The 71,288-nt window shown below is 36.3% G+C and overlaps 1 protein-coding gene across 2 annotated transcripts; it reads left to right on the top strand.

The window, feature by feature from the left end:
* Positions 1 to 10,780: 10,780 nt before the first annotated feature.
* C10H14orf39 (chromosome 10 C14orf39 homolog) lies at positions 10,781 to 60,154 on the top strand. Of its 2 annotated transcripts, XM_061429050.1 has the most exons (18): positions 10,781 to 10,857; positions 11,802 to 11,863; positions 11,962 to 12,018; positions 13,035 to 13,161; positions 21,736 to 21,825; positions 27,136 to 27,323; positions 27,449 to 27,491; positions 29,228 to 29,348; positions 30,455 to 30,546; positions 31,133 to 31,266; positions 32,061 to 32,137; positions 38,467 to 38,552; positions 38,639 to 38,697; positions 41,895 to 41,956; positions 43,138 to 43,310; positions 45,045 to 45,183; positions 49,374 to 49,431; positions 59,323 to 60,154. In XM_061429050.1, exons 2-18 carry the CDS (start codon positions 11,815 to 11,817, stop codon positions 59,520 to 59,522), a joined length of 1,755 nt encoding a protein of 584 aa, XP_061285034.1. In that variant the 5' UTR covers positions 10,781 to 10,857; positions 11,802 to 11,814; the 3' UTR covers positions 59,523 to 60,154. The 2 variants fall into 2 exon arrangements, with proteins under 2 accessions (XP_061285034.1, XP_061285035.1); XM_061429051.1 differs by lacking the exon at positions 10,781 to 10,857 and having other exon boundaries at positions 11,712 to 11,863; positions 30,458 to 30,546.
* The last annotated feature ends 11,134 nt before the right edge of the window (positions 60,155 to 71,288 follow it).

Here is a 71,288-nt window from a genome sequence, read left to right as displayed (position 1 = left end):
CACTTCTTATTTGGCAGTGTTTCCCATGTAACTTGATATATCCAATAAGCCCAATTAATTTAATTCTCTTTAAGATGAGATAACATATCTTTGAGATGTTCCAGGGCCCTCTAGAAAATTCCAGTTAGTTCAAGGTCAGCAGGACTTTGTTTAGAATTTGATTTGGGTAAGTTTGTCCAGAGTATTAAAAGCTTTAAAACACTTGATTGAGTAGGACCATAAGTCACCATGAAACAGTACTTACTTATCTGGTTAACCAAATGATAATTAAAGACCTCAAAGGCAAATACATAAAGTTACATAGCTGTAAAAAAAATACAAAATAGCTCTTTTAATAGAGAAGACTAAGTTTTCCTAAGTAATTAAAGCCTGATAAAAACAATATGAAGCACAGGAAATTGTTCTGATAAAACACAGAATCTCTTTTTCTAGGCAGATTATTTAAAAGGTAAAGAAATCTTTTCATAGTCCCACTAAGAACAGACCAATAGTCCAAAACAACTTTGTCCTTTTAGCAAATGAAAAAAATTGTTTCATTTTTACATAAGTACACTATTGATAGTAAAGCTTATTTTTCTTGAGACCAATTAAATACAGCTCTTTTACAGATTTATTTTGGCAAAACACTCTAGAGGTAGAAAAATGTCACACGTACATAACATATACACATAGACATACATCAACATACAGACAGACACAGAGACCCCATAACTTTCATTCCAAAACTTTAGCCAAGAATCAGGAGCCACAATATAAAACTCACTAATTTATAAGCAGTCGAATCCAAATGTATTTCTGGTAGATAGAACAAGTTAAGTGTTAAAGCTTTTTATTAATATTTGTGGAGAAGACTATTATAATTTGTATTCTTATGGAAGCTGTGGGCTAGATTTTGAGCAAGGGAGCATCCATGGTCATCTGTATTTTAAATAGTCACTTGCCCTCATTTTTTTCTGTTCAGTTCAGTTCAGTTCAGTCGCTCAGTCATGTCCGACTCTTTGCAACCCCATGAATTGCAGCACGCCAGGCCTCCCTGTCCATCACCAACTCCCGGAGTTCACTCAGACTCACGTCCATCGAGTCAGTGATGCCATCCAGCCATCTCATCCTCTGTTGTCTCTGGGCACTATTTTATTAATATTATAGTTATCTCCTGAGGTGTTTACATTTTAGATAAAATTTACAACTTCAAGGGACAGAAAACGAATGCACATTTTCCCCTAAGGGTTTTGGGGTATATTTTTTCTGTTTTCAAAGTCTAGGGTAATTACTGTTAAAAATATTCCATTGTATTAAAGTTTGGATGCCATGGGTCTATTCTGCCCATTTCATTGTCAATTACTACAACATCCTCCTCTTTACTCTCCTCACTTTCCCAGAGATTCTACCTCATAGTGTCCTAATCAGGCTTTATCACAAGTGCATGCACCTTCATCCATGGCAGTTTGTAATCTTCTAGCTTTCCAAAATAGCGTTCTAAGGTCTCCAACTTACTATTCTGCTCTTCCAAAATTGTCTGCCAGCCCTGAAACTAGCAGAGTAGTAGACAGTTATTCTAAGTTCAGCTCTTCATCGAGCTTTCTAACTCAAGTTAAATCTCTAATTGGGTATTGGTGGTCAGCTGAACTGCCCACCATAGAGGCCAGCCCGCTATGGCAACCATTTGTTTCTCTTAAGTTCTTATGTGTACTTTCTCAAACAAGCTCATTAAAGCAGCCATGTTCTGGGGGTGTTTTCATACTCATGGGGTGGTCCACATGCATCTGACATATGGGCCACCTCTTCTTACATGGAGGTCATGGCCAACTCAGGATTTCTCTCCCAGATGATTCTTTCTCAAGGCCTGTTTATTCCATCTCCTGGCTGGCTCACCAGTTGTTGGTTTGCAAACTGCTTCTCTGAACACAGAGAGCAAAGAGAGAACAAAGAAAGAGGTAGACTTCTCCAGATTGGGAGCTGGTAAGTTTAATAAGCAAGGGAACTTGGTTATAAGTCCTGTCTGGGGTGACTGCAAGTTGAGTAGGTCTCTGAACCAACTGACCAAATCTTAAGAGTTTATAATAGAGGCCTTAACTGGGTTTAGTTACATATATAGTCCAGATGATCTCAACAACACCTAACTCTCTTAAGGCTACATTCTTGAAAATGACTCCCACTCTGGGAATGGGAAGCAGAGCTTCCATTCCACGGACATAGGAGGAGTGAGGAGCTTCATTTGCCTGGGTCTAGCTCATGGGTCAACTGGCAGTCATGTCCTCTTGATGACCTTCTCCAACAAGTTGCCTTACATGAATAGATTAATTTGGGATAAATTGCATCTTTACAGTGTTCAGTGTTCCCATTCAAGTACATAGACTGGCTCTCATTTATTCAATTGTTCTCTTGTGTCCTTCAATAAAAGTTTATACTTTCCTTATGTTGGAAAAACAGACATGAGAATTGAAAGAGCATTGTGGCTTGAAGTTATTATTATAAAGATCTTAAGTCCTATACAACTGTATATAGATTTTAAAGGCATCATTGTGCTACAGCATAGTACAATAATTAACATTTACTATTGTTTAAAATGAATGAAAAAGTTTTTCCGTTGAGTCCCTCTGCATTGGTAGATATAGATAATTGGAAGGGGAAGAGGAGCAGAAAATGAGGTTAGAGCTTGAGGAATTGTCTAGGACAGGGTCATGATAATTGGCCTTTCCTATCTTCCCCCTACTCCTGTGAATGCACCCAGACTTAAGTCTCAGAAAAAGTCTTTAATGAAATTGAGTAATTAGCCTGGGAAGGTATAGATCTTTCAAAGTGGAGAATTTATGCTCACTCAGGTCTTAGAAATTATGCTAGTACATTAAAAAAATTAGTAAGGAGCCTGAGGGATTTAGTGATATGGTAAAGAAGACATATGATTCTTCTGTGTACAGGGGATAAAAAGTACACTTAGAAACTGGGGAAAACAAAATCTATATAAGAAATCGTGAATCAAATGTGAAACAAACTAAATATGGTATGATTATAATCAATTGTTGAAGACTAAACAAAAAATTTAATTGATTTCGATGCTTGCAAATTTGATGCAAGTAAATTTTCAAATAGCATGTGTAGTGACACAAAATTTCATCATCTCCACTTCTCTGCTTTCTTTAAAAAAACTGAATAGGTGCAGGTGATATAAACCCAACTTAGGCTGTCTTGAATTAAAAGAGAATTTCTTGACTTACGAACTGATTAGCTCACTCTTCTCTATCTTGTTTCTGTGTTCACCTGTGTTGCCTTCATTTAGGGCAGGTTTTTCCATATGGTAAGAAAGTTATCAGCTGCTCCACCCTTACAAGGCTTCTGGAGTTCACCAGCTGAGAGAGACAATTTCCTTCTGTTATTCTACATGTACCAGTTAAGGAATGACTGGCCTCAGAGATGGAGTGCTGTGATGGGCCAGGCAATTCCTGGCCTTGTCACATGTCCATTCCTGAGATCAGAGCCCTGTGGAAGCGAGATACATAATGTTACTGATTCCTGTTATAAACGAGGAGTTCTGTTGTCTGAGGACGGATATCCTGAGAAGCAAATCTTTCTTGTGAGCTTCTGCCCTGCTGGATACCAGGGGCAGTCAGGGGGACAACTTTAAACTTTTGACAAATATCTTAGTTACTGCCAGTTTAAAAGTTTCTCTTAGATAATTCAGTCTGTTTCAGATATATGCTAAATCTTTTAGAGTTCCTCTGTCTTCCTCTCTAAAATGACATTTTAATATATGGGTAATGGAGTAAATATGACTTCATTTTGGGGTAGATAGGGCTTCAGATACACATGGTTTCCTTTGGATCCTTTCTAGTCTCTGCTTTGGAATGGATGGTTTTACAGTATGGATTGGCCCCCATGGTGCAGCCACATGTTGCTAGAATCTGGGCTTCTAGACGTTTACCTTCATAAGTGAAAGATCATACACTTTGCCCTGTGCCCATACATCTATAAGTAGTCTCTTCACTAAAGTCTTATCACATGAATCATCTGGGGTGATTTTGTTCTAACTGTATTCTGACTGGTACAGAGTTGCTGACTGAGTTTGAATTAGTTCATTGAAACCACTAATTTAATATCCTTAAACTATTATCCAATCACATATGTGTATCTCTATGATAGTAGTCATAGCCATCATTATCTGTTTCCATTGTCAAGTGGTGAGGTTTCTGAGAGCCAGGATTTTCTTCGTCTTTATAAAGCCAGTGTTTAGCATACTGTGCAACTAAGTAGTACCCAAAGTGCCATATAGTTCAGAGAAAATGCCATAGACTTCAGAGAAGAGGAATATCTATAATACTCAGGGAAGGCTTTCTTGGGACTTGAACTCTGAAGAATGGGTAGATCTTGATTGGATCATAGAGAAGAAACTTTCCAGTTGGGAGGAACATTGACTACAAACACATGGAGACTTAAATAGACATAGTGTCTTTATGTGGGCTTCCCTCATAGCTCAGCTGGTAAAGAATCTGCCTGCAATGCAGGAGACCTGGGTTCAATCCCTGGGTTGGGAAGATCCCCTGGAGAAGCCAAAGGCTGCCCACTCCAGTATTCTTGCCTGGAGAACTCCAAGGCCTGTATAGTCCATGGAGTCGCAAATAGTTGGACACAACTGAGCGACTTTCACTTCACTTCACTTCTTCATGAATCAGTGAGGGAACTACTTAAAATAGCAATTTTGTTGAGAAATAAAGTTGAGGTTAAATTATAGAAGATTTTCAAATAGTGCAAAGGCATTCCAATTTGAAGCAGAGTAATATATAGTCACTCTTTTCTTTTAAATTACATGAGAATCATGATGAAATAGATGTAAGAAAATCAATATTATTATAGGATGGAATAGGAAGAGTATGCAGTAAATCAAAGTGGAAAGGTGGTCCCCAGCCTGTTACAGTAATCCAGATGTGAAATGATGTAACCATTTTTTGAGCATTTAATATTCATTCATTTATTCATTAAGTATCTGTTGAGTTTCCATCAGGTATCATGCACTACGCCAAGTGCTGGGGATAAAATAGTGAGCAAAAAAGAAATACAATTAAAGAATTATGTGACATAAATGATAGAATATTAAAGAGTAAATTAAAATCCCACTTAATAAGATTTTAGAAGTAAGTAGACATATTTGAGGGAAATAGGCTTGCACCAAAAATAAAATCAAAGGTACATGAACAGTAAAACAAGGAATGAGTCAGATTAATATGTATTTATTTTTGGCTGCACTGGGTCTTTGTTGTGGCACAAGGGCTTTCTTTAGTTGCAGCAAGTGGGGGCTACTCTCTAGTTGCGTGCACAGGCTTCTCCTTGTAGTGACTTTTGTTGTGAAACACAGGCTGTAGGGAACACAGGTTTCAGTAGTTGTGGCACCTGGTACGTAGTTGCGGCACATGGACTTAGTTGCCCTACAGAATGTGGGATTTAGTTTCCAGATCAGGAATTGTACCTGTGTCCCCCGCATTGGACGGCAGATTCTTAACCCCTGGACCACCAGGGAAGTCCCTAGTCAGATTAACATTAAATGGCATCTACAAGAACAAAAAAGGCTGATTTTTTTTTTTTTTTTGCCTAATATGGTTTGCACATATTTGGAAACCCACTAGCATTAGAATAACTATCAATAAAGGTCAGCAGAGTTGTCAAACAAATACCTGCATTTTATTGACTTGATAAATCAAGGAGTTGATGAAAGTATAGATCTAACTTGGTCAGGAAAGTCAACTAATTTCAACACAGGGAATCAACCGAGAAAACAAAGAAGATATTTTTATGTATCAGAGACATTTTTATGTTACAAAGGAGATGTTTTAATATTAAAATATAAATTTAATCATACATATTTGAAAATCCTGGCACACTTTAATCCTGTTGTTTTCTCCACTGACCTGACTGCCATTCATGTAAATGAATTTGTGTTAGCAGATTCACATTGTTTCACTCCCTTTTTTATGACTATTTTCCCTATAAGAACTGTTCTTAGAATGAAGTGGCTTTATTCCCTTGGAATTGCTTGTGAATTGAATTGGGATTATAGCCATTATAACAAAACACTGCTGTAACCTATTCATTGTGGCTGCCAAGGTGTTTGTGTTGAGGGGAGGGGAAAGAGGGGGCCTATTTTCATGGAGTCTACAGTATGGTGGGTGAGATAGATAATAATTTAGAATTATAAGCATGTTAAAGGCTATTAAGGATAAATATATGAACTTTGACAGTCGATAATTGGTGTTGCTGAGGCTGTGATGCTTTAGCTAAAATTTGAAAAATGAGTAGGAGGTTAGGAGCCAGCTAGTGCATTGTCTTTGTAATGGAAAGGAGCATGTTAAAAACTGAAAAAAGGGTGTGAAGGCTGGATTTCAGGAGGAAGATAAAGTTGGTATTATATGAAGAAGCAGAGATAGGGACAGGATCATAAAGGGCCTTGTAAGCCATGAGAAGAATCATGCCCTTTATTATTGGAATAGAAAGCCATTGATGTGTTTTAAGGTGTGTGTATGAGAGACAGAGACAGAGTCAGAAAGAATATAAAATTTGCAATCAAGAATTACTCTGTTGAAGGATGTATGATTAATGGACAAGAAAGCTAGAGGAGATATGCAGCAAAACCAGTTTGGAAGCTATTACAATAATCTAAATGAGAGAATGATGGTGACTTAGCCTAACATGGTAACAGTTGAGATGGAGACAAATGGATGGATTTGAAAGATATTTAAAAGGATTTGTGGTGGATTACCACTGCAGACGGTGATTGCAGCCATGAAATTAAAAGATGCTTACTCCTTGGAAGGAAAGTTATGACCAACCTAGATAGCATATTCAAAAGCAGAGACATTACTTTGCCAACAAAGGTTCGTCTAGTCAAGGCTATGGTATTTCCAGTGGTCATGTATGGATGTGAGAGTTGGACTGTGAAGAAAGCTGAGCGCCGAAGAATTGATGCTTTTGAACTGTGGTGTTGGAGAAGACTCTTGAGAGTCTCTTGGACTGCAAGGAGATTCAACCAGACCATTTTAAAGGAGACCAGTCCTGGATGTTCATTGGAAGGACTGATGTTGAAGCTGAAACTCCAATACTTTGGCCACCTCATGCGAAGAGTTGACTCATTGGAAAAGACCCTGATGCTAGGAGGGATTGGGGGCAGGAGGAGAAGAGGATGACAAAGGACGAGATGGCTGGATGGCATCACCGACTTGATGCACATGAGTTTGGGTGAACTCCGGGAGCTGGTGATGGACAGGGAGGCCTGGTGTGCCGCAATTCATGGGGTCGCAAAGAGTCGGACATGACTGAGCGACTGAACTGAACTGAACTGAGATATGGGAAATGATAGGAGAGGAAGATTATCTAGGATAATGTCTAGGTTTCTGGTATGTACTGCTGGATACTGGCCCCATTCATGAAAAGAGAGATAATTTTAAAGGTTCAGGATTAGTTGGGGGAAACATGAGTTGTGTTTTGACTTACGTAGGCAATTAGATTGATGGATCTGGAACTCAGAGGTTAAGTATTATGGAAAGTTTCTATTATTTTTGATTCCCCAGCATTTAAATCCATTTCTTATGCTTGGAGAAGTTCTTACCTTAACAGTCTGAAAGGACAAAAAGTGAACATGAACCTAGGTTTTTTTATCAAATGTACTCATCCAAAATTCTGGATTGGGAAAAAGTGACACAAAGAATTATGCCCTAGGAAGAATCCCCTCCTGGAAATGGTGGCAGTTGAAATAAGATCAAATTTATAGGATGGCTGTGGTACTAAACCATCTTGTGCTGGTAGTAATGATGTCAGTTGCAGATCTTGATATTTGTGGTTGTGGTTTCTGGACCACTCATTCTGAAGTGTGAATTTGGGCACTGTTCCTTGCTATGCTGTTTCCTTGCTAGAGCTTGGTTCTTTAGCTATTATGGGGTTCTTTAGCTATTTTGTGTTACACAATATCCTTTTTAACAAATTTGATTTTTACTTAAATCAGCCAGAATCAACTTCTGTGTTTTTTTTTTGGCCACTAAATACTTGAATTAATACTAGAAGTCTATGCCAGAGATACTTGTTTGTGAGTCATATATATAGTGGTAAGCTATAGATGGCTTCTCTGGTGGCTCTGATGGTAAAGAATCTGCCTGTATTCAGGAGGTGTGGGTTCAATTCCTGGGTCAGGAAGATCCTCTGGAGAAGGAAATGGCAACCCACTCCAATATTCTTGCCTGGGAAGTCCCATGGACAGAGGGGCCTAGCGGGCTATATAGTACATGGGGTCACAGAAAAGTTGGACACAACTTAGTGACTAAACAACAAACTATAGACAGAGATGAGAGTACTTAAACATAAGAGAACAGGATGAGAGAAAAGGGCTAGGATTGAGCCTCAAGAATTTATAACATTTAGTGACTGAGTAGAAGAAGATGAATCTGAAAGAGGAGATAGAGAAATTATTAGACGTAGGAGAAAAAAGAAAGTAAATACTGTATTCTAGAAGCCAAGATGTAGAATTATTAATTCTTACTTTACATTTGAGGAAGCTGAAGCTTTGGTTAGAAACTTGCCCAAAGGTTTGACTTCACAAATGACAGAACCAGAAGTTGAATCTCTGTCTAACTACAAAGACTATTTACAGAGTTGACTGGATGTGTACAAGAAGTGGGCTAGTGATAAAGAACCTTTCTGCCAATGCAGGAGATGTAAGAGATGCAGGTTGGATCCCTGGGTTGGGAAGATCCCCCTGGAGAAGGGCATGACAACCCACTCTCGGATTCTTGCCTGGAGAATTCCGTGGACAGAGGAGCCTGGTGGGCTATAGTCCATGGGATCGCAAAGAGTCAGACATGCCTGAATTGACTTCGCAGGCATGCACACATGCATAGATAATAGGATACAGCTGGAAATACAGATTTGGGTGTTTTAAGCACATTTTGAATGAATAATCCAACAAACATATAGAAGAGGGGTAGAGTTAAAGAAAAAGCAAAGATAAGAGTCTGTAGTTGGGAAGTGATGGTGAGAGGGAAAGAAGTAGAAGCCAAAATCAGAGGGGCAGCTAAGAGAAATGTGAAAGTAGTTCTTTTAAGAAAGTATAGTGTCTTAGAAGTCAGGGTTAGGGTTACAGAAAATGTTAATGGGACCAAGTACAGGAAAGAGGAAAAAAGAAGGGAAGGGTAAGACTGAGAACATACCATTATATTTGGACTAAATTTTTTTTATTATCTGAAGAAGCAGTTAAATGTGTTAGGGTATAGTGGTTGGGTTGAAAATCAATGAGGAAAGGAGTGGAAAGGAATTGTAAGCAAGAGACATGTTTTTAATTGATAAATTTAGCAAAGTAAGAGTAGTACAGTGTAATTTTAAGAGGCAGCAGTTTTAAATTAAGAATTTCTTTAGATTCTGATTTGCATATGTGGCGCAAGAGGGGAAGGTGCTAATAATAGGGAGAATTTTAATGATTTGTCAGGGAAAATGTTTACGTGCATCAACATTCTATAAATTTTCAAACAGAACATTATATTTCATTGAGATTTAGAGGGGAGAATAAAATTTATTATTTAAAACTCTTCAGTAGATGGAATATCTTCATCTTTAATGCTTTTCCAGAAGGAATTTCTGGAATGGAATAAGGGGTAGTGGAGTTGGTAGAACTCAGGTGTATTTTTATGAGAGTATATTTTATAAGGATATACATAGATGTGAGTGTAAGTAAATTGATTTCCAGATCTCAATAAGGTGGTTTTTCTAGGTCTCCACAATTTTACATAAGAAAATCTACTATTAAATTGAAGTGGATCAGCTTTTTTTATCTGTCAAGTTTTCTTAGCAGTCATAGCAATGCAGTGCCAGCAAGACTAATAATTTAGCCTTTATGTCCATTGTCTCATACCTTCCTAAAAAGGGATAACTAATAAATATAAACAAGTATAAGAACAAAGCTTCTAAATCTCTTATGTCATCAAATTTACATTAAATTAGGCTTGATGACTCACTATCATTGATACTAATAAGCACAGCATTATATCACATTATAATAAAACTGGTTATTGCATATATGATCTGAAGTACTTAAGAAAAATCTCTGAAAGTATCTTTTTCATTTTAATAATCTGTGAAACAATTTAGGTGTAGGGAACTGAGAAAATTATTTACATCATTTTCACCGGGAATAATCCCATTGGCTAAGGAGCCTGGCAGGCTACAGTCTATGGGATCGCAAAGGAGTACTTCGTGGCTAAACAACAACAATACAAATAATGAAGGCAGTTTGGGGGGACTATTTGTCTAAATCATTGTGAACAAGTTATAAACCATAAATAAGTTATAAGTTATAAAGTGAATTCTTTATTTCACCTTAGATATGCAAGGTCTAAGAGTATAAATTACAAAGACAGCATTTTGGAAAGAAAATATTAATGTACATTTTATTTGAAACTAAACAAATACCACTCTCAAAATGTTTGTTAAATGAAAATGTATTTGAATTCTTAGACTTGCTTTTCAGCGAGTTTTGAATCCTGAATGCGAAATTGAATTTTGACGATTGATTCGAGTGGTTTTTGTTGTCATGTTAAGGTTAATGTCAATTTTATTGCTCTTCTCCGAAATGCATTTTAAACTGTTATTTCACAAAAGGAATGGCTAGTCTTAGGGAAAGAAAACAACAGCTCCCGACGGGTTTCCTAGCCTGGGTCTAGGGCTTCTGATCCCAGCAGGTCTCGGGCGGCGGGATGCTTGATTCTCGCTTCGCGGGGGAGGGAGGCGTGAGCGCAGCCGCGCCGGTCTCGCGGGGAGTCGGACCTTGCTTTTCAGCGCGATCTGGAGCTCCGGCGGTGGGCTTCGCGCGGCTGGGTGGGGCCGAGCGAGGTAGAGGCGGGGCTCGGACCGGTCTGTGTGGCGATCTGCTGTCGCGTCCTCGGCTCTCGCCACCCAGAGTAGAGTGTGGGATCCGGGAAGGAAGGGTGGGCGTTCGGGTCCCAGAGGGGGTTACTGTGAGGTGTATGGGGAAGAACTGTGGATGGCGGTTATTCCGAGGGCAGGCGGCCATGAAGGGTTTGTGAGGCCGGAGGGCCCTGTCCCCGGAGTGTGACTGGAGGTTGCGTTCTGGGGGCTTTCCCGGCCCGTGGCCTCGCTTCTGCCGCACTGCAGCTCGAGGCTTCGGGGGTCGCCGGGAGGCTGGAGTGTCGGGGACAGTCTCGGGTGAAAAGAAACGAGTAGTCTCTGAAGGGAGTCGGCGAGCAAACTCCCCGCTTAAGAACGCGCGGGAAGAGTAGTGGCTCTTCGACTCTGTGGTGAAGAGTGGTCCAAACCCCGCCTCAGGCGTTTGTTTGTTTGTTTGTTTTAACGCGACTTGGTAGTCCAGTAAATACCTCCACTTTTAGATTCTTGGTGGTAAATTCGCAAGTGTCAAATTGCACGGTTCCTGTAGGTTTTACCTAGCTGTTGGTGAAGGAATTTCAGAATTTTGCTACGCGTAGTACTCACGCCGAGAAAGGACATTCAGAGATGACCGTTTATTGTAAAGAGCATGTCCTTTGGAGAAATCTGGGTGTCTGTGGACTCCAGATTATTCAGTGACTTATGGCACTACCATGTATAAACAATTGTGAACTTTTAGTAATGCAACGACATTCAATTTACTATGTATAATTGTATGTATTTATTTTAATATATATAACGACATTCATTTTTTTAAATGCCTGCCCAGTACCGAGATGAAGGTGTCTCTTCCATCCATATTTTTCTGTAATAATACTCTGTCAAAAGGTTTTTAGAAAATCCTTCCTTATTATTATTATTTTTCTTTTTAGCAAAGTGTCCAAGATGAATGACAGCCTATTTGTCAGTCTGGACAGACTTTTGCTAGAATTTGGTAGGTATAAAATGAAAATAAAGAAGTAGGTAACAATTTGTATTATTATTTGACATTTGAACAATGAAATGAAGTTACAAAAAAATTATTTATTTTAGTTTTCCAGTATGAACAAGATATAAGTACTAAAGAAGATATAGTTCAGCGAATTAACAGTAAGTAGTTTTGCATGACAAAGATGTTTTAATTTTTTATAGAATATAAGATGTTATGCAGTTGCTTGGTTTAGGGTAATTTATAGTTGGCATTAGAGCTCCCCCTTCTATCTAGTGAATAATAATAAGCTATTTACCCTAGCTAGTTTTTCAATAGTACATGTCGGTATTCTGTATTCAGCATTTAATTATTTTGTGTTTAGGAATTTTAAGTAGAAATCACTCATAATTACATAAAATTGAAAATATTTTTTCTTCAATACAGGTTATTTCAAACATTTGAGTAAAAAATTTTAAATATTTTTAGAAATCATCAAAAGTCAGTGGCCAGGATTAATGGATGCCACATTTTCAGGATTGCTAATTATTAAAATTAATATTATGAGTAGAATGATAAAGCAAATTATATAAATGTAGTGTTTTAAGATCCTACATAAAAACTATCAAAAGAAGCTACAATCATTATTTCTAATAGTTCTGAAAGGTTTAATAAATTTGTTTATCTTTTCTGTAACAAAAGAGAATAGGGAATTAAGAATTTGTTTTAATTTTTTAAAGAAATTACATTTTATTTTTATCTTGTGTTTACTCACTAGTGACAAAGAAATAAGTGAATTGAAGATATATTAAATAATGACTTGGAATTGATTAATAGAAATTTCACATTTGTCAAAAACAACTCTTAAGTTAGTATCATGTGAATAAATGTTTACATGAACTCATAACATCATAAGATACCATTGATCTTAGACATTTCTTAATCTAGCCCTCTTACATTAGAGATGGAACGGGGGACATTTCTCTTCAATCTCAAACATGACTTCTTAGCTTCTGGGTCTAGGACCAAGCCTGACTGGTCCTGTGCTCTTTAGGGCCCTTCCCATCTCAAGCTTCACTTCCTGTCCATTCTTTGGTTCTCCTTTTTTAGGTCAGTTGCCATATCTTTTTTCCTACTGTATTTGTTTATTTTTAATTTATAATTTCTCCTTAAGAAAATAAATATTTCTGTTTTCTAGAATGCTTTGAAGATATTAAAGAATACAAAGCTACTGTTTGTAAGATACATGAAACTATAAATACGACAGATGAGGAAATTGGTCATTACTGTAAACATAGTAAAGAGATCAAAGACAACTGTAGTAAGTGAGTATTTTAAAGAAACTTTCAATAATTGTCATTAGATTCTCTTATTCAGGAGTGTTGAGTTCATAGTTGAAGACACTGTTGCTTGAAAGAGGTATTTTATATTGGACTTCCCTGGTAGCTCAGACGGTAAAGCGTCTGTCTACAATGTGGGAAACCTGGGTTCGATTTCTGGGTCCGGAAGATTCCCTGGAGAAGGAAATGGCAACTCACTCCAGTACTCTTGCCTAGAAAATCCCATGGACGGAGGAGCCTGGTGTCCATGGGGTCGCAAAGAGTCGGACACGACTGAGCGACTTCACTTCACCAATATTAGGAAAATGATGAATCAGGTCTTCAAATTTCCTTGTTACAAGACACTGTAAAAGGGATAACAGAAGGTTCAAAAGAAAGAAGTAAGTGTTGTAAGTGAGGTGAAAGTCAGTCATGTCTGACTGTTTGTGACTTCATGGACTATGCAGTCCATGGAATTCTCCAGACCAGAATACTGGAGTGAGTAGCCATTCCCTTCTCCAGGGGATCTTCCCAGCCCAGAGATTGAACTCAGGTTTCCTGCATTGCAGGCAGATTCTTTACCAGCTGAGCCACAAAGGAAGCCCAAGAATACTGGAGTGGGTAGCCTATCTCTTTTCCAGAGGATCTTTCTCACCTAGCAATTGAAGTGGGGTCTCTTGCAATGCAGGCGGATTCTTTACCAACTGAGCTATCAGGAAAGCCCTAAGATCTCTCTAGTTCAAATCCAGTTAGTATAAATATAATATTTTGAATAATCTAGACTCAGTATAGAAAATTCCTATTAGATAAATGGATCTAAAATAATTTTCATCTTTGAATTTTCAAGATCTTTTTGTCTAAGGGAACTAGCCCAAAATTAGTAGCTTTTCAAAATAAAACTATTTAGTATCTTAATTCTTTCAGTATAGTCTCACATCCTATTCTAATATTTATATCTATTAATATTATTTAAGACAAACATTTTGAAGCAAAGACTTGTTTTTTTTTTTACTAAGACTTGTTAATGGAACCTAATTGTATGATCAGGTACTTACAAAAATAAAGTGTGTTAGCTTTCTGTATTTAATTTTATGTGGGCCACTGTCTTTGTATTAAGTACTAAAGAATCATACCTGTTTTAAAATGTTTTGTTATTTTAAAATTTCATAAGCTTTTTGGTTTCCCTTATTACTTTTTCATAGTCGTTTTAAATAAAAGTGACACATGCCTAGTATAAAAATTCAAAGAGTATGCAAATATATGGAGTAAAAAGTCTCTCCCTGTCTGTAGTCCCCACCCCTACCCTGTCCTCTTTCTTATAGGTAATCACTCTTAACAGTGAGCACCCTTTCAGACCTTTTAAAATATACATTCAACACCATTACTACGTATGCTTATTTATATATCTACCTGTATTTCTGACTTTGCTTGTCTCAAAAATGCAATCATACTGTTCTGATTTTTCAACTTGTTTTTAAAATTTAACAATATGTAATGTAAATGGTACTATACATGTGATGATTGTGTATAGATTTCATTCTTTTTTTAACAGCTCCGTAGTATTTTATAGTATTGATGCATCCTAAGTTACTTAATCATTCTCCTATTAATACACATTTTGGTTATTTACAGTTATTTCCTATTATAAGCAATATATACAGGTCTCCTTCCATATTTCCAGAACTGCTGCTATAGAATGAACTCCTGGAAATGGCATTGCTAGATCAGAGAGTATGCATGTTTAAATATTTGATAAATAATTCTAAACTTCTCTCCAAAAAAATTATACTAACTTATACTTTCACCAACAATATATGAGAGTTTCTAGTCCTCACAACCTTGCTAACACTGAAATTATCAATGTTTAAAATTTTTTTTTGGCAGTATCATTAACAAAACACTATGTACTGTTCAACTTTTTCTTTGAGGTATACTGCAGTAGGTTTTACCAGTTCAGTTCAGTTCAGTCGCTCAGTCGTGTCTGACTCTTTGCGACCCCATGAATTGCAGCACGCCAGGCCTCCCTGTCCATCACCAACTCCCGGAGTTCACTCAAACTCACTTCCATTGAGTCGGTGATGCCACCCAGCCATCTCAGCCTCCGTCGTCCCCTTCTCCTCCTGCCCCCAAATCCCTCCCATCTGGGTATTGTTTTTGCTTTGGCTCCATCCCTTCATTCTTTCTGGAGTTACTTCTCCACTTATCTCCAGTAGCATACTGGGCACCTACTGACCTGGGGAGTTCCTCTTTCAGTATCCTATCGTTTTGCCTTTTCATACTGTTCATGGGGTTCTCAAGGCAAGAATACTGAAGTGGTTTGCCATGCCCTTCTCCAGTGGACCACATTCTGTCAGACCTCTCCACCATGACCTGCCCGTGGTTTCCCTCAATTAGCTGCAGTGGGTTCTGGAAAATTACTGGTAGTTTCTCCTTAGAACCTACTGTGTTCAAGATGTACTTTATACAAGATTATTCTCTGCTGGGTTCTGAGGACAGTTAGTAGGATCTGTTGATTTTAATGCACAAATACCTCTAGTTCATGATTTCAGCTTGTGGCTAAGTGATTTAAATGTGAAATATGAATTCATGAAAGTATGAGAAGACAATATAGGTGACTATAATCTTTGAGAGAAGATCTTTCTATGTCATCAAAGGTAGAAATCACACTGGGAAAAAATGGTAAATATACATAGAAATTAAAAAGAAAAACACCTCAAATTGATACAAAAAGCAAAAAGATAAAGTAGAAAAACATCAAAGAAGGGTTAATTTTAAAAATATAAAGTGCTTGTAGAAATTAGTAATAAAGAGCCAAAGCCCCATTAGAAAAAATGGGCAAAGACAGTAAATAAGTAAATACCAAAGTGAAGAAATGTATGTCTAATGAACATGTGAACAAATGCTCAATCTTACTAACGATCAAAGACATCCAAATTAAAGCAATAATATTATATATTATTGTACATTATTTTGCCTTTAAGTTTTACAGAAATTTAAAGAAGGTTAATACCTGGTATTGGCCAGGAAATAAGAAAATCACCTTGCTCACACAATGTAGGAATATGTTGTTGTTGTTGTTCAGTCAGTCAGTCGTGTCTGACTCTTTGCAATCCCATGGACTGTAGCATTCCAGGCTTCCCTGTCCTTCACCATCTCCTGGAGCTTGTTCAAACTTATGTCCATTGAGTTAGTGATGCCGTCAACCATCTTGTCCTTTGTTATCCCCTTCTCCTCCTGCCTTCAGTCTTTCCCAGCTTCCCAAGAGTCAACTCTTCACATCAGGTGGCCAAAGTGTTGGAGCTTCAGCCTCAGTTCTTCCAGTGAATATTCTGGATTGATTTGTTTTTAGGATTGACTGGTTGATCTCCTTTCTGTTCAAGGGACTTTCAAGAGTCTTCTCCAACACCACAGTTGAGGCATCAATTCTTCAATGCTCAGCCTTCTTTATGGTCCAACTCTCATATCCATACATGACCACTGGAAAAATCATAGCCTTGACTAGACGGACCTTTGTTGGCAAAGTAATATCTCTGCTTTTGAATATGCTGTCTAGGTTAGTCATAGTTTTTTTTCCAAGGAGCAAGTGTCTTTTAATTTCATGGCTGCAGTCACCATCTACAGTGATTTTGGAGCCCCCCAAAATAAAGTCTGTCACTGTTTTCATTGTTTCCCCATCTATTTGCCATGAAGTAATAGGACCAGATGCCGTGATCTTCATTTTTTGGATGTTGAGTTTTAAGCCAGCTTTTTCACTCTCCTCTTTCACTTTCAAGAGGCTCTTTAGTTCTTTGGTTTCTGTCATAAGGGTGGTGTTATCACATATCTGAGGTTATTGATATTTCTCCCTGCAATCTTGATTCCAACTTGTGTTTCATCCAGCTCGGCATTCCCAGTGAAGTAATCTGCATATAAGTTAAATAAACATGGTGATAATATACAGCCTTGATGTACTACATACCCAATTTTAAACCAGTCCATTGTTCCATGTCCAGTTCTAACTGATGCTTCTTGACTTGCATACAGGTTTTGCAGGAGGCAGGTAAGGTGATCAGATATTCCCATCTCTTTAAGAATTTTCCACAGCTTGTTGTGATCTACACAGCAAAGGATTTTAGCACAGTCAATGAAGCAGATGTTTTTCTGGAACTCTCTTGCTTCTTAGATAATCCAACGGATGTTGGCAGTTTGATCTCTGGTTCCTCTGCCTTTTCTGAATCAGAAAGTTCCCAGTTCACATACTATTGAAGCCTTGCTTGGAGAATTTTGAGCATTACTTTGCTAGTGTGTGAGATGAGTGCAATTATGCAGTAGTTTGAACATTTTTGTCATTGCCTTTCTTTGGGATTGGAATGAAAACTGATCTTTTCCAGTCCTGTGGCCACTGCTGAGTTTTCCAAGTTTGCTGGCATATTAAGTGCAACATTCACAGCATCATCTTTGAGGAATTCAACTGGAATTTCCAACACCTCCATTAGCTTTGTTTGTAGTGATGCTTCCTAAGGCCCACTTGACTTCACATTCCAGGATGTCTGGCTCTAGGTGAGTGATCACGCCATCGTGGTTATCTGGGTCATTAAGATCTTTTTTGAATAGTTCTTCTGTGTATTCTTGCCAAGTCTTCTTAATGTCTTCTGCTTCTGTTAGGTCCATACCATCTCTCTCCTTTATTGTGCCCCTCTTTGCATGAAGTATTCCCTTGGTATCTCTAATTTTCTTGAAGAGATCGCTAGTCTTTCCCATTCTATTGTTTTCCTCTTTCTTTGCATTGATCACTTAGGAAAGCTTTCTTAACTCTCCTTGCTTTTCCTCGAAACTCTGCATTCAGATGGATATATCTTTGCCTTTCTCCTTTGTCTTTCACTTCTCTTCTTTTCTCAGCTATTTGTAGGGCCTCCTCAGACAACCATTTTGCCTTTTTGCATTTCTTTTTCTTGGGGATGGTCTTGATCACCACCTCCTGTACAATGTTCTGAACCTCCATCCATAGTTCTTCAGACATTCTCTCTATCAAATCTAATCCCTTGAATCTATTTTTCACTTCCACTGTATAAGTGTAAGGGATTTGATTTAGGCCATACCTGAATTATGGCTAGTGGTTTTTCCCACTTTCTTCAATTTAAGTCTGAATTTGGCAATAAGAAGTTCATGATCTGAGCCATAGTCAACTCCTGGTCTTGTTTTTGCTAACTGTATAGAGCTTCTCCATCTTTGGCTGCAAAGAACATAATCAGTCTGATTTCAGTATCGATCATCTGGTGAAGTCCATGTGTAGTCGTCTTTTATGTTGTTGGAAGAGGGTGTTTACTATGACCAGTGCATTCTCTTGGCAAAACTCTGTTAGCCTTTGCTCTGCTTCATTTTGTACTCCAAGGCCAAACTTGCCTGTTACTTCTTGACTTCCTACTTTTGCATTCCAGTCCCCTATAATGAAAAGGACATATTTTTTTGGATGTTAGTTCTAGAAGTTCTTGTAGGCCATCATAGAACTGTTCAACTTCAGCTTCTTCAGCGTTACTGGTTGGGGCATAGATTTGGATTACCATGATATTAAATGGTTTGCCTTGGAAACGAACAGAGATCATTCTGTCGTTTTTGAGATTGCACCCAAGTACTACATTGTGGACTCTCTTGTTAACTATGAGGGCTACTCCATTCTTCCTAGGGGATTCTTGCCTACAGTAGTAGATGTAATGGTCATCTGAATTAAATTCACCCATTCCAGTTCATTTTAGTTCACTGATTCCTAAAATGTTGACATTCATTCTTGCCATCTCTTGCTTGATCACTTCCAATTTAACTTGATTCATGGTCCTAACATTCCAGGTTCCTATGCAGTATTATTCTTTATAGCTTCAGACTTTATTTTCACCACCAGACACATCCACAACTGGGCATTGTTTCCACTTTGGCTCAGTCTCTTCATTCTTTTTGGAGCTATTTCTTCACTCCTCTCCAGTAGCATATTGGGCACCTACTGACCTGGGAAGTTCATCTTTCAGTGTCATATTTTATGCCTTTTCATACTGTTCATAGGGTTCTCAAGGTAAGAATGCTGAAGTGGTTTGCCATTTCCTTCTCCAGTGGACTGAACTCTCCACCATGACCAGTCTGTCTTGGGTGGCCCTACATGGCATGGCTCATAGTTTCATTGAGTTAGACAAGGCTGTGATCCATGTGATCAGTTTGATTAGTTTTCTGTGATTGTGGTTTTCATTCTATCTGCCCTCTGGTAGATAAGGATAAAAGGCTTGTGCTGCTGCTAAGTCGCTTCAGTAGTGTCTGACTGTGCGACCCCATAGACGGAAGTCCACCAGGCTCCCCTGTCCCTGAGATTCTCCAGGCAAGAACACTGGAGCGGGTTGCCATTTCCTTCTCCAGTGCATGAAAGTGAAAAGTGAAAGTGAAGTCGCTGAGTCGTGTCTGACTCTTAGCGACCCCAGGGACTGCAGCCCACCAGGTTCCTCCATCCATGGGATTTTCCAGGCAAGAGTACTGGAGTGGGGTGCCACTGTAGAAGCTCCTTGATTAGAGTTACTGGCTCTGGGGCAAACAGGTCTTGCTTTGATGGGCACGGCCATGCTCAGTAGATTTTTAATCCAATTTTCTGCTGATGGGTGGGGCTGTGTTCCCTCCCCGTAGTTTGGCCTGAGGGCAAACTATGGTAGGGGTACTGTAGCCATGAAATTAAAAGACACTTACTCCTTGGGGCTTCCCTGGTGGCTCAGATGGTAAAACGTCTGCCTGCAATGCGGGAGACCTGGGTTTGATTCCTGGGTTGGGAAGATCCCCTGGAGAAGGAAATGGCAATCCACTCCAGCACTCTTGCCTGGAAAATCCCATGGACAGAGGAGCCTGATAGGCTACAGTCCATGGGGTCACAAAGAGTCGGACACAACTGAGCAACTTCACTTTCTTTCACTTTACTCCTTGGAAGGAAAATTATGACTAACCTAGATAGCATATTCAAAAGCAGAGACATTACTTTGCCAACAAAGGCCCATCTAGTCAAGACTATGGTTTTTCCAGTAGTCATGTATGGATGTGAGAGTTGGACTGTGAAGAAAGCTGAGTGCTGAAGAATTGATACTTTTGAACTGTGGTGTTGGAGAAGACTCTTGCAATCCCTTGGATTGCAAGGAGATCCAACCAGTCCATTCTAAAGGAGATCAGTCCTGGGTGTTCATTGGGAGTACTGATGCTAAAGCTGAAACTCCAATACTTTGGCCACCTCATGTGAAGAACTGACTCATTGGAAAAGACTCTGATGCTGGGAGGGATTGGGGGCAGGAGGAGAAGGGGACGACAGAGGATGAGATGTCTGGATGGTATCACCGACTTGATGGACATGAGTTTGAGTGAACTCTGGGAGTTAGTGATGGACAGGGAGGCCTGGCGTACTGTGATTTATGGGGTCGCAAAGAGTTGGACATGACTGAGCGACTGAACTGAACTTAACTGAAAGAGTCTCTTGATGAGGGTGAAAGAGGAGAGTGAAAAAGTTGGCTTAAAACTCAGCATTCAAAAATCTAAGATCAGGGCACCTGGTCCCATCTCTTCATGGCAAATACAAGGGGAAAAAGTGGAAGCAGTGACAGATTTTCTTTTCTTGGGCTCCAAAGTCACTGCAGACAGTGACAGGTGCTGCCATGAAATTAAAAGACACTTGCTCATTGAAAGGCAAGCTATAACAAACAGAAACAGTATATTAAAAAACGGAGACATCACTTTATCTACAAAGATCTGTAGAGTCCGTTTTTCAGTAGTCATGTACGGATGTGAGTTGGTCTGTAAAGAAGACTGAGCACCAAAGAATTGATGCTTTCGAATTGTGTTGGAGAAGACTCTTGAAAGTTGCATGGATTGCAAGGAGATCAAACCCATCAATCCCAAAGGAAATTGACCCTGAATATTCATCAGAGGGACTGATGCTGGAGCTGAAGATCCAATACTTTGACCACCTGATGCAAAGAGCCAACTCATGGAAAAGACCCTGATGCTGGGAAAGATTGAAAGCAAAAGGAGAAGGGAGTGGCATAGGATGAGATGGTTAGATAGCATCACTGACTCACTGGACATGAATTTGAGCAAACTCTGGGAGATGGTAAAATAAGGGGAGCCTGGAATGCTGCAGTTCATGGGGTCACAAAGAGTTGGTTATGATTTAGCAACTGAACAGCAACAACTCTATAAATATTTACTCCAATAGAATTTCTTAACCAAGATCTTAGAAGTATGATGAGAAAGATAGCCTGATGCCAACACTCTATACAACATAGAGTGTTGCAGAGTATATTCCAGAGATGTCATTGCAATACACAATCCAGGCATGTCAAATTTGTTCCTTCCCTAGTCATGGTTCCCAAACAAACTTTATGTGAAAATTAGTGGATGTTGACATTCAAACATGTATACAATTGCATGTATGGTCATAGTGGTGATGATGGGAAATGGGAATGTTTTTCTTGATGTAAGCTTATTTTCTCCATGAAAGGAAAGATTGTTTAAGTGGTTACATTCATTTTTATCATTTCTTCAATTTATTATTCTTAGATGCTAATTACAGTATTTTTTTTTCCATAGCTGGAAGCCAACATGTGATGTATTTCATAAACATGAAGACTACATGCAGGAGCAATTTATTATTTATCAAGAAACTATTGAAAAAGACAAGTACAGTATAAATATTAATTTAAGCTTATCAATTCTATAAGTTAGTTTTAATAAGACATTATTTGTAAAAATATTAATTGAAAAATGTACACAAAATTTTTTAAAAGTAAATCCACTGTTTTGGACTCTTTGGTTGTCATTGTTGGCCTACCTATTTGTTATAAAGCTCTTTCTAACCTTGGATATATTTAAACATGTCCTTAGCAGAGTAACTATCAGTAGGAATATAAAGCAGAGTGCTTCAATTAATGTTTTTAATGACTGAGTTGCTATGGTCAAACACCTTAAGGAGTAGCCTCTTATAAAGTTAGCTTATGAGAAAATTGGAATATTGGCTTTAAAAGGGTATTTTTATATAAAATTTGTGTTTTTCAGTTGGTTAGTGGGATATTATATTCTGATGGAGAAATATTAATATTTGTATGGGTTTATTATGTGTTAAATCATTTGGTTTGGGGAATTAAATGTAGTTAGTGAATATAATGAAACAAAGTGAGGAACTTGGAACACATTATATAATAATTTCACTTAATTAAAAAAAATTAAATGTTTTTATTTTTAACATAATTGGATAAGAACAGTATCAATTTTATTTTTAATTTTTATTTTATTTTTTTTACTATTTCCACCCCCCCCCCAGCTTTATTGAGGTATAATTGATGTATGACCTAGTGGTTTTCCTTATTTTCTTCAATTTAGGTCTGAATTTTTCAGTAAGGAGCTCATGATCTGAGCCACAGTCAACTCCAGGTCTTCTTTTTGCTGACTGTATAGAGTTTCTCCATCGTCGACTGCAAAGAATATAATCAGTTTTGGCATTGACCATTTGGTGATATCCATGTGAAGAATTGTCTGTTGTGTTGCTGGAAGAGAGTGTTTGCTATGACTAGTGTGTTCTCTTGACAAAACTCTGTTAGCCTTCGCCCTACTTCATTTTGTATTGCAGGGCTAAACTTGCCTGTTACTACAGGTATCTCTTGACTTCCTAATTGTGCATTCCAATCCTCTGTGATGAAAAGGACATCTATTTTTGGTGTTAGTTCTAGAAGGTGTTGTATGTCTTTACAGAACTGGTCAACTTCAGCTTCTTCAGCCTTAGTGGTTGGGGCATAGACTTGGATTACTGTGATGTTGAATGGTTTGCCATGGAAATGAATGGAGATCATTCTGTTGTTTTTGAGATTACACCCAAGTACTGCATTTCAGTACCCAAGTACTGGCCCAAGTATTGACCCAACCACTAATGCTGAAGAAGCTGAAGTTGACTGGTTCTGTGAAGACATATAACACCTTCCAGTTTTGCCAAGAGAATACATTGGTCATAGCAAACACCCTCTCCCAAGAACACAAGAGAAGATTCTACACGTGGACATCACCAGATGGTCAATACTGAAATCAGATTGATTATATTCTTTGAAGCCAAAGATGGAGAAGCTCAATACAGTCAGCAAAAACAAGACTGGGAGCTGACTGTGGCTCAGATCATGAACTCCTTATTGCCAAATTCAGACTAAAATTGAAGAAAGGGAAAATCACTAGACCATTTAGGTATGACCTAAATCAAATCCCTTACAATTATATAGAAGTGAGAAATAGATTCAAGGGATTAGATCTGACAGAGTGCCTGAAGAACTATGGATGGAGGTTCATAACATTGTACAGGAGACAGGGATCAAGACCATTTCCGAGAAAAAGAAATGCAAAAAGCAAAATGGCTGTCTGAGGAGGCCTTACAAATAGCTGTGAAAAGCAAAGGAGAAAAGGAAAGATATACGCATTTGAATGCAGAGTTCCAAGAATAGCAAGAAGAGATAAGAAAGCCTTCCTCAGTGATCAGTGCAAAGATATAGAGGAAAACAATAGAAATGGGAAGACTAGAGATCTCTTCAAGAAAATTAGAGATACCAAGGGAACATTTCATGCAAAGATGGGCACAATAAAGGACAGAAATGGTATGGACCTAACAGAAGCAGAAGATATTAAGAAGACTTGGCAAGAATACACAGAAGAACTATTCAAAAAAGATCTTCATGACCCAGATAATCGTGATGGTATGATCACTCACCTAGAGCCAGACATCCTGGAATGCGAAGTCAAATGGGCCTTAGGAAGCATCACTACAAACAAAGCTAGTGGAGGTGATGGAATTCCATTTGAGCTATTTCAAATCCTGAAAGATGATGCTGTGAAAGTGCTGCACTCAATATGCCATCGAATTGGGAAAACTCAGCAGTGGCCACAGGACTGGAAAAGGTCAGTTTTCATTCCAATCCCAAAGAAAGGCAATGCCAAAGAATGCTCAAACTACCACACAATTGCACTCATCTCACACGCTAGTAAAGTAATGCTCAAAATTCTCCAAGCGAGGCTTCAGCAACACGTGAACCATGAACTTCCAGATGCTCAAGCTGGATTTAGAAAAGGCAGAGGAACCAGAGATCAAATTGCCAACATCCGTTGGATTATTGAAAAAGCAAGAGAGTTCCAGAAAAACATCTACTTCTGCTTTATTGACTATGCCAAAGCCTTTGACTGTGTGGATCACAATAAACGGTGGAAAATTCTAAAAGAGATGGGAATACTAGACCACCTGACCTGCCTCTTGAGACATCTGTATGCAGGTCAGGAAGCAACAGTTAGAGCTGGACATGGAACAACAGACTGGTTCCAAATTGGGAAAGGAGTACATCAAGGCTGTATATTGTCACCCTGCTTATTTAACTCCTATGCAGAGTACATTATGAGAAACGATGGGCTGGATGAAGCACAAGCTGGAATCAAGATTGCTGGGAGAAATATCAATAACCTCAGATATGCAGATGCCACCACCCTTATGGCAGAAAGTGAAGAGGAACTAAAAAGCCTCTTGATGAAAGTGAAAGTGGAGAGTGAAAAAGTTGGCTTACAACTCAACATTCAGAAAACTAAGATCATGGCATCTGGTCCCATTACTTCATGGCAAATAGATGGGGAAACAGTGGAAACAGTGGCTGACTTTATTTTTGGGGGCTCCAAAATCACTGCAGATAGTGACTGCAGCCATGAAATTAAAGGACGTTTGCTCCTTGGAAGAAAATTTATGACCAATCTAGCCAGCATATTAAAAAGCAGAGACATTACTTTGCCAACAAAGGTCTATCTAGTCAAAGCTATGGTTTTTCCAGTAGTCATGTATGGATGTGAGAGTTGGACTATAAAGAGGGCTGAGCACAGAAGAACTGATGCTTTTGAACTGTGGTGTTGGAGAAGACTCTTGAGAATCCCTTGGACTGCAAGGAGATTCAACCAGTCCATCCTAAAGGAGACCATTTCATCTGAATTAAATTCACCCATTCCAGTCCTTTTTAGTTTGCTGACTCCTAAACTGTGATGTTCACGCCTGCCATCTCCTGTTTGACCACAGCCTATTTACCTTAATTTGTGGAGCTAACATTCCAGGTTCCTGTGCAATTATTGTTCTTTACAGTGTCGAGGTTTACTTTCCCCATCAGTCACATCCACAACTGAGTGCTAATTCTGCTTTGGCCCAACCACTTCATTATTTCTGGAGCTATTAGTAATGGTTCATTGTTCTTCCCCAGTTACATATTGGACATCTTCCAACCTGGGGGACTCAGCTTCTGATGTCATATCTTTTTGTCTCTTCATACTGTTCATGGGGTTCTCGCAGGAGGAATACTGGAGTGGTTTGCCATTTCCTGTGGAACACATTTTGTCAGAAGTCTTCACTGTGATGCGTCTATCTTGGGTGGCCCTGAACAGCATGGCTGATAGCTCCATTGAGTTATGCCAGTCCTTTGCCACAACAAGGCTATGATCTATGAAGGGATGAGGCATATAAGTGTGCTCACAAATCCACCTGCATGAGAACCTGCCCAAGCCTCACCCCATGCCAAAGTGGGAGTGCAGATAATTGGCTCAGATTTCAGTCCTCCTTCAGGAGCAGTGGTTACATGGTAGTCTTCCTTGTAGCTTTAATTGAGATCTTCTGCAAGCTTTAAGTAGGTATTCTATAAGAATCATCCTACCTGTAGATGTAGTTCTGTTGTGTTTGTGGGAAGAGATGAGCTCCCTGTCCCTCTACTCTGCCATCTTTTTCTTCTCTCAAGAATATGGTTTTGCAGTGAACCTGGATTGAACATGTTCAATGTTGTGAGGACTGGCAAACTTTTTTTGGTAAAGGTCCTGATAGTAAATGTTCTAGGCTTTTTAAATGTTAAAGTCTTTGTCACAGCTACTCCAGTCTGGTATTTTGGTATAAGAGCAACTGTAGGCAATATGTAAGTATTGTGTTCTAATAAAACTTTATTTATGGACATTTGCAGCTTGATTTTCATTAATTTTGATCTGTCATGAAGTATTTTGGAGAAGGAAATGGCAGCCCACTCCAATACTATTGCCTGGAAAATCCCATGGACAGAGGAGCCTGGTAGGCTACAGTCCATGGGGTCGCAAAGAGCCGGACACAACTGAGTGACTTCACTTTAACTTTCATGAAGTATTATTATTATTATTTTGATTTTTAAAAATAATTTAAAAATGTAAAAATTGTTCTTAGCTGATAAACTGTACAAAAACAGGTAGCAGGTTAGATTTGGCCCATAGATCATAGTAACTGACTTGTCTTGTAGATTAAGCAAAGTTCAGGTAAGAAGGAAGAGTTAATACGTTTTTTACAAGAATTGACCGTCTCACTCAAGACTGGTTCTTGAAGAGATGATCATTCACCTCTACCTGAACTGTACTGGAGGAGTTCCTCCAAACAGTGCTGAAATTTTCTTATAAAACAGTTGTGGAATATGCAAGAATGATTGTGAACCCAAAGTTCTGCCACATAGAAAGTGATAATTTTAGCTTAGAAAACTTAAGGATATTTAAAGGCATAGTTATAAAGGTAGCTAAACTGGGAAGAATAGAGATTTAGAACTCAGGGAGAATAGAGATTCAAGAAGTAATCAAAAGAACCAGGTTCTGCATTGTCATGTAGGATGAGAAGTGAAAAGAGATCACTAAGTTGGACAAATTAGATCATTGGTAACCTTGGGAAGGGTGGATTCATTAGAATGGTGGAAGTAGAATTTTAATTGAAGAGGATTAAGGAGTGAGTAACTCAGGTAGTGAAGAAAAAGAGTAGAGAATTGGAAAGTTTAATAGAGTTAAGAAAAGTTTAAAGGGCAGACAGTATTGAGTGAAGCAAAAATAAGTAGATTTTTAACTTGTCTTTTATGCTTAATTTAGTAGTTTTTAACAAGTGATTTTAGAAAGTTTTTAGATGCACTTTTGTTATATTGATACCATTTCTTTTAACAGAAAAATGTACCATGGTTATATATGTCAGTATAAAGATGTTTTAAAGCAATACCAACTAAAATACTCAGAAACACCCCTCTCACGTGAATATTATGAGAAGAAAAGAGAATATGAAGAAATTCAAAACAGAGTGTTGGCAAGTACTGAACAACTGAAAGTGAATGAAACTATTTTTATGGAATTTTTAGGTATTAATTTTTTTATACATACTGTTTGATACATACGTATTTTTGATACATACTGTTTTAATAACATTACCCTTGTAGTGAAAATAATATAATAAATCAATCTAAAATATGGTTTTGTTTTGCAGTGCCTTCTCCCTTTCCATCACTTACCAGTTGGACACTACATATGTATCCACAGTAGTATTTCTACTTAGAATTTTTATTTGATAAGTATTATTTCTGTATTCTAGCTGTTACTGTGTTTCCTTGTGACTATTACATTGATTTGGTTTTTTGTTTAATTAAAAAATTAAGAGATTACTTTAAAGGTCATCTGGAATTAGTTTTCATATATGTGCATGTCATCAGAAGCAAGAAATTTTAATGCAAATGAAGTGGTATATGTACTTGTCTTTAAGTGGCTTAACTTGGCAACCCAACCAATGAAAAAGTTATTTTGCTTTGTTTTACCAAAGAGTTTCAATTAAATCAGTTGATTATTTCTATTAGGATGGAAGGTGGTAAGGAGGTGAGTCACAATTCACTGGGTATCTACTTTGTGGCAGGAAGTACTCAAGAAGATACAGAGCTTTCTTATAATGAGCTCACAGTTTGGTAAGGAAACAAACATGTAAACAAGTAATTCTAATACAGTGGCATTGTATTAGATGCTTAAGTAATTTTTAATTGGTCTAAGTCTCATCTCTTTGTCAAGGAGATCTTCTCCCATGATGAACTTGGAACTTTAATCCTCTTCCAACCTCCACAATCCTTCATATGCTTTCCTATCAGATTATAACTCCACTGTTTGCACTAAGTCTTCTTTATCCCTTCATTCTACCTTGCTTCATTCTGCTTCATCCTAAATCATCCTTTTAACTCCTTTGCTGTTTGCTGTTTGCTCTCTTCATGTTTGGGTTTTAGCTTATTCTATACTTAGTTGTTCATTTGCTGCTGATCTAATACATTGCCACTGCATTAGAATTACTTGTTTGCATGTCCATTTCCTCTGCTAAACTGAGTGTTTTAACTTTTCAGTGGGAAGAGGCAGAGGTTGGTGGTAGATGCAGAAGGCACAGCAGGGGTTTAGGGACTTGGATTGTAGAAATGACATGAAGAGGTGATGAAGGTGGGGAGAGTTGAAGATTAGGAGTTAAATGTATCTAAAAAATTTAAATTGATATTATGATAATAGCATAGTGTTATAAATAATGTTCATTTGAAATTTTATACTCTAGCATATAAATCCTAAGTTTTAGTGAAATAGGAAAGGTCTGGCAAAGATTTTCTCTGGAGTTCTTGTTCATTAGCATTAAACATTTAAAAATTTTCCTAATGGATTACAGAGTAACTTAGGAAATTGTAGAAACTACTACTCATGCAGAATGTTTGTTAGCAGTTGAGAGATTCTCTACTTCAAATTGAGTGTAAATCTAGTTCAAGCAGAAAGTTCAAACAGAAGATATAGCTCTCTTTTGAGTTCTCCTGGTGCACAGATGGACCATAAAGAGCAAGAAGAGGAAGACTGAGTAGATTTATAATGTTGATCTTGGAACAAATAAATTACAGAAACTGAAGCAGTTAAGTTTGGACTTGATTATGTTCATCATGCCAAATGACATGATAAACGGGTTAAAAATAAAAGTAAAAACTGCCCTGTGAAAAAATTTAACTGAAAGAAAAAATCCTAACATGTATTTTGATGAAATGTTATTTTTAAGCTAAGTATATAATGTAGACAAACAGTAAATTGACAGTTTGCCAGATGTTTGTACTAGTCTTTCTGCTGTTTTCAGATACTGTTATTCATATTGTGTATATGATATATATATAATTAATTTTATATAATACTAATTATTTTTTATATAGTACTTATATTATAAATGTGAAAGTTATTTATATTACATAGTTCCTTAACATAAAAGGGTTAATTTGAGATATAAAACACAAGATATTCTTAAACATGCTAACCAGTTTTCCAAAAGATCATGTGACTTGAAGAAAGAAGTAGATGACATGGAAATAGAAATTAATTATTTAAACCAGGTATTAATTTTGTTATATGTTTCTAATATGTGTGTTAATGTATAAGTGTAATGGTATGTTAGATGACAGCCTAAGAAGAGCTATTTCTAAAGCAACTCAATAATTTATGTGCCTCAGATTACCTTTGGAGCCAAAATGTTTTTAGGTATTAGGTATATTTGCTGGGAGGGATTGGGGGCAGGAGGAAAAGGGGACGACAGAGGATGAGATGGCTGGATGGCATCACCGACTCAGCAACTGAACTGAACTGATATTCAACTCTGAGTTTTGGGAAATAGTTTAACTTTCTTTGAGTGCTAAGAAAAGAAGATAAAGAGCAAGTTGGAGCTTAATAATAGATATTTAAAGGCATTAACAGAGCTTACAGCAGTGCTCTCATAAAGGAAAACAAGTTATTAAATGATTTAAAAAACTTAACGTAGAAAATTTATGACTAAAGTCTTTATAAAGCTAGGACAGAACTAGTTTTTAGCCTTTAAGACTGATGATACATGATATTTTCTTGAATATATTTTTAGTGTTATCTATTGAAATGTGGCTTTAATTGATGAGTATGAGAGCCACCAAAGTCACTTCCAAATTTTGAGAAAAAGTTGAATGGCTAATTTTCTAAATTTTATGAAAATTGTGTTAAAGGTGGTATATTTATCATCCGTAAGCATGAGGTTCCACATAACAGTAATATCATTATAGTAAGAAGAAAGTGGGTGTCACTTTCTTTAAAATATATAGTAACTATTGGACATCTCTATGTAGGGAATCAACGTTTCCATTGCTTCTGATTGTCCTTTTTAAAAAGAATGAAAGTTGATTGAAATCTAGGTTTCCTAATGGAGTTGTAAGGATAAATAAAAGGAGTATGATTTATTGTTAATTTTGACTGTTTTAGTAACTTTCACTAAAAGATTGTTAGTACTACCAAAAATATAAATCTTGTGATTATGTAGAAAAAAATCATATTCATTAGTTAAGATAACCAAAAGATTGTTAGTACTACCAAAAATATAAATCTTGTGATTATGTAGAAAAAAATCATATTCATTAGTTAAGATAACCAAATGTTTGCAGGTATTTATTTTGTTTTGCTTTGTCATTTTTCTTTTTAGCAGATTGCAAGACATTATGAAATGAAGAATCTTCCAGAAACTCTAGAAGAAAAAAGTAAAAACGTAGAAAAGAGAAAGGAATTGAAAGAAAGGTATGGTGGGGGTTTAGCCACTAAGTTATGTCGGACTCTTTGCGACACCATGGACTGGAGCCCGCCAGGCTCTTTTGTCTATGGGATTCTCTAGGCAAGAATACTGGAGAGAGTAGCCATTCCTTTCTCCAGTGGATCTTCCCAAGCAGGGTCTCCTGTATTGCAGGCAGATTCTGTACCATTTTAGCCACCAGGGAAGCCCCGAGAGAATGGTATAGGTAAACTTTAAAATAGGACTTTCTTTCAGATCAGATCAGATCAGTCGCTCAGTCGTGTCTGACTCTGCAACCCCATGAATCACAGCACGCCAGGCCTCCCTGTCCATCACCAACTCCCGGAGTTCACTCAGACTCATGTCCATCGAGTCAGTGATGCCATCCAGCCATCTCATCCTCTGTCGTCCCCTTCTCTTGCCCCCAATCCCTCCCTTTCTTTATATGAACAGATATTCTACATTTAAAATTGATTACATATTGTATACAATTTGAGGAGTTTTAGCTATATAATATCAAAATAGCTCTTCTAATTTTAAAATATGCTAATTTTCCCTTAGCTAATATTTAATATTATTCACTCTTATCTTTAGAATTTTTGAAAAAGATCCACAACCTGTACTTATGTTGAACAAAACCCTTCAAAACAGTCAATTATTTCTTCCATATGAATCTCAGAAATTAATAAAACCAATAAAGATGCATTCTTCAGAACCAAGAATTATAGGTACAGTATCTGTTTATTATTCAAAAACTTAGTTTTGTTTGAGAACATATAAAAGAAAGAAAGGAGCAATTTTAGTTATCACTTAGTGTAAGCAAGAGCTAACAATACTGGAGACTTATAGACTCATAAAGTGCCACTTTGGTTCTTTCTGAGAGCAAGCAAGATGTGCCTTCTATACATAATATTTTTCTTTTTGAGAGAGAAATCACTCATGATTTATTTTAAAAAAGAGTTTTAGTCTGGTTTCCAGCTATCAGAAGAGGATGAATAATTGTATATTTTTCATTTGAGAAGTTGTATTATCAGTATGTATGATTAAAGTCACTCAGTTGTGTCTGACTCTTTGCGACCCCATGGTGGTGAGACTTGTGGTAATGATACTGTGACTTAGTCACTGAGACATTTAAATCATGTTTTATTTGATGGATAGATTAACTACATTGTGCTAGGTTAACTACACTAGCTGTTTTATTCCCCAGTCATTTACATCACCACTCTTTGTTCTTTGGTTCCACATTATAAATATGTAGTTTTGTCAGCTACTTTTTAAAATTTAATTTAAAAAATTTACTTATTTCTTTTTAATCAGCTGTTTTTCATTTTATATACATGGTTATTATAATAGCTACTATATATTGAAGAATTAAGATTATGTAATAATTTCATAATTCTTTACTTTAAATTAAATATTTTGTAACTTGATTTTTTAAATTACAAGGTGAGGTTAAATGTTGGACATGACATTTGATTCTATTTCTGGAATTGATTTGAAGTTGTACAATTTAATAATCTAGATAAAAAAGAAGAAAGTTCTGTGAGTCAGTCAGAGCTTGCCAATATTGACTTCAAGCAAAAAGAAAATGATGCACATGTAGGTATTTCTTTTTTAATAGTATAAATTAAATGCTTGCGTTAAATGGTATAGTGAATATACTGCATTTAGGCTGTGTGTGTTTGTGTGTGTGTGTGTGTGTGTGTGTGTGTTATAAATATATTAAACTAGCCATTAGTACAATCTCAGGATATGAAAAACTTAAAGAGTTTTGTATGGTAGCCTGAGCATATACTGTAGCCGTGTCCTTTACTTCTAAAAATAAAAGATATTTGAAAATATCAATCACTGTACCCAATAGACCAAAATCTAAAAGACATTTCTCAAGGAATTAGATTGAAGAGGGAAATTGTGGCACCATCTCCATAATGTCATCATTTCTTGAGTTCCACTGATGTTTTCTTTTCCTGCTATCCTTATGCTAAACTTTTACCTCAAAGTTATTTCATGGTCAGAATAACCATTACAACTTGCTATCATAGCTTCCTCCTAGGGAGGAAAGAAAAAGGAGAAAAAAGTCTTGTTGAGTCAGCCTCATTTTTAAGGATATTTCATGGAAGCTCCTTAAATAATTTATGTTAATGTTTCATTGACAAGAATTTTATAACATGGTTACCTCTATCTGCAGAGAGGTGACAAACATGATGGGCTTTTTGTTTGTTTACTTTTTAAATCAGAACATAAAGGAAATGTCGATTTTGAAGAAGATAGAAAAACTAGCAGTTTCTGCCAACAAGAATGAATCAAGTAGATGAAAAATAAGTAAGGATGTAGAGGATCTAACACAAATAGTAAGCTTTGTGCCCAACATACACATAATTCAGTTAAATTTTGTTTGCAGTATTCACCAAAATTGACTATTTTTAAAAACAAAAAGGATATGTCCTCCATTCTAAAAAGCTGCTATCTTTACTAACCACAACATCAAAAAAGTTAAACAAGTTAAACAAAAACATAGCCTTCTCCTCAAAAAACTATTTGGTTGAGTAAAAAGAAATTCAGTTCAGTCGCTCAGTCATGTCCAACTCTTTGCGACCCCATGAACTGCAGCACACCAAGCCTCCCTGTCTATCACCAACTCCCAGAGTCCACCCAGACCATCCAACCATCTCATCCTCTGTCGTCCCCTTCTCCTCCTGCCCTCAACCTTTCCCAGCATCAGGGTCTTTTCCAGTGAGTCAGCTCTTTGCCTCAGGTGGCCAAAGTATTGAAGTTTCAGCTTCAGCATCATTCCTTCCAATGAACACCCAGGACTGATCTTCTTTAGGATGGACTGGTTGGATCTCCTTGCAGTCCAAGGGACTCTCAAGAGTCTTCTCCAACACCACAGTTCAAAAGCATCAATTCTTCTGCACTCAGCTTTCTTTATAGTCCAACTCTCATATCCATACATGACCACTGGAAAAACCATAGCCTTGACTAGATGGACCTTTGTTGACAAAGTAATGTCTCTGCTTTTCGATATGCTATCTAGGTTGGTCATAACTTTCCTTCCAAGGAGTAAGCATCTTTTAGTTTCATGGCTGCAATCACCATCTGCAGTGATTTTGGAGCCCCCCAAAATAAAGTCAGCCACTGTTTCCACTGTTTCCCCATCTATTTGCCATGAAGTGATGGGACGGGATGCCATGGTCTTAGTTTTCTGAATGTTGAGTTTTAAGCCAACTTTTTCACTCTCCACTTTTACTTTCATCAAGAGACTCTTTAGTTCTTCTTCACATGTGAATTATTCTGCCATAATTCACATGCTTTTGAATTACTTTTGGGTTATAGAAGAAATCAAAATAGAATTTAAAAACTATTTAAAAGCATACTATAATCCCAAACCTGTGAAATCAGAGAGAAGTTTATGTTTGAAAACAAGCATATTAGAAAATAAGGAAGATTAAAATCAGCCAAACATTAAGTATTAATCTGAAATGTTGAACTTAAAGTATGAAAAGCTTAACTTAAAATATAAAAATAAAATAATAAATGCAAAAAAGTAGGAATTAACAGAGAAAAGCAGAAATGTATGAAATTTAGAAATTAGGTTAATTAATATAGCCAAACGCTAATAAGTTTCAGCAAGTGTACAGAAAAAAGAAGTCCCCCATCATAAAAAAAAGTATAAAGTGGGGGAAAAGTGTATATCAATACATCTATGAAAGAAATCTTTTCAAAGTCCTAAGATGATACTATGTAAAATTATATACCAACAAACTTGAAAATTTAGGTGAGATGGAAAATTTTTTGGACAATATAAATTGCTAGACTGAAAAAAACATGAATAGATCAATAACTTATAAGAAACAGAAATGTAAATGAAACTGAAATGTAAATAAATGCCTATTTCCTTCTTTTCTCCTTTATTTCCCTCCCTTTTCCCTCTACCACACATGCCCTTCAGAACACTTCAGACTCAATTTTTCAGGTGAATTCTGTCAAACCTTAGATCAGAGTTTCTCAATAGTGACACTGTTGACATTTAGATCAGATAATTAGTTCTTTATTGTGGGGTTGTCCACAGGAAAAATTAATTACTCTACTGATCCACTAGAGTCCAGTAGCACCTCATCTGCAATTTATGACAATCAAAAGTATCTCCAGATATTGTCAAATGTCGTCTGAGAGGCAAACAAAGATCATGGCATCTGGTCCCATCAATTCATGGCAAATAGATGGGGAAACAGTGGAAACAGTGACAGACTTTATTTTCTTGGGCTCCAAAATCACTGCAGATGGTGACTGCATGCACAAAATTAAAAGACACTTGCTTCTTAGAATAAAAGCTATGACAAACCTAGACAGTGTATTAAAAAACAGAGACATTACTTTGCCTACAGAGGTCCGTGTAGTCAAAGCTATGGTTTTTCCAGTAGTCATTATGGATGTGAGAGTTGGACCATAAAGAAGGCTGAACGCCAAAGAATTGGTGCTTTTGAACTGTGGTGTTGGAGAAGACTCTTTGAGAGTCCCTTGGACAGTAAGGAGATCAAACCAGTCAGTCCTACAGGGTATCAACTCTGAATATTCATCAGAAGGACTGATGCTGAAGCTGAAGCTCCAATACTTTGACTACCTGATGTGAAGAGCCAACTCATTGTAAATCAGACCCTGATCCTGGGAAAGATAGAAGGCAGGAGGAGTAGGGGATGACAGAAGATGAGATGGTTGGATGGCATCACTGACTCAATGGGCACGAATCTGAGCAAGCTCTGGGAGATGGTGAAGGACAGAAAAGCATGGAGTCGCAAAGAGTTGGACACGACTGAGCAACTGAACAACAACAACAAAAGCAAAATAAAAATGACAGAATTAAGACCAATGGCTGTTATAACAAAAATAAATGGATAAACTTTCCTATTAAAGATATTTTAATTACAGGTAAAATAAGAAAAATCAGTAACTCTTAAAAATGAGTGACTCGGGGAGATTGAAAGACTTGAAACTAACAGTATAACATTAGTAAACATTAGTAAAGCAGTGATTAAACATTACATAAAATTTAAAGTTAAAAACAATATATTAGTTCTGCTATATGTGTCATACATGTTTTAAAAAGAAGGTTTCAGGATTTACTCTTTTAACTTGTTTTCCTTTCCTGTATTCAATTTTAGAGGGTATAGGGGATTTAGAGACACAGACATCTGTTCAGTTCAGTTCAGTTGCTCAGTCGTGTCCGACTCTTTGCGACCCCATGAATTGCAGCACACCAGGTCTCCCTGTCCATCACCAACTCCCAGAGTTCACCCAAACTCATGTCCATCAAGTCGGTTATACCATCCAGCTATCTTATCCTCTGTCGTCCCCTTCTCCTCCTGCCCCCAATCCCTCCCAGCGTCAGAGTCTTTTCCAATGAGTCAACTCTTCGCATGAGGTGGCCAAAGTATTGGAGTTTCAGCTTTAGCATCAGTCCTTCAAAAGAACCCCAGGACTGATCTCCTTTAGAATGGACTGGTTGAATCTCCTTGTAGTCCAAGGGACTCTCAAGAGTCTTCTCCAACACCACAGTTCAAAAGCATCAATTAATTGCATCCAAATACTGCATCCAAGTACTACAACAGTACTTAGATGCAATCTAAAAAACGACAGAATGATCTCTGTTCATTTACAAGGCAAACCATTCAATATCATGGTAATCCAAGCCTAAGCCCCGACCAGTAATGCTGAAGAAGCTGAAGTTGAACAATTCTATGAAGACTTACAAGACCTTCTAGAACTATACCAGTTGAATGCAGAGTTCCAAAGAATAGCAAGGAGAGATAAGAAAGCCTTCCTCAGTGATCAGTGCAAAGATATAGAGGAAAACAATAGAATGGGAAAGACTAGAGATCTCTTCAAGAAAATTAGAGATACCAAGGGAACATTTCATGCAAAGATGGGCACAATAAAGGACAGAAATGGTATGGACCTAACAGAAGCAGAAGATATTAAGAAGACTTGGCAAGAATACACAGAAGAACTATTCAAAAAAGATCTTCATGACCCAGATAATCGTGATGGTATGATCACTCACCTAGAGCCAGACATCCTGGAATGCGAAGTCAAATGGGCCTTAGGAAGCATCACTACAAACAAAGCTAGTGGAGGTGATGGAATTCCAGTTGAGCTATTTCAAATCCTGAAAGATGATGCTGTGAAAGTGCTGCACTCAATATGCCATCGAATTGGGAAAACTCAGCAGTGGCCACAGGACTGGAAAAGGTCAGTTTTCATTCCAATCCCAAAGAAAGGCAATGCCAAAGAATGCTCAAACTACCACACAATTGCACTCATCTCACACGCTAGTAAAGTAATGCTCAAAATTCTCCAAGCGAGGCTTCAGCAACACGTGAACCATGAACTTCCAGATGCTCAAGCTGGATTTAGAAAAGGCAGAGGAACCAGAGATCAAATTGCCAACATCCGTTGGATTATTGAAAAAGCAAGAGAGTTCCAGAAAAACATCTACTTCTGCTTTATTGACTATGCCAAAGCCTTTGACTGTGTGGATCACAATAAACGGTGGAAAATTCTTAAAGAGATGGGAATACTAGACCACCTGACCTGCCTCTTGAGACATCTGTATGCAGGTCAGGAAGCAACAGTTAGAGCTGGACATGGAACAACAGACTGGTTCCAAATAGGGAAAGGAGTACATCAAGGCTGTATATTGTCACCCTGCTTATTTAACTTCTATGCAGAATACATCATGAGAAACGATGGGCTGGATGAAGCACAAGCTGGAATCAAGATTGCTGGGAGAAATATCAATAACCTCATATACAGAAGACGCCACCCTTATGACAGAAAGTGAAGAAGAACTAAAGAACTTCATGACAAAAGTGAAAGAGAAAAGTGAAAAAGTTGGCTTACAACTCAACATTCAGAAAACTAAGATCATGGCATCTGGTCCAATCACTTCATGGCAAATAGATGGGGAAACAGTGGCAACAGTGACAGACTTTATTTTGGGGGCTCCAAAATCACTGCAGATGGTGACTGCAGCCGTGAAATTAAAGGATGCTTGCTCCTTGGAAGAAAATTTATGACCAATCTAGCCAGCATATTAAAAAGCAGAGACATTACTTTGCCAACAAAGGTCCATCTAGTCAAAGCTATGGTTTTTCCAGTAGTCATGTATGGATGTGAGAGTTGGACTATAAAGAGGGCTGAGTGCAGAAGAATTGATGCTTTTGAATTGTGGTGTTGGAGAAGACTCTTGAGAATCCCTTGGACTGCAAAGAGATCAAACCAGTCTATCCTAAAGGAGATCAGTCCTGAATATTCATTGGAAGGACTGATGCTGAAGCTGAAACTCCAATACTTTGACCACCTGATGCGAAGAACTGACTCATTGGAAAAGACTTTGATGCTGGGAAAGATTGAAGGCGGGAGTAGAAGGGGACGACAGAGGATGAGATGGTTGGATGGCATCACCAACTCAATGGACATATGAGTTTGAGTAAACTCCAGGAGTTGATTACGGACATTGAGGCCTGGTGTGCTGCAGTCCGTGGTGTTGCAAGGAGTCAGACACGACTAAGCGACTGAACTGAACTGAACATAAATTAATTAGATTAAGAATTAAGATTCCCTTTATTAATCAAGAATAAGGAAGACAAAATTTTAAGTTTACCTTAAATGTATGTATACTATCAGGCATAGTAAGTATACTTTTCAAAAACATCGAATTCCTTGAGACTCTTAAGCCTTTCTGTTTCCCAGTGTTTGACTTAATGTTTTGTATGCAGTGGTTTCATTTAATGTTTGTACTCGTCAGTGTTGATAATAATAGTGATGATGAGGTGGATGACAGTGTTCTTTGAGAGCCCTGAGTAGCCATGGCAAGCAAAACATTTTATTGTTTCGTATAGTCAATTCTAATGCTTAATTCTTTTGTTCAGGTATTGAATGACTCTGCTGTGAATAACCATCCAAAATGTACACATGTTACGGCTTTTAAAAATTCACAAAATGTTATGCAGTTCAGGTAACCTTTAAAAATAAGAAATTGACTTATTTTCTGAAATGCTTAACTCAGTAAATAATATAAAAATGTTGTTTATTGTATTTTAGATTAGTAACCCCACAGAAACAATCAAATTGCAATCAATGGTTGGAAAAGAGAGATACAGGTATTTGCCATTTATATTATTCCTAAGAAATGGGAGTAACAAGTTATATCAGATTTTTATACTAGTCAAATAAATTATTTGGATTATTTGCATCTCTGGCTAACTCACCGTGCATGCCTGGTTTTAAAATATGTTTTAAATATAAAACAAATACACTTATTGTAGAAAATTTGGAAAATGGAGAAAAATATAAAAGAAGCAAAAATACCAACCACCCAGATATAACTGATACTACATATACTACTGTATTTTTTTTTTCTCTATGCATATGTGTTTTTTTTTCTTTTTGTTTGTTCCTTCAAATTTGAAGCATACTATGTATATTACTTTGGGTCTTTTTCTTTCCACTTGATATGCCCTTGAAGATATTTTTCCATGCCATTAAATATATTTTATTTGAGATGACTTATAATATGTCTTTGCATGGGTATGCTTTAATTTATTTAGTTTATTTAGCTCACACTGAACATTTTTGTTACTTCCAGATTTTTTTGCTGTTATAAATGATGCTACTATATTCTTTTATATAAATATTTTGCTATCTTAGATTATTTTCTTTGAATAAATCATAGAAAGGTCACAGGATATATATGTATAAACTTATTATCCTAGAATCAAGTACCTCTTAGAACTTTGATGCACCTTTGACACAGACTCATTCTCTATGTGTGTGTATCTATCTATCTATTATCTATCTGTCTATATATATATACTGTATGCATACATATATATGTATATATAAAATATATAATATATCATAGAGACACACACATACAAATATATATATAGTTGCCCCTGATGTGAAGAACTGACTCACTGGAAAAGACCCTGATGCTGGGAAAGATTGAAGGCAGGAGAAGAAGGAGACAACAGAGGATGAGCTGGTTGGATGGCATCACCAACTTGACGGACATGAGTCTGAGCAAGCTTCAGGAGTTGGTGATGGACAGGGAAGCCTGGCATGCTGCAGTCCATGGAGTCGTAAAGAGTCAGACACAACTTAGTGACTGAACTGACTGACTGATAGTTGCCCAGTAATAAGTAGCAATTAGGCTATATAAAAGTCTTTCTCTCTTCTTGACTTATTTTGAAATTTTAAAAAATGACTCATTTGGGTGGTAAATATATGCATATTCTGAATGGTCATATAATATACTATAAGCCTGTTCCTCACTCTCAATATAGGATTCAACCAAGACAATATACTTAATGGATATTCCTTACACTTTCTTCTGGAAAAAAGGATTATGACTTATCTATCCAGGTGATATATTTCACCTGTTTATAATCCTCTGTCAGAGAAGGCAATGGCACCCCACTCCAGTACTCTTGCCTGGAAAATCCCATGGATGGAGGAGCCTGGTGGGCTACAGTCCATGAGGTCGCTAAGAGTCAGACACGACTGAGCAACTTCACTTTTCACTTTCATGCATTGGAGAAGGAAATGGCAACCCGTTCCAGTGTTCTTGCCTGGAGAATCCCAGGGACGGGGGAGCCTGGTGGGCTGCTGTCTATGGGGTTGCACAGAGTTGGACATGACTGAAGCGACTTAGCAGCAACAGCAGCATAATCCTCTGTATGTGCTAAGCTGACAGTGTTAGACAGGGAAGAATGGATAATCTCTAGGAATAATATACCCCCTAATACAGATACATGGGGAAATGTATGTATCTGGCATAGTCCTAGCTGCCATTGAGCCTATATGGTGAGGCTCCACACTCAAGAAGGTAAGAAGAAGAAAGATTCTCTTCAACAATCTCCAAGCCTATCTTTTGAAGAAGTTAATATATGGTGAAAGTAGTAGTATGATTAATGCAAGAGGCAAACCTATAAAGCTTTCAGATGACCAAATAGGGAAACTTCTGTTCAAGATAGGAAAGAATTTCCTTAAAAAAATGAAAAAACCCAATCATAAAAGAAGTATTGATAAATTTGGTTATATTAAAATTAAGAATTTCTATTCATCAAAAAACACTGTAAAAAGAATGGGAGGCAAGAGAATATATTTTTAATAAAACTGTCAAAGGACTAGTTTCCAAAAATGTGTAAAACCTTCTACAAACCAAGAGGAAAACTACAGACAACCCAATTAGAAACGTGCAAAATAATTACGAATAGGCACTTCAAATAGAAAAACTTTTGTGGCAGACAAACATATTAAAAAAATGTTCAGCAAATCAGGAAACTGAGAAATAAACCCACAATGAGATATCATTATACCCCCATCAGATTAGCAAAATTTGGAAGATCTGACAATGTTCAGTGTTGATGAGAATGTAGGACAATTAAAACTCTCATAATTATTGGTAGAAACTTTTAATATGTCATTTATAAATAACTTATTGGCATATAACTAAGTTATAATTGGAGGTCATAATTTTTTCCTGTGAAATTGAATAATTCCCTAGAGTAGCTCAGGATGGCCAGTTGCCACAACAAAAATTGGTGAATAGTTTCAAAACTAAAATTGGAGAATAGTTTAACATCTGGTAAAATGGAAGATACACATACCCTGTATTTTGTAATTCCACTCCTAGGTATGTACCTAGAGAAATACAAGTACATACATACAAGTATATATGTAGAAGAGTGTTAAAATCATTGTTTGTAATAGCCTCAAAACAGAAACGCCCCAAATGTCCATCTGTAGTTGAATGGATAGTACTGTGTTACATTGTGTTGTGTTTGTATATTAGAATACTTTACACCTATAAAAGTAAGCAAACTATGTCTATATGCAACAATATAGATGAATCTCATGAGAGTGTACTAAACCAAAAAAGCATGACAAAGAGCACATACATTATTATTTCATCATATAACATTTAAAACAGGAAAAAGTATATTGCTTAAGTGATAAACTGATAAATCAGGGTAATGATTATCACAGAAGTCAGAATAGTATTTACCATTGAGAAGGAGGCTATGGGGAATATGGGGCCTTTTGGAGAACTCATAATGTTCTATTTCTTTATCAAGGTAGCAGTTACATGGGGTGTTCTCTTTATAATTTTGTTTGTTAAACTGTTCATGTAGGTTTTATTCTATTATTTTTATGTATTAGATTGAAGTATCTAAAATTTCTATTTTTATTGACCAAGAACAGTTAAATATTGGCAGTTTCATATGGTTTAATTTATTTTATTTACAATTAAATTTCAAAAAGAAAAAGTAGTTTGTTCTCATATAACAAACAGATGCTGAGTGTGGAGATAAAGGGACAATAAGACAATTGCCAGAATCAAAATGTGCTTCACAAGTAAGTCAAATGTTTTGTTTTTAATTTCTAAGTAGAATATTCTAATTTAAATATTGTTTTCATTTTAATTTCACATTTGGGCTAACAAAGCTTATTTATGTGAGGTCTGGATGTTATTAACTTAGAAATCAAGTTGCTGTGATGTTACAGATTCTATTCCTTGGAGGAGTTATAGATTTAAAAGTGAAACCACAAAAAGTTTACATGAAATATTTAAAAAATTGTCATTAATAATTGACTATATATATTGATACCACAACAACTAAATTATAACTGAATAAGGAAATTTTGTTTGGTAAGATTGAATTATTAGTCAAGGATGCCACAAAAATATCTTCAAAGTATTTTTTAATAGTAGATAGCTTTAGTGATTGTAGGTGTAGGCAATGTACTATAGCTGCTGCTGCTGCTGCTGCTGCTGCTGCTGCTAAGTCACTTCAGTCATGTCCGACTCTGTGCGACCCCAGAGACGGCAGCCCACCAGGCTCCCCCATCCCTGGGATTCTCCAGGCAAGAACACTGGAGTGGCTTGCCATTAAGGGATAAAACAAGAGAAACAACAGTAGTATTCTACTATAAAGAAATACAGGTAAAAAGCACACTTAAATTTTTTTGCTGGAGGGACCCAAATAAATTGTTTCCAAATAGGATTTGGTAACAAACATTTGAGAAATCATATTCCTAGTTTACCAAATGATATAAAGGGGAGTTAGTATTCAAGTTCTCAATTTTGTAGGGAAACTAGTATAATGAATTTATAAGGGCAAAAAATGTAAAGAACATAACCAATGAGAAAAAAGATTGCCCTTTTCTTTCAAAGGGGTATACAAATCTTGACCCAGAGCACAATGTGGAAATTTTGAAAGGAAAATTATTTCTAACCATTTTCTTTCATCAATCTGAATATATCCTGGTTGTGAGTTAATTTTTCAGGTAGAGATAGGTGAGATAGAGCTGGGAAGAAAAAAATTAGAAAATTGAAAATAATTATTCTCCTGTTTGCTGACAGATGTATTTTGGTATCACTTTCACGAATTATTCTTATTTCACTTATTTTGTTTATGAATTGATAACATCATATGTTAATACTGATGTTTTTAACCTCACATATTTTTACATATATGAGTTTATTAATGCAATAATATTCCTTTTTATAGCTTACTGTTACTTTGACTTTGCAGATTACATATGCAGAACATTTTGGGAAGCCAATAGAAAGTAATAGTGATGAAGTAGAAGAAAGGGCTGGGATTTTTCCACGAACTCCTGAAATTCCTTTATTTTTAAGAACTCCTGAAGATGTGAAAGCACCTGATTCTGTGGAGAAATTACCTAAAACCCCCTCAATTGAAATGTAAGATTTTAATTAATTATTATAATGAAAGAATCTATATATTTTGAATTATGTAAATAATTGATAGGAATAGTAAAATGCTTAATACCTCTAACTTTAAAAAGTTTTCTATTATGGAATATTTCAAATATAAAAAGGAGAGAGATTAGTATAATGAACTGTCATATACCTACCACTCTGCCATCTCATTTCATAGACACTTTTCCCCATTTTTCCCTGAAATGTTTAGCTGAAGGTAACATGGATCCTGAGTACCTATCAAGTTTAATATTATAATATTTAAGATTTTCAGAAGAATAAAGATGTATGGAAAATATTAAATTGTCAAGCTAAAAAGTTACTATCACATTTGGTAGATTGTGGACACCACTGAATAATATTCCAGCAGTCATTTTGCCTTAATGTCGTAGTGTCTTAAACAAAACTGCCATTATTTAAGTAACTTTGGTTGACATAAATATCTCTAACATCATTATTTAACTTTGGAAACCACAGATTTGTAGTTTACAGCCAAAAAACTAATGCTATATTTAAGCTTTTTGTTTAGTTCAGTCTTTTCTTTGATGCTGAATCCTGGGATTCTTCTAAAATACGTGTCAAATAGATTTCACTTCATCAGGAATCTCTCTCTTGTGTTCTACTCTGTATTTTAAATTGCTAGTAAGATTTTTATGTATAAATGTCATGCTGTTGACTCAAAAACAGGATGTTCAAAATGGAATTTATCTTCAAATCTGGGAACTGTTAAAGGGTGTTGCGATCGTATACTAAAACCTCTCTTTATGGATAAGAAAACCAATCTGTAAAATGACTCATTAACAGTCATGGAGATAGTTATGGAGGTATCTTCAGACTTCTGTTATTTAACACTTAATAGCACTGTTGGGCTGCTGTCTATGGGGTCGCACCGAGTCGGACACGATTGAAGTGGCTTAGCAGAATTTGAATTTGAGTGTAAGCATTTTATAAGTATTGCTCCTTTCATATTCACAACAGCTTTGTGAGATGTAAGTACATTATTATCCTTATTTTATAGATGAAGAAACAGAATCACAGATGCTGCAACTCATCAGTGATAAGAGTTGAGATTTAAACCCAGGCAGTTCTGCCTCCAGAATTCATGGTTTTAACCACTGTGTTGTATACTGACTTGTCTAACTTTTTTTCCCAAATCATTTTATAACTTAACTCCCTTATGAAACAATCTGTCATGGCTGGCTTTTCATTAAGACTAAAATTTTGTGACTGCTTTCAAGATCTTGGAGACAGTTTAGCATCAAGTTTAAGAACTTGGACTTTGAGTCTGTGTTGCTACCTTCAGATCCCAACCCTGGCACTTATATTCTTTCAAGCAAATCATTTAATCTTTCTATGCTGCAAAATCCTCTTCTGTGAAATGAGGTGATAGTAATGGTAGCTATCTCAAAGGGTTGTTTAAGGAATAAGTAAATTAATGATGATGGAAATAAATAGAATAGAGCCTGACAGTATATGCTTAGAAAGAATTCTTTATTATCATTTCATAATTGATTATTATACTTTATTTAATATTATTCTCCACCCAAACCATAGGTTTTCTTCTCCATAGGTTTGACACTTCAATAACTACTTCCTCCTTTTTCCTGCTATGCTAATTCTTACCTTTATGGCATAGTGCCTGTGGTGCTTACCAGTCTGCAATATTTGATAATATGTATTTAACAATTTGATGATTTTCTTATTTCTCTGTATCAGAAATAGAAATACGGCTACTGAGAGTCAAACACAAAAGAACTCCCCTGGATTTTCTTTTTTAATGAGTTATACTTCTCGATCCCCTGGATTGAATTTATTTGATTCTTCTGTATTTGATTCAGAAATCTCATCACATCAGGTAATATGAGAAGCTCATTTTATTTCTAAAAAATTGTTCACTAGGACCTCAAAAAGTTTAATTCTTTAATATCAAAATTTCTTGAAGCAGAGTACAAAACAGAGACAATTTATTTTTAAAAAATTTTATTGAAGTATAACTGATTTACAATGTTATATAATTTCTGCTGTTAATTTTTGCTATACAAAGTGATTCAGTTATACATATGTATTCTTTTTCATATTCTTTTCCATTATGTTTTGCCCCAGGATATTGAATATAGTTCCCTATGCTATACAGTCAGACCTTGTTTATCCATACTATATATAAAAGTTTGCCTCTGCTAATCCCAAACTCCCAATCCTTCCCTCCCCTTCCAGTCTACCCTTGGCAACTGCAAGTCTGTTCTCTGTATCTGTGTCTGTTTTTATTTTGTAGATACATTGATTTATATTGTATTTTTAGATTCCACATATAAGTGATATCATATGGTATTTGTATTTCTCTTTCTGACTTATTTCCCTTAGTATGATAATCTCTAGGTCCATCCATGTTGCTGCAAATGGCATCGTTTCATTCTTTTTAATGGCTGAGTAATATTCCATTGTATATATAACATATAACACATCTTTATCAGTTCATCTGTGAATGGAAATTTAGGCTATTTTCATATCTTGACTATTGGAAGTTGCGCTACTATGAACACAGGGGTATATATATCTTTTTGAATTACAGTTTTGTCTGGGTATATGCCTAGGAGTGAGACTGCTAGATTATATGGCAACTTTATATTTGGTTTTTTGTGAAATCTTTGTACTGTTTTCCATTGTGGCTACATCAGTTTACAGTCCCACCAGCAGTGTAAGAGGTTCCCTTTTCTCCACAGCCTCTCTAGCATTTGTTATTTGTAGACTTTTTAATGATGACCATTCTGACTGGTGTGAGATAATTGCTCATTATAGTTTTGACTTGCATTTCCCTAATAATTAATGATATTAAGCATCTTTTTGCATGTGCCTGTTGGCCAACTGTGTGTATTCTTAGGAGAAATGTCTGTTTAGGTCTTCTGCCCATTTTTTTGGTTGGGTTGTTTGTTTTTTTGTTGTTGAGCTATATGAGCTGTATGTTTTAGAAGTAAAGCCTTGTTGGTTGTATCATTTGCACATATTTTCTCCCAGTATGTAGGCTGTCTTTTCATTTTGTTTATGGTTTTCTTTGCTGTGCAAAACCTTGTAATTTTGATTAGCTCCCATTTGTTTATTTTTGTTTTTATTTCCTTTGCCTTGGGAGACAAGAAGACATAGGTGCAATTTATGTCAGAGACTGTTTTGCCTGTGTTCTCTTCTGGGAATTTTATGATGTTTTGTTTTATATTTAAGTCTTTAAGTCATTTTGAGTTTATTTTTGTGTATGGTGTGAAGATGTGTTCTAAGTTTGTTGATTTATGCAGCTGTCCAACTTTTCCACCACCACTTGCAGAGGTGGTTTTTAAAAGATTCTGAGTATTGATAGTTTAAAAAAGTTCCCCCATTGTCTTTATGCTTTTAACTTCAAGTGTCTCACATTGATTCTATTTGTAAAAACAGAATCTCAGGATTTGAAGTGCAGTTAAAGGCAGTTTAAAAATTAGTTTGGCTTTATAGTTCTAAACAAGCTTCACATATTCTCAATGTGGAAAAATTTTCAGGTAATTAGTTGGTCTTTTCTTCTCCATGTGCACGTAGAAACAAAAACTGACAGAATTAAAGAAATAGATGAAAACAAGTTTAGTTAGAGAGTTTTAACACCCCTTTCTAAGCAATTGATAGAATTAGATGACACAATCAAGAAATATCTTACATAAAATCCAAACAACCCCATCAACCCCCTTGACCTAATTGACATTTGTAGAACTCTACATCCAACAACTGCAACATATTTATTCTTTTCAAGTGGTGATGGTACATTCACCGTGATAGATATATCATATTCTGGGCTATTAAATGGTTCTTAATAAATTGAAAAGGATATAAATCATGTAGAATATTTTCTCTGATCTCAGTGAAATTAAATTAGAAATCAATAAGATATTAGGAAATTCCTGAATATTATGCCATGGATCGAAGAATAAATTAGAAAAGATTTTTAAATGAATTATGAACATTCAGCATATAAAAATCTGTGGGTTCCTGCCAAAACCAGAACAAAATAACTTTAAATAATTAATAAAAAACAAGAAAGGTCTGTCATCAATGACCTAAAGTTCTACCTTGAAAAGCTAAAAAAAGAAGGTAAACCCAAAGTAAGTACAATTAAAAATAAGAAAGATAAGAAGTCACTGAAATAGAAAACAAACAATAGAGAATGTTAGCAAAGCTAAAGTTGGTTCTTTGAAAAAAACTAATAGAATTTATAAACTTCCTAGATTGATAAAGAAAAAGATTAGACAATTTACCTATATTAGGAATAAAAGCAATGGCACCCCACTCCAGTACTCTTGCCTGGAAAATCCCATGGATGGAGGAGCCTGGTGGGCTGCAGTCCATGGGGTCGCTAAGAGTCGGACACGACTGAGCAACTTCCCTTTCACTTTTCACTTTCATGCATTGGAGAAGGAAATGGCAACCCACTCCAGTGTTCTTGCCTGGAGAATCCCAGGGACGGGGGAGACTGGTGGGCTTCCATCTATGGGGTCGCACAGAGTTGAACGTGACTGAAGTGACTTAGCAGCAGCAGCAGCAGCAGGAGGAATGAAAGAGAGAATATTATTATGGCTCCTACTTATTTTAATGATAAGACAGTTTTCTGAAATAGAAGACTGGTAAGGGGAAACTTCAGTTTCTACATATTAAAATATCCCATAAACCTTTGAGCAATCAAAATAGTGTGATAATGGTACAAGGATTGATTAATTGATCCATGGCATGGACAGTGTCTTGAAACAAAAGAATTTAGACTGTGGTATGAATAGGGCCACAAATTAGGAGGGATAAATTAGGTGTTTGTTGTACACGTGCGCAAGTAGATTCTATGTGCTTAGTCACTCAGTCATGTCCGACTCTTGGCAACCCCATGGACTGTAGCCCTCAAGGCTCCTCTGTCCATGGGATTCTCCAGGCAAGAATACTGGAGTGGGTTGCCATTTCCCTCTCCAAGATGCTATAGATGCATTAAATTTAAAATGTTAACTATAAAATATTTCAGAAGAAATATAGGTGAATATTTACCAGAGCTTAGGAAGAAGAAGGATTCTCTAAACATGAAACAGTAGAAGAAGAGGCAAAAGAAAATAAAAATGGTTTTGGTTTGGTTACATACAAAATTTTTATATGTCAAAAAGTTTTAAAGGCAAAGCAATAATGTGATATAAAATATTTGCAATAATATGACAAAGAATTAAGATCTTTATTATGTAAAGAGCTTATATGTACCAGCAAGAAAATTACTGCCTCAATAGAGATATGGACAAAGTCCATTTGGTGACTAAGTAATTCACTGACAAAGAAATTCAAGTGACTTAAAAAAAAAAATCTCTGGGAAAAACTGCTTTCCTTATTAATTGTCAAAGTATATAAATCTGTGCATAATAATATTTATTCAAGTGTTATTTATATTATAAAAAAGGAACAATCTAAATGTTTAAACAGAAGAATGATTGAAACTATATGTTATGTCCATATAGAGGAATATTAAAATGACATAAGAGGAATAAAGTTTTAGAAGAATAGCTCATAATGTAATGTTAAGAGGGGAAAAAAGAGAACAGAAAACTATATTTAATGATCATAGTTTTTGAAAAGCCCATTTTATAAATAAAACAGATTCTTTTGGCACCAAAAGTTTATTTGAACTGACATGAAGCTATCAAACTGTATTATTTTATTATATAATACAACCGATTTGTAAAAGGCCTTTAGAATAAAACAAAGTTAATTAGAATTTTAGGTTATATTAACATTCCAAAGTAGGAACTATCCTTGGTACAATATGTATTGCCTGTTAATATTTTATATATTGCCAGAGTCAAATCAATAAGCCTTATTTTAATATGTCAATGATAGTTTTAAAAATAGACCTCTTTTTAATTGCAGTCATATTCTATATAGAATGTTGCCATTTTGTCTACTCTAATTATGCTTATTAGAAGAACTAGGCTTCAGAGTCTAAGATAAATGCTATGCCTACTGTTCTGCTGATTTCATGAGTAATATTTAATGGAAATTATTTTTCAGTTTGGTGAACATTATTCTTCAGGAAATTTAAATCCTCTCTCATCACAACAAGAAATTGGTAAGTGATTTGAAGTTTGCTATATATAAAACTTTAACCATTTGTGTTTAGCTTGTCTCTGATTTTCTTAGACACTTAGTTAATATTCTTTAAAAACTAATGGTACTTCTGCACCACTCACTAATTATTATTTTTAGCAATTTATCTTCTTCTCTCACTTCTCTCACTTTACCAAAACTTGCTTTTTCCAATATTTATTAATAACTTCAGTTCAGTCAGCTCAGTTGCTTAGTCATGTCCAACTCTTTGTGACCCCATGGACTGCAGCACACCAGGCTTCCCTGTCCATCACCACCTCCCAGAGCTTGCTCAAACTCATGTCCATCGAGTTGGTGATGCCATCCAACCATCTCATCCTCTGTTGCCTCCTTCTTCTCCTGCCTTCAATCTTTCCCAGCATCAGGGTCTTTTCCAGTGAGTCAGTTCTTCACATCAGGTGGCCCAAGTATTGGAGCTTCAGCTTTAGCATCAGTCCTTCCAATGAATATTCAGGACTGATTTCCTTTAGGAGTGACTGGGTTGATCTCCTTGCAGTCCAGGGGCCTCTCAAGCATCTTCTCTAACCCCACATGTAAAAGCATCAATTCTTTGGTGCTCAGCTTTCTTTATGGTCCAACTCTCACATTAATTGGTATTAATAACCTACCAATTATCAAACATTATGAGTATTTTATATTATCATTTGAGTCTCTTCACAGCATTTGATATAGTTGAATATTCTTGTCTTCCTTCTGGAGTTTCGGTATTCTTTTTAAAAACATTTTTGGCTATAGCCTGAAGCATGTGGGACCTTAGTTCCCCTAGCAGAGATCAAACCCAAGCTCCCTGCATTGGAAGACAGAGTCTTAACCATTGGATTGTCGGGGAAGTCCATGGATTTCTTCTTATCTTGCCGGAGCTTACTTTTTATTGCATTTTCTTTCTTCTTTTATCTCTTTATTAATTCATTTATTCAACATATAAATATATATGTATATTACATATATAGTATAGTTGATATCCCTGGAAGAGGGCATGGCAACCCACTCCAGTATTCTTGCCTGGAGAGTTCCCATGGACAAAGGAGCCTGGAGGGCTGCAGTCCATACAGTCCAAGGAGTTGGACATGACTGAGTAACTAAGCATAGCACAGCATAGCAGCATACTTGATATCAGATACTGCTTCTGGTTGTATAGAATAATGGACAAAAATGCAAAGTTCTCATAGGGTTTATTTATGTTCTAGTGGGAGAAGCTGAAAATAGACAACCTTTATATGTCAGGTAATGCACTAAAAACAGTTGATATGGGTTTAAATTGGCAGCCAGACTCATGTGTCACAAATTTTAGTCTTAGGTTTAATTAGCTTTATAGAAAGATATGGGATAGATGATAATAGCATGTACAGCACCTTTGTCTCATTAAGAGACTTACTAGCTACCAAAATGATAATAAACTTTCTTTTGCTACCTCATCCACAAGGGACATGTAAAGCCACTATGAATAAGAGGAATGGCACAGGTAAGTCATCTTGACACACAAAAGCAGCAGGCTCAGTTTCCCACCGGTCTTTTAATACTATTCTAGTCATGAGGCCCAGAGAAGGCAATGGCACCCCACTCCAGTACTCTTGCCTGGAAAATCCCATGGACGGAGGAGCCTGGTAGGCTTCAGTCCACAGGGTCATTAAGAGTCAGTCACAACTGAGCGACTTCATTTTCACTTTTCCCTTTCATGCATTGGAGAAGGAAATGGCAACCCACTCCAGTGTTCTTGCCTGAAGAATCCCAGGGACGGGGGAGCCTGGTAGGCTGCCGTCTGTGGGGTTGCACAGAGTTGAACGTGACTGAAGTGACTTAGCAGCAGCAGCAGCAGTCATGAGGCCCAAAGACTTTGTATAAACTCACAGCTCCTCTAATTCAGGTATCATCCCATCCAGTAGACTAGGCAGACACATCATTCTACATTTACCATAATTCTGTATTTTCTAACAAAACAGTGCTATGAGGAGTCAGACTCCAAATTCATTCTTCCAGGTGGGCCTAGATCAGCATGGGCTTGATGTTAACTCTAATCACTTGTAGAGATAAGCATTATGAAGAAAAGTTGAGCAGAGTAAGGGAAATAGGGAGTATTTGGATTGGGAAGATAGTTGCTATGTTATGAGAGAATCAGAGAAGGCATCACTAAAAGGCAACATTTGAGCAGAGACCTGAAGGAGGTGCAGGTTCTAGGCACAGGGTGCAGAGATCTTGAGATAGGACTGTGCTCAGCATGTTCATTGAACAGCAGCTAAATGTATATGATTAGGATAAAATAAGGAAAAACTGGTAGGAAATTGAATCAGAGAGGTTGGAGGGAGAACACACCATACTAGCCCCTTAGACCATTTAAGGACTTTGAGGGGTGGGGTTTCTGTTTGAGATGGGAAGCTATTAAAGAGTTCAGCAAGGACTAAAATGATCTGACAGTTTTTTTTTCTTTTAATTGGAGGCTAATTACAATATTGTGGTGGTTTTTGCCATACATTCACATGAATCAGCCATGGGTGTACAGGTGTTCCCCATCCTGACCCTCCCTCCCACTTCCCTCCCCATCCCATCCCCCAGGGACATCCCAGTACACCAGCCCTGAGCACCCTGTCTCATGCATCAAACCTGGACTGGCGATCTATTTCACATATGGTAATATACATGTTTTAATACTATTCTCTCAAATCATCCCACCCTCTCCTTCTCCCACAGAGTCCAAAAGTCTGTTCTTTACATCTTTGTCTCTTTTGCTGTCTCGCATATAGGGTCATCGTTACCATGTTTCTAAATTCCATATATATGCGTTAATATACTGTATTGGTGTTTTTCTTTCTGACTTACTTCGCTCTGTATAATAGGCTCCAGTTTCATCCACCTCTTTAGAACTGATTCAAATGCATTCTTTTTAAGAGCTGAGTGATATTCCATTGTGTATATGTACCACAGTTTTCTTATCCATTCGTCTGCCAATGGACATCTAGGTTGCTTCCATGTCCCGGCTATTGTAAACAGTGCTGCAGTGAAATTGGGTTACTCGTGTCTCTTTCGGTGTATATGCCCAGCAGTGGGATTGCTGGGGCGTATGGCAGTTCCATTTCCAGTTTTTTAAGGAATCTCCACACTGTTCTCCATAGTGGCTGTACTAGTTTGCATTCCCACCAACAGTGTAAGAGGGTTCCTTTTTCTCCATACTCTCTCTAGCATTTATTGTTTGTAGACATTTTGACAGCAACCATTCTGACCGGCATGAGATGGTACCTCATTGTGGCTTTGGTTTGCATTTCTCTGATAATGAGTGACGTTGAGCATCTTTTCATGTGTTTGTTAGCCATCTGTATGTCTTCTTTGGAGAAATGTTGGTTTAGTTCTTTGGCCCATTTTTTGATTGGGTCGCTTATTTTTCTGGAGTTGAGCTGTAGGAGTTGCTTGTATATTTTTGAGATTAATTCTTTGTCAGTTGCTTTGTTTGCTATTATTTTCTCTCATTCTGAAGGCTGTCTCTCACCTTGCTTATAGTTTCCTTCACTGTGCAAAAGCTTTTAAGTTTAATTAGGTCTTAAATAATTGCTTGGCTGCTTTATGGAGAAACAGACCTTATGGAAGCTTGGGGGAAATCAGGGAGATTTATTAGGAAGCTATTGAAATAATACAGGTGAAAACTGATAATGGTAAGATTGAAGTCAGTGGAAATGATGAGAAGAGGACAGATTTTAGTTATTAAAATTTTATAGTTATTTAGTTTTTAGTTTAGTTTTAGTTTAGTTATATAGTTATAGAGATTTTAGTTATATAGTTTTCTGAAGATAAGAGTTGTTAAGGATTTACTTATGGACTGGATGTAAAGATTAAGAGGAAGATGGATGATGCCAAGATTTTGATATGAATAATTATAAGAATAGAATTAACATCTATTGAAATATGGAAGGCTATAAAAGTTAATTTGAGATTGCCACTGTCTTATACAGTGTTAGGTGCTCAGTCATGTCCAACTCTTTGTGACCCCATGGACTATAGCCCCCCAGGCTCCTCCATTCATGGAATTCTTCAGGTAAGAATACTGGAGTGGGTTGCCGTTTCCTTCTCCAGGGGATCTTGCCAACCGAGGGATCAAACCCGGGTCTCCCACATTGCAGGCAGACTCTTTACTGTCTGAGCCACTAGGGAAGCCCTTGAGATTGACAGGAGTTTAATTTTAGAAGTATTATCATTGAAAAGTCTATAGTAGATATTAAGTGAAAGTAAATGGGAAATTTTGTATTTGAATCTGAAATTCAGTGAGGTGAGACGTATGTTTTGGAATTGTCATAAATAGTTATTAAATACCACAATACCAGAATGAATCTACCAATTGTAGACATGCTTTAAATGCCTACTATCTAAAATATTAAATCTATTTACATTCTCCCCTTTGACTTTTTCATTCATTTGACACTCATTCACTTTAGCATTTTCAAATATTTTAATACAGGTGATGACCAAATTCATATCTTCCCTCCTAACTTCTTCCAATTCTCTTAAACTCCCATACCTTACTTTTTTAGCCTCCCCCTAAGTTTTATTGAGATAAAATTGTCATATACCACTTAAATAAAAATTTAAGATATGTGACATAATGATTTGATGTACGTATATTATGAAATGGTATCCCACAGTAAGTTTAGTTAGCATCCATCATCAAATTAGATACAATAAAAATAAAATTTTTTTCTTCACCATGAGAACTTTTAGGATTTAATCCCTTAAGAATTTTCATATATATAGCATGATAATGTTAACTATGGCATCACGTCATTCTATCCCTAGTACTTATTTATCTTATAACTGGAAGTTTGTACTTTTTTACATCATCACCTCTGGTAACCATTAATCTGATCTCTTTTTCTGTGAGTCTGGTTTTCTTTCTTTTCCAATTTTTTAGATTCCACTTATAAATGAAATTATATAGTGTCTAACTTATTTCACTTAGCATAATGCCCTCAAGGTCCACCCATGTTGTTATAAATGACAGGATTTTTTTCGTTTTTTTGTGGCTGAATATTTCCTTTTTTATGGCTGATATGTCTATATGCATTTTTAGATATCTGATGACTTCTTTATCCATTCATTCATCAGTGTACACTTAGGTTATTTCCATGTCCTAGCTGTTGTAAATAATGCTGCTATGAACATGGAGGTGCAGAAATTTTTCCAAGTTAGTGCTTTATTTCTTTTGGATATATTCCCAGAAGTAGAATTGCTGGATCATATAGTAGTTCTATTTTAAATTTTTTTTAAGGAACTTCTGTACTGTTTTCCATAGTAGCTTTAGCAGTATATAAACCCAACAACAGTGCACAAGGGTTCCCTTTTCTGTACATCCTCACCAACATTTGTTATTTCTTGGCCATTCTAACAGGTATGAGATGATATTTCATTGCATTTTTAACTTGCATTTCCCTAGTGACTAGTGACATTGAACATCTTTTCATGTTCTTGCTGGCCATTTGTATATCTTCTTAGGAAAAATACCCATTCAGACTGTTTGTCCATTTTTAATTGAATTACTTATTTGTTTGCTGTTGAGTTGTATGAGTTCTTTATATAGTTTGGATGTTAACCCTTTATTGGCTATATAGTTTACAAATATATTTTACAATTTTGTAAGTTGTCTCTTCACATTGTTGATTGTTTCTTTTGTTGTGCAGAAGTTTTTTCTTTTGCTTGTGTTTTTAGGTGTTATATCCAAAATATTATTGCCAAGACTCAAGTCAGGGATCTTTTTCATTTATTTTCTTCTAGGAGTTTGATAGTATCCAGTTTTAAATTTTAAGTCTTTACTATGTTTTGAGTTAATATTTGTGAGTAGTATAAGAGGTCTACTTTAATTCTTTTTCATATGAATATCCTATTTTCCCAGCACTGTTTATTGAAGAGGCTATCTTTTCTCCATTGAGTATTCCTGGCTTCTTTATCAAATATTAGTTTTATATGCTTAGGTTTATTTCTGGGCTCTCAGTTCTGTTCCATTGAGACAGTTTTGTCTCTTCATTTCCAATTTCAAGGCCTTTATTTCTTTGTCTTGCCTAAATGCTCTGACAAGGACTCTTAATACATGTTGAATGGGAGTGTTGAGAGTAAACACCCTTGTCTTGTTCCTGATTGTAGAGGAAAAGCTTTCAGTCTTTTATTATTGTGTATGATGTTAGCTGTGGATTTATTGTATAATGGCCTTTATTATGTTTATTATGTTAAGGTGCATTTGTTCTATACCTAATGTTTTAAGAATTTTATCATGAATGGGTTGAATTTGTCAAATGTTATCTGTGCAGCTACTGAGATGGTCATTTGATTTTTCCTTTCATTCTATTAATGTGATATATCACAATGATTGATTTGCATACATCAAACCATCCTTGCATCCTAGGTATAAATCCCACTTGAGCATGATGAGTGATCCTTTGTTTTGCAAGTATTTGGTTAATTTGATTTGCAAGTATTTTGGTGAGAATTTTTGCATCTGTATTCATCAGAGGTATTAGTTTGTAGTTTTTTTTTTTATGGTAGTATCCTTCTCTGGCTTCGGTATGAAGGTAAGCTAGCCTTGTAAAATGTGTTTGAAATGTTCCATCTTCTCTGATTTTTTTTGAAAAGCTTGATAAATACTTCTTTAAGTATTTGGTAAAATTCACAAGTGAAGTTATCTGATAGGACTTTATTTGTAATTATATAATCGATATCTCTTTATATCTAAAACTTCTGTTGACATTTAAAACTCAGCATATCTGAAATCAAACTGGTTCTCTTTCTGATGTACCTGATGGTATCTCCATTTTCTAGTTGCTAAGACTCAGAACATCAGTCATAATTGTAACTTTTTTCTGTGCCTGTGACTACATTCAACAGGTCATCAAGTTGTGTCAGTTCTCTCTTTGAAATACTTTTCTTTTCTATTTTCATTATATGGAAATAATTAAATTTAGGACTCTTATTATCATTCACTTGTGCTATTTCAGTAACATTGTAATTGGTCTTTTTATCCTTTTAAGTTACTTATAGATCATACCCCAGTTACTCTTCCTTATGCACAGTATTGACCATCTCATTGCCCTGGTTAAATACCTTTAATGTATCCCCTAGAGTAGAAAATTATGCTCCTAGTTTTCTAACCTAAGCCTTTTCTCCTATTAAAATAATTTATGCTTTGGCTATACTGAAGAACTCACTGCGTCCCTAATCTGCCCACACTTTCTTACCTACTTTTTCTTCCTGAAATCCTCAACTTCCATCTCTTTCTAACCATCTTTTCAAGACCAAGGCTCTTCCATAAAACCTTTTATTTTCCCCTTTGACATTCCATTCCAAAAAAAGTGTCTCCCTAAAAGGAACTGGATGAAGAATATTCTCTAAACTATAAAACTTGGGGCCCTGGTTGGCTGCTGCTGCTGCTGCTGCTAAGTCACTTCAGTCATGTCCAACTCTGTGCGACCCCATAGATGGCAGCCCACCAGGCTCCGCCGTCCCTGGGATTCTCCAGGCAAGAACACTGGAGTGGGTTGCCATTTCCTTCTCCAATGCATGAAAGTGAAAAGTGAAAGTGAAGTTGCTCAGTTGTGTCTTGACTCTTAGCGACTCCATGGACTATAGCCTACCAGGCTCCTCCATCCATGGGATTTTCCAGGCAAGAGTACTGGACTGGGTGCCCTTGCCTTCTCCCCTGATTGTCTAACAGTAAGTAAAGAAGATATTATCTGAAGACTGAGTTACTTAGTTTATGAAAACTTCCCAGATCGACAAGACGGGCAGCAGTTGGAATTGACTTTCCATTAGTCATTTTTAAAACATGGTAAAAGCAGAGTTTTGTTGTTTAGTTGCCAAGTCATGTCCAACTTTTTTGCAACCCATGGACTGTTGCCCGCCAGGTGCCTCTGCCCATGAGATTTCTCCGGCAAGAATACTGGAGTGGGTTGCCATTTCCTTCTCCAGAGAAAAGCAAAGTAGCCATATTTAATTAGATTATTTCTAGATATGAGACTGCTGTGCATCCTATCACAAATTATAAATTTTAAGACATTTTTCTGAATTTTTAGTTGTTATATAGAAATAAAAGTTATTTTCTATTTTGAAAAAGCTCTCCCCTTTACTTTTCTGATTCTCTTTTTTAAATACATTTTCGTACCTGTACTATTATTATGCTGTAATTACTTATGAATATATACAAAATCTTTTCTAATCATAGGTTCTTTGAGGGCAGGACTCTGTTTTATTCACCTTTGAATTCTCCCCAGCACCTGGACTACACAGTAATCTTGAATAGTAATCTATTATTTTATTTATAGTGATCATAGTTTTATGAATACTTCATATGAACTTCTTTTCTTCTGAAATTAAAATAATGTCAGACTCTTTTTTTTAAAGGGAGATTTAAGATTTTTAGTTCTCCCTGGATCTTTAGCTATGTTATAGCTATTTTCTTTTGTTTAAGTCTTACGTATGTATACCAAAGACAGTGGAAAAATGAAGTGAGAAAGGGAAAGAGGAAGAACTCAAGATCAGTCTATCCATCTCTCCATCCCTCTGTTCATCCACCCACCCACCCAACCTATTGCTGGTTGGATCAACTTTACTTAGGGTAAAGTAACTGAGATATTTGAAAATATATGAAATTTCAAAATGACACAAAGTGAATTGTTTTGCTTAATGTATTAATTGAATTGGTTCTCTGTGGAAAAAATATAGATCCTTTAAAAGACTTATTTCAAATAAGTCTTTGGATTGCTATACATTTTCAATTGTTAAATAGTAATTAAAGTTATAATTAAGATATTGAAATTTTATTTTACAATTATAGTCTTAATATACTGAATGAAAAACAATATTTTTCTTTAATGGCAGTTCTTGGAATCATTAACTAAATAATTCTTTATGAAGTTGATTTCAAAAGTTCCTTATAAAACTATAAAACTCTTTTCATTGTTCTGTCAATTTCCTTAAACAATGTCATGAAAGTATATTGTAGTTACTCAATAAATAACAGTTGAATAAACCTGAATTATATAGTATGTTTCAGATCACTGGATCTTCCTCCATTCTTTTTCTATGATTTTAGGTAATGCCAAGCATTTATCATCTCTTTCCTGTTTAGCCCCATTTCTAAACATTTTCCTATTCCAGTCTTTCTTATTATCTCTTGAGAAATTCTTATAAAGTAGTTCAAATCGTTTCATATCTTTGCTTGAAAACTTTTAATGGTTTCATCTTATCTACCAAATAAAGTACAGATTCTGTAGTTGGATATTCATTCATTTTCAAGCTCATCTTTGTTAATTCCATTTTAATAACTCTCTGTTATTTCTCAATGCTTCTGGTAAGTTGAATTGATTTCTGTTTCCCTTATATTTCTTATGCACATCTGTTTCTGTTCCTCTGTACTATTCTCTCCATCTGAGATTTTTTATTCCTTTTTCTACCTTATACACTAGCTTTCATGGTGGCTCAGATGGGAAAGAATTCAATTCAGGAGACCCAAGTTCAATCCTTGGGTTGAGAAGACTCCTCTAGAGAAGGAAATGGCAACCCACTCCAGTATTCTTGCCTGGAGAATCCCAGGGACAGAGGAACCTGGCGGGCTGCAGTCCATGGGGTCACAAAGAGTCAGACACAACTGAGTGACTAACACAACACTCTTTATATACTTGAATTAAAATTACATCAAAGTAGGGTTTAAGTTTGAAGCTGTTTAACCTTCCATAGTACAAAAGACAAAGCTTTGCACATAAGAGGAAAACAATTAAATATCTGATTTAATGTTACCCTATTTATTGTATGCTCTGTACTGAAATTTGGTAGGTTGTAGAGTTATGTAACATAAATTGCATGACTTTGTAATATTTATCTTCCTCAGGAAACTTATTTGGGAAACCAGAAAGAGAAGATGCCTTTACTTTTTCTTTTCCATCAGACTCTTCAACTCATACATTTGGAGCTGGAAGAGATGATTTTAGTTTTCCATTTTCACTTGAACAGGATCAAAACTCAGGACTTTCTTCTGTAAAAGGGTTTTCATCTTCCTCACAAAATACCACACAATTTACTTTTTTTTGAATTAGTTACTGATTTATTGAATTATTTTACTGCTCTGCAATTATCTAGGGCATAAATTTATGTTGTTACTTAAACTATGAAGACCACTTTCTTTTGTTGATTAAAGAAATAATGGGTTACCATAGTAACATTATTTGATTATATTGATTTAATATTGAAGGAAATTAAGCCTGGGTCATCTACATTTATTTTTATTTGCAGCATTACTATCATTATTTATTTTGGTTTTGGTTTTGCAAGCTATATTCTTTGAGAAACTATGCTTCACTGCTACAGTAAAGAGAGTGATACTTTATAATGATCTTGAAGAATTTATACTATTGATATTGAATAAAATGTTATTTTTTATAATACAACAAAAATTTAAATATTACTCATTATTTTAAGATGGTATCTTTACTAGAAGAAAATTAAATGTGAATGGCTAGAGTAATTTATGAAAGTTGAGTGGTTGCATTAATGGTGATACTGTTAATATTTATTTTTGCTTAAACCTTTTTGAAGAACATTTAAAACTTTGATTCCTGTCTTCAAACAAAAAATTCACCTTTATGTTTTGTATTATTAATAATATTTGCTTGTCAATCATTTATATAGCTTAAGAATAAATTTTGATGAAATTGTATAAATTACTCAATATCTTTGTACCTGTGCTTTTTAAAATTAATTGTATTGAGTTATGAAGTAATAAAGAGTCTGACTTCATAATTTGATCTGTGACTGCTGAAAGATTTTGAGCCTCACCTGTTTTCTTCCCCTCCTGCCCCACATCTGGTCAAGCTGGTTAGAAAGCCCAGGAGTTTCCTCCTTTGCCATCAGTGGAATGTTCAAAACCATGTATATTATGAACTTTTGTCATGGCCTATCCCTAACTGCTGTAAAAACCCAAAGCTAGTATCTCCTTTCTCTGCCATTTTCAGACTAGGTTTTCAGATCGGGTCTGTTCTCCCCAGAAAATGTTATTCTGTAAGTAATAAGCCTTGTCATACCTTTTTGGAGTGTGTGGTGTCACCAGTCTCAATATCCAAACCAAATTTTGGGTGAAAATCAATCTCACTTCTTCAGGATGTCTATATATATCACAATTGTAGTAACTAAACCTTCCCAATCTTTTTAGAAGTCAAAAGGATGGTATTACTAAGGGTAGAAAGAATTTAAGGAAACTTTGGACTGTTTTAAAAATCTTCAACAGCTGGTTGAATGATGAAAATTTCAGTTAAAAAGCTGGAATTTTTCTTTTTATATCAACTATTAATTTTATTGTGTATGATTTAATTAATTGGTGGTTTTGACATAATAAAGACACTAACTATATATGAGGAAGGATAAAAATGTTGTAACTGCCTTGTTACTTAGAGGTTCAAAACTGGTTTTAGCTTTGAGCAACACACTGATGGCATGGTTTATTTTTACTCTTAAATAGAGAAATGTCTAGCAAACAAGTATGGTTAGATTTACCATGTAAAGGTAAAATAAATGTTTTTAAAGTATCTACACTGTGTGTGACATTTTGAGGACACATAAAATTGCTAAGGATATAGTATTTAAATTTTTAAAAATATTTATTTATTTGGCTTAGTTGAGCATGTGGGATCTTTGTTACAGCTCTTGTACTTCACTCTAGTTCTGCTGCTCAGGCTCCAGAGTGCACAGGCTGTCTCCCCGCTGTATGTGGGATCATAGTTCCCTGACCAGGAATCGAACTGTGTCCCCTGCATTGGAAAGCAGATTCTTAACCACTAGACCACCAGGGAAGTTCCTAAGTCCTTATACTTATGGAACTTAAAATTTAGTTGAGGAGACAAGTGTAGGAATCAATATAGCATATTAAAATAAAATAGTTAATAATCACATTCTATAGCTTATAACTTGGTCTCTGCAAGGGAAGAGATTGAGGGCTCAAGAAACCTTTCTTTTCTAATTCTGTCATCATGGACTGGAAAGCCTGGGAAGAATTCATTGAAGAGGTAGGACGTGAATTAGGATTTTAAAGGTATGTAGATTATAAAATTCTTTCGTAGAAGGTTGCCTATTTTTAGTTTTACATTTTTTATTGCATAATTTTACTGGCTAGTGTTTAGTACAATTTCATTAAATGCTTGTTGGATTTATAGGGTTGATCTGAATTTGTAAAGGAGGCAGTGAGGACTTTCTATCCAGAGGGATGGTATGGGGAGGGAGGTAGGAGGGGGGTTCAGGATGGGGAACATGTGTACACCCGTGGCGGATTCATGTTGATGTATGGCAAAACCAATACAATATTGTAAAGTAATTAGCCTCCAATTAAATAAATTAAAAACAAAACAAATAAAACTACCACTTAATAGAAAAACCTGTAATCACTTTTTAAAATCCAGATGCATAAAAAAAATAAATAAAAATGTTCAAACCCTTAAAAAAATAAAAATAAAAAATTTCTTGGAGTCTAAAAAAAAAGAAAAATGCAAGCATAAATTAAATTGTGTGGAGGAAATTAAAGAGTAAGTGTATACAAATTGTAAAAATTTTTTTTGGTTATGTGAAAAATGCCATTGGTAATTTGATAGGGATTGCATCGAATCTGTAGATTGATGTGGGTAGTATAATCATTTTCCCAAACTATTTGTTAAATATATCTTTCAACTTCTTTGACCTATGAATTATTTAGAAGTGCATTTAATTTCAAAATATTTGAAGTTATGTAAATATTTTATTTTTACTGGTACTTAATATGATTGCATTGGGATTATTTAACATATGATTTCTATTCTTTTAAATCTGGATCTTCTGTAGCCCCATGTATATGTGCTTAGTCACTCAGACTGTCTGACTCTTTGCAACCCCATGGACTGTAGCCCGCCAGGCTCCTCTATCCATGGGGATTCTCCAGGCAAGAATAATGGAGTGAGTTGCCATGCCCTCCTCCAGGGGATCTCCCCAACTCAGGGATCAAACTCAGGTCTCCTGCATTGCAGGTGGATTCTTTACCATCTGAGCCATCATGTAGTTTCTTTGTAAACAAATTATACATATTTGAAAAAAGTGTATATTTGGCAGTTGTTGGGTGTAATGTAGTAGTCTTATTAGTTAGGTCAAGGTGTTTTGGTGGTGTTCAGATCATCTTTATATTTGCTCTTAATTGCTAAGAAAAGGCTAGTAAAAACTATGACTGGGTCTGCCCTGGAAGTCCAGTTGTTAAGACTTCGTCTCCCCAGTGCAAGGGGTGAGAGTTCAATCCCTGGTCAGGAACGAAGATTCACATGCCTTGTGGCCATAAAAATCCAAAACATTAAACAGAAGCAATGTTGTAACAAATTCAATCTCGGCACATACTCCCTCTAATAGTCTCATATGATATTGTGACTTTTGTCTCTTTGGCCAGAATGAAGTTGAGAAATGTGTGCTTTTAGGTGAGCACATTACCTGGGGTTTTATTACTAAGAAAGAAGAGGGAACTAGATATTGAGAAAGTAATTGGTCCCATATTATGTGGTTTTTGTTTTGCTTCTTTATTTATATAATAGCAAATTTTAGGACTTGATGACATGTATTCTCCTTTACTTACCATATTCATAGTATATTCCTGGGTACATTTATTTTTATGCTCAAGTATGTCTTCCAAGAGTGTTTCCCAAGATGATTCTTGAGTAGTAAACCTTCTGAGGCCTTTTATGTCTGGGAACATCTTTATTTTTCTCTTTTATTAAGTTTTAAAACTCAATTAAAAAAAAATTGAAGTATAATTGACCTACAATACTATATGCATTTCAGGTATACAACATAGTTTTGATGTCTATGTACATTATGAGTTGATCACCATGATAAGTCTAGTAACCACTAGTCATCATACAAAGTTATTACAGTATTATTAACTATATTCCTATGTTGTATGTTATATCTCATCTCTGTGACTTATTTTATAACTGTAAATTTGTATCCTTTGATCCCCTTCACCTATTTTGCCCACTCATTCTCCTTTCTGGCAGTCACCAGTTTGTTTTCTTTATATCTGTTTCTATATTGTTTTGTTTTATAGATTCCACATACAAGTGAAATCATACAGTATTTTCATTCTATGTCTGACTGACTTCTTTCACTTAACATATTGCCCCCTAGGTTCACTCATGTTGTTGCAAAGGGCCAGATTTAATTCTCTGGAGTTATGTTCCATTGTGTATGTATATGTATACACACACACACACACACACACACACACACACACACGGGACCATTGTGTGTTCCACATCTTTCTTAATCTGTTTATCAGTGGTACCTTAGGTTGCTTCCATATCTTAACTATTACAAATGGTGCTGCAATGAATATTGGAGTGTTTTCATTATCTTTGGATGTATACCTAAAGGTGGAATTGCTGGATTATATGGTAGTTCTATTTTAATCTTTTCATTAACCTCCTTATTGTTTTCCATGGAGGCTATACGAATGTGCAGTTTCAGCAACAATGCACAAGAGTTCCTTTCTCTCCACATCCTTGCTAACACTTGTTATTTCTTGTCTTTCTGATAATACCCATTGCAAAGTGTGTAACGTGATGGTTCATTGTGGTTTTGATTTGCCTTTCTGTGATGACTTTAATGATATTGAGCATATTTTCATGTGTCTCTTGATGATCTTTATATCTTCCTTGGGGAAAAAAGATCCTCTGTCCATTTTTAAATTGTATTTTTTTATATTGAGATGTATGAATTCTTTATATATATTTGATACTAACCCCAGGTCAGATGTATCATTCTGTTCAGTTCAGTTCAATTGCTCAATTGTGTCTGACTCTTTGTGACCCCATGGACTGCAGCACGTCAGGCTTCCCTGCCCATTACCAACTCCTAGAGCTTGCTCAAACTCTTATCCATCAAGTTGGTGATGCCATCCAACCATCTCATCCTCCGTCATCCTGTTCTCCTCTAGCCTTCAACCCTTCCCAGCATCAGGGTCTTTTCCAATGAGTCAGTTCATTGCATCAGGTGGCCAAAGTATTGGAGCTTCAGCATCAGTCCTTCCAATAAATATTCAGTGTTGATTTCCTTTAGGACTGACTGGTTTAATCTCCTTGCAGTCCAAGGGACTCTCAAGAGTCTTTTCCAACACCACAGTTCAAAAGCATCAATTCTTCAGCACTCAGCTTTCTTTATGGTCCAACTCTCACATCCACACATGACTACTGGAAAAGCCATAGCTTTGACTAGATGGACCTTTGTCCACAGAGTAATGTCTCCGCCTTTTAATATGCTGTCTAGGTTGGGCTTCCCTGGTAGCTCAGGTAAAGAATCTGCCCATAATACAGGAGGCCCAGATTCAATTCCTGGAACAGGAAGATCTCCTGGAAAAGGAAATGGCAACCCACTCCAGTATTCTTGCCTGGGGAATCCCATGGACAGACAAGCTACAGTCCATGGGATTGCAAAGAATTGGACTGTTAGGAATTGCACAGTTAGGAGACTGTGCAACTAACTCAACTCAGATTGGTCATAGCTTTTCTTAAAAAGAGCAAGTGTCTTTTAATTTCATGGCTGCAGTCACCACCTGCAGTGATTTTGGAGCCCAAGAAAATAAAATCTGTCACTGTTTCCATTGTTTCTCCATCTATTTGCCATGAAGTGATGGGACCAGATGCCATGGTCTTAGTTTTATGAATGTTGCATTTTAAGCCAACTTTTTCACTCTCCTCTTTCACGTTCATCAAGAGGTTCTGTAGATCCTCTTTGTTTTCTGCCATAAGGGTGGTGTCATCTGCATATCTTATTGATATTTCTCCTGGCAATCTTGATTCCAGCTTGTGCTTCATCCAGCCTGGCATTTCACATGATGTAATCTGCTTAAAAGTTAAATAAGCAGAGTGACAGTATACAGCCTTGATGTTTTCCTTTCCCAATTTGGAACCAGTCTGTTGTTCCATGGCCAGTTTTAAATGTTGCTTCTTGACCTGCATACAAATTTCTCAAGAGGCGGGTAAGGTGGGTTTGGTATTCCCATTTCTTGAAGAATTTTACCCAGTTTGTTGTAAACCACACAGTCAAGGGCTTTAGCATAGTCAATGAAGCAGAAATAGATGTTTTTCTGGAATTCTCTTTGTTTTTTCCATTTTCCAATGAATGTTGGCAATTTGATCTCTGGCTCCTCTGTCTTTTCTAAATCTAACTTGAACATCTGGAAGTTCTCGGTTCACACACTGCTGAAGCGTAGCTTGGAGAATTTTGAGCATTACTTTGTTAGCATCCAAATGGTGCAATTGTACAGTAGTTTGAACATTCTTTGGCGTTGCCTTACTTTGGGATTGGAATGAAAACATCTTGTCCAGTCTTGTGATCACTGCTGGGTTTTCCCAATTTGCTGGCATATTAAGTGCAGCACATTCACAGCATCATCTTTTAGGACTTGGGATAACTCAGCTGGAATTCCATCACCTCCATTAACTTCATTTGTAGTGATGCTTCCTAAGGCCTATTTGACTTCATACTCCAGGATGTCTGGCTCTAGGTGAGTGATCACACCATTGTGGTTATCTGGGTCATGAAGATCTTTTTTGAATAGTTCTTCTGTGTATTCTTGCCACCTCTTCTTAATATTTTCTGCTGCTGTTAGGTCCATACCATTTCTGTCCTTTATTGTGCCCATCTTTGCATGAAATGTTTCCTTGGTATCATAATTTTCTTGAAGAGATCTCTGGCCTTTCCCATTCTATCGTTTTCCTGTATTTCTTTGCATTGATCACTTAGGAAAACTTTCTTATCTCTCCTTGCTATTCTTTGGAACTCTGCATTCAGATGGATATATCTTTTCCTTTCTCATTTGCCTTTCACTTCTCTTCTCTTCTTTTCTCAGCTATTTGTAAAGCCTTCTCAGACAACTATTTTGCCTTTTGGCATTTCTTTTTCTTGGGGATAATTTTGATCATGGCCTCCTGTACAATATTATGAACCTCTGTCCATAGTTTTTCAGGCACTCTATCTATCAGATCTAATCCCTTGAATCTATTTGTCACGTCCACTGTATAATCGTAAGGGATTCGACTTAGGTCATACCTAAATGGTCTAGTGATTTTCCCTACTTTCTTCAATTTAAGTCTGAATTGGCAATAAGTTCATGATCTGAGCCACAGTCAGCTCCCAGTCTTGTTTTTGCTAACTGTATAGAGCTTCTCCATCTTCAGCCACAAAGAATATAATCAATCTGATTTTGGTATTGACCATCTGGTGATGTTCATGTATGGAGTTGTCTCTTACGTTGTTCGAAGAGGGTGTTTGCTATGACCAGTGTGTTCTCTTGGCAAAACTGTTAGCCTTTGCTCTGCTTCATTTTGTACTCCAAGGCCAAACTTGCCTGTTACTGCAGGTATCTCTTGACTTCCTACTTTTGCATTCCAGTCCTGTATGATGAAAAGGACATCTTTTTTAGGTGTTAGTTCTAGAAGGTCTTGTAAGTCATCATAGAACTGTTCAACTTCAGTTCTTCAGCATTAGTGGTTGGGGCATAGACTTGGATTACTGTGATACTAAATGGTTTGCCTTGGAAATGAACAAAAATAATTCTGTCATTTTTGAGACTGCACCCAAGTACAGTGCTTTGGACTCTTTTGTTGACCATGAGGGCTACTCCATTTCTTCTAATGGATTCTTGCCCACAGTAGTAGATGTAATGGTCATCTGAATTAAATTTGCCCATTCCCGTCCATTTTAATTCACTGATTCCTAAAATGTCGATGTTCACTCTTGCCATCACCTGTTTAACTATTTCCAATTTACCTTGATTCATGGACCTAACATTCCAGGTTCCTTTGCAATGTTGTTCTTTACAGCTTTGAACTTTACTTCCATCACCAGTCACATCCACAACTTTTGCTTTGGCATAGCCTCTTCTTTCTGGAACTATATCCCCATTCTTCTCCAGTAGTGTATTGGGCACCTACCAACATGGGGAGTTCACTTTCAGTGTCATATCTTTTTACCTTTTTATAGTGTTCATGGTGTTCTCAAGGCAAGAATACTGAAGTGGTTTGCCTTTCCCTTCTCCAGTGGACCACGTTTTGTCAGAACTCGCCACCATGACCCGTCCGTCTTCAGTGGCTCTACGTGGCATGGCTCATAGTTTCATTGAGTTAGACAAGGCTGTGATCCATGTGATCTTGGTTAGTTTTCTGTGATTGTGATTTTCATTCTGTCTATCCTCTGATGGATAAGGATAAGAAGCTTGTGGAAGCTTAGTGATGTATCATTGCAAATATCAATTTTATAGGTTGCCTTTTTTGCTTTATGGTTTTCTTCATTATGCAGTTTTTTAGTAGTTCCATTTGTTTATTATTGCTTTTGTTTATCTTGCCTGAGAGATCCTAAGTATTGCTAGTCCAGTATCAAAGAGAGTTCTGCCTACGCTTTTTTTTCTGGAAGTTTTATGGTTTCAGGTCTCATATTTAAGTCTTTAATTCATTATGAGTTTATTTTTGTGTATGATGTAATGTCTAAGCTGATTCTTTTACATGTAGCTGTCCTGTCTTCCCAATACCATTTATTGAAGAGGCTATATTTTCTCCTATTGTGTCTTCTTGCCTCCTTGGTTGTAGATTAATTTGACCAGTATGGGTTTATTCCTGACCTCTCTATTAAGTTCCATTGATTTATGTGACTGTTTTTGTGCCAGTATTGAATTGTCTTTATTACTGCAACTCTGTAGGATAGTTTGAAACAGGGAACATGATACCTATAGCTTTGTTCTTTCTCAAGATTATTTTGGCTATTTGGGGTTTTTTTGTGTTTCCATGCAAATTTTGAAATTATTTATTCTAGTTCTGTGAAAAATGCCAGTGGAATTTTTATAGATATTGTACTGAATTTGTGGATTGCTTTGGAAAGTATGATCATTACAGTATGGTTTCTTCCAATCCATGTTTCTTCTAATTCTATTCTTCCAAATAGAATTATTTTCTTAATTTCTCTTTCTGATAGTTTGTTGTTAGTGTATAGAAATGATTTTGGTGATATTGAGCAACAGATTTCTATATATTAATTTTGTATCCTTCAACTTTACTGACTTCATTGATGAGTTCTTTGAGTTTTTTGGTGGTGTATTTAGGATATTCTATGTACGGTATCATGTCATCACACATAGTAACAGCTTTACTTCTTCTTTTCCAATTTTCATCCCTATTTTTTTGGTCTAATTCTGTGGCTAGAACTTCCAATGCTATGTTGAATAAAAGTGGTGAAAGGGGACATTTTGTTTTGTTTCTGATCTTAGAGGAAATGCTTTCAGCTTTTTACCATTGAGTATGATGTTGGCCAATATCAGCTGGATCATGGAAAAAGTAAGAGAGTTCCAGAAAAACATCTATTTCTGCTTTATTGATTATGCCAAAGCCTTTGACTGTGTGGATCACAATAAACTGTGGAAAATTCTTAAAGAGATGGGAATACTAGACCACCTGACCTGCCTCTTGAGAAACCTGTATGCAGGTCAGGAAGCAACAGCTAGAACTGGACATGGAACAACAGACTGGTTCCAAATAGGAAAAGGAGTCCATCAAGGCTGTATATTGTCACCCTATTTATTTAACTTATATGCAGAGTACATCATGAGAAATGCTGGGCTGGAAGAAGCACAAGCTGGAATCAAGATTGCCAGGAGAAATATCAATAACCTCAGATATGCAGATGACATCACCCTTATGGCAGAAAGTGAAGAGGAACTAAAAAGCCTCTTGATGAAAATGAAAGAGGAGAGTGAAAAAGTTGGCTTAAAGCTCAACATTCAGAAAACGAAGATCAGGGCATCTGGTCCCATTACTTCATGGCAAATAGATGGGGAAACAGTATCAGACTTTATTTTTCTGGGCTCCAAAATCACTGCAGATGGTGACTGCAGCCATGAAATTAAAAAATGCTTACTCCTTGGAAGGAATATTATGACCAACCTAGATAGCATATTCAAAAGCAGAAACATTACTTTGCCAACAAAGGTCCATCTAGTCAAGGCTATGGTTTTTCCTGTGGTCACATATGGATGTGAGTTGGACTGTGAAGAAAGCTGAGCACCGAAGAATTGATGCTTTTGAACTGTGGTGTTGGAGAAGACTCTTGAGAGTCCCTTGGACTGCAAGGAGATCCAACCAGTCCATTCTACAGGAGATCAGCCCTGGGTATTCTTTGGAAGGAATGATGCTAAAGCTGAAACTCCAATACTTTGGCCACCTCATGCAAAGAGTTGACTCACTGGAAAAGACTCTGATGCTGGGAGGGATTTGGGGCAGGAGGAGAAGGGGACGACAGAGGATGAGATGGCTGGATGGCCTCACTGACTCGATGGACATGAGTTTGGGTGAACTCCAGGAGTTGGTGATGGACAGGGAGGCCTGGCCTGCTGCAATTCATGGGGTTGCAAAGAGTTGGACATGACTGAGCGACTGAACTGACTGAACCGAACTGATGATGTTGGCTGTAAGCTTGTCATGTATGGCTTTAATGTTGAGGTATGATTCCCTGTACACCCATTTTCTTGAGCGTTTTTAAAAATTGTAAATGGATGTTGAATTCTGATTAAAATTTTTTTCTGTATCTACTGAGATGATTATATGATTTTGGGGATAAATCCTGCTTCATCATGGTATATAATCTTTTCATGTATTATTTAATTTAATTTGCTAATATTTTGTGAATAATTTTGTATCCATGTTCATAAGTAATGTTTACCTGCAGTTTTCTCTTTTTGTGGTGTCTCTGATTTTGGTGTCAGTTTGATGCTGGCCTTATAGAATAAGTTCCTTCCTCTTCAGTTTTTTTAAATTGCATGAGAAGGACAGGAGGTAACCATTCTTTTACTGTTTGGTAAAATTTACCTTTGAAGCTATCTGGTCCTGGATCTTTGGTGGGAATTTTTGGTTATTGATTCAGTTTCATTGCTGGTAGTTTGTCTGTTCATATTTTCTATTTTTTCCTGACTTAGTCTTAAAAAATTGTACATTTCTAGGAACTTAACCATTTCATCTTGGTTGTCTATTTTTTTGGCTTTTAATTATATGTGGTAATCTCCTATGATTCTTTGAATTTCTGTGGTGTTGTTTGTAACCTCTCTTTCTTTTCTGATTTTATTTGGGCTCTCTCTCTTTATTTGATGAATCTGGATAAAGTTTTATCAATTTTGTTTATCTTTTCAAAGATCTAACTTAGTTTCATTTATCATGTGGTTCCTTCTTTTATCTTTAGTTGTGGGAAATCTTTTCTGCTAGTCTTCAGGTTGTTTTATCGATAATTTCTGTGTAAGTAATTGTAATTTTCCTGTGCTTGTGGGAGAAGGTGTATTCAGGGCTTTCCTGTTCTGCCATCTTCTCCATTTCTTGATGATGACTTTTTAGGTGCAATACTGAAGACATGAAAGAAATCCATGAAAGAAATAATTGATATGCTGAACTTCATTAAAGTAAAAACTTCCTGCTTTGCAAAAGACACTGTCAAGAGAATAAGACAAGCCACAAACTGCAAGAAAATATTTGTGAAAGATATACTATTATCCAAAACATACAAAGAACTCTTAAAACTGCACAAAAAGAGAACAAACCACTCAGTTGAAAATATCTGAACAGACACCTAACCAAGAAGATGTACAGCTGGCAAATAGCATATAAAAAAATGCTCCACAATGTATGTTATCAGAGCAATGCAAGTTAAAACAATATGATATCACTGTACACCTATCAAAATTGCCAAAATCCAGAACATTGACAACTGACCAAGATGTGGAGCAACAGGAGCACTCATTCATTGTGGTGGGAATGCCAACTGGGA

Source organism: Bos javanicus, chromosome 10, assembly GCF_032452875.1.
Source record: "Bos javanicus breed banteng chromosome 10, ARS-OSU_banteng_1.0, whole genome shotgun sequence".
In the NCBI taxonomy this organism is placed as follows: Eukaryota; Metazoa; Chordata; class Mammalia; order Artiodactyla; family Bovidae; genus Bos; species Bos javanicus.
The sequence above is the reverse complement of the archived record's forward strand: the minus strand, read 5'-3'. Positions and strand labels throughout refer to the sequence as shown.

Coding starts and splice junctions, on each gene's coding strand:
- C10H14orf39 (XM_061429050.1), top strand. CDS start 11,815: ATGAATGACAGCCTATTTGTCAGTCTGGACAGACTTTTGCTAGAATTT. Junction 13,162..21,735: donor ATCAAAGACAACTGTAGTAA/GTGAGTATTTTA, acceptor TTTTTTCCATAG/CTGGAAGCCAACATGTGATG. Junction 45,184..49,373: donor CAGAAATCTCATCACATCAG/GTAATATGAGAA, acceptor ATTATTTTTCAG/TTTGGTGAACATTATTCTTC.